Consider the following 60,888-nt stretch of genomic DNA (forward strand, 5'->3'; position numbering starts at 1 on the left):
TGTACTTTTACTTTTACTTGTACTTCTATCTTCCAGAAGCAGGATGGGTCCTCGCCCCCTTCTCTACGGCAGGTATGTATTTTCTTATCACCCCTTTCGCTATATCCCATTATTTTGGGTGTAGGCTCCGCCCCAGCCAGTCCTGGAAGGACATGCCGAGTCCACACGTTTTCCTGGATCCGTGATGGGGCTTCCGCCAAATCCTCATCATGCAAAGACATTATTCGCATTTCTTGGTGAATGAGTCTTTATGGGAGAACTGCTGGTGCTCTGTGTTAGGATATGTGTTGTAGTTGTTCGCTGGGGGCGCTTGGTTTAGGCAGTTACACATGGCGACAGGTGGACATTTTTCAAGGTAACATATTAATCGTAATTTAATCAAGGGAATTTGATACGTATATTATTCTATGATGTGTCATATAATTAATTAAATGTAAACCGGTCCAAATATTATCATTTTCTGATTTCACACATGCAATCATTACTTTCAAAATGAAACTGTTATCCCAAACTACCATGATATTTTGCAATGGAAACTGACAGCAAGCATGTTGATCAAGCTTTTATTTTGAAACTATTATCCATCTGGTACCTTGGACTTCAGAGTGTGGAGCTCGCTGTTGGTCTTCCTGTACTTTTACTCCATCTCCATAAACTTGCCCTTGAGCCTCTCCCTGTCCTTTCGCTCCTTCGGAAAGTCTTCTTTGTAAACCTCAGCCTAAACAAAGAAGAATGGAAATTACAGAAAAATTCTAAAACACAAAATTGAGCAGACATTCACCTCCCTGCAGATATCAGGATTGCAGAGTCGTTCACCAGCTTCCGCAAGAGACTCAAGACTCACTTGTTCAGAGTTCGCCTGGACTCCGCCTAGCCTCCCTCCTTACCCCCCAATACCTCTCCTCCCTTACTCTCCTAAAAACACCCCTCTTACGCACTTATTATATGTTTTAACTTCCTAGCCCTTTATGTAAGCACTTATTGTATGTTGCACATCCTGGAATTTAAAATGGTACTTAGCATCATGTAGCATCTTATCTATCGTTGTTGTATACAGGGAATGGGTAAACCTATTAATGGTAAGTGCTTGGCACTTGTTTTGTGAACTGTGCTGCACTGAGAGTGATATATTTTTTATTCTCTTTCTTCTGACAAATTGTTTGTCGCTTTGAATACAATTGTCTGCTAAATTCCTGAAATGTTAATGTAAATGCATTGATAACTGCCACTCAGTCATGAGGTTAACAAAACAATTAACAGCATCTTTTTTGGGGTTTGATATGAGCAGTGGCGATTTGAGAGTCTGTTGGGGCCCAAAAGGGGCCCGAGTAATTAATTTGAAAAACAATCAGTTGATCGCGATCAATGCATTGGGCACCCCTGCACTGATGGAAATGACAACGTAGGGCACCCTTAGGTGGGGGGGGGGGGGGGGGTCATCGCTCTAGAGTAAAGTTTGTGAGCCCTTGGGGGGCCACCTGGCGTCCCGGGGCCCCAAGCAGATCCTGCCTTGCCTGTTCACAAGCAGGGCCTCTGACTATAGAAATATGCAATCCATCCAACAATAATTGACCCACCATGCTGCGATCAGCAGTGATGGATATAGAAGGTTCACTTGCTGTCGGGTGTGTCGGGGATCAGTTGTTTTTCCATAGGCCCACTGTCAAACCTGAGGAATGGACGTGTGTGTGTAAAAACCAACGACTCACATGCGTGTTGTATGACCGAGTACCTAAACCAACTAAACAGCTTTGTGGCAAACTTCATAAAGACAAACAATTACCTAAATATTACACAATTGAAAGGTGAAGTAATTTGCAAAACCGTCGGAAATTGCTGTCTACTTACTGCACGTGTCCGTTTCGTTCTCTCGCATCCCACTAGAACTTGAATGAAACCTCCAGTGCGTGAGTGAATCCAGGGTGAGGCGCAGTGACTTCATTGTATGGTATGAATAGGATCCATGGTGACGTCAAACCGGCGGCCATGCCCCCCTTGTAGCCCCAGGTCAGGTGTCGCTGAGTACACGCCCTGTACCTATCTGAACCTTGGATTGGGTTTCCCTCAAGTAGACTAGACCCGCTCCCATTTCCATAGCCCGGCTGGTAAACCCTTGAATTTCCTTATCCCAACGATGTAAACGATACATTCGGTAACTTACTGGCAGCTACAGGCTATCATTCATAAAGAACGACAGAAAGGTGTAACGGCGGATTGCGTCAGGTGTATGGGGGAGTCACACCGTGGGGTTTTCTAAGGGCTACACTACTTCAGAGAGGAACCTCGACTTGAACCCTGGCTTATGGGAAATGTCTGCATTAAAAGATTGTTTCATGATAACTATAAAAAGGGACGTTGTTGCACTTTACGTTCTCATAAGGTTGAAGCTTCTGACTCAGCAGACCATGGATGCGGAAATCCACCGAACTATGGACTTTTGTTTCAAATGTAATACTACTGGAAAGCAACTCAAAGCACATTTTGGGGTAAAAAACCGATGAGTTTGATTGAAGTACCATGGCCTCCATCGACCAGGCTCTGTGTTTTCTATTCCTCATCATGGCACACAAAAAACAAGTAAAAAAGCAATAATGATGAGTACAATAGAGCAGTAATTCCCGTAGCATGACTCTCTTCCCCACCCGTCTAGGCTATTTATGTCATACTTTGATCGTGTTCATTTTGATACTTCTGCATATCTGTCGTTAATCAAGAACAGTCCATTTGCTGACTCACACAATTAAGTACACGACAATTTAGCATACTTGACTTAAAATATTCTAAACTAGGCTGTAGGCTAAAATAGTAATAGCAATTCATAATTATTATAAAAAATAGAAGTAGAAAGTATAAAGAGTATAAAATAGACCAAAATAAAGGCTTGCGTCCTTTTTACTGGCTTTTTCCCCCCGCTAAAGTCATTCAAGTTGTTAGCATTATTTATGCAGTCATTACACAATACAATTATTTGTTCACAAGCAATAACTTGATACCCGTTTGATAGCCCTATAAAGAAGTTTTCATATAAAATCCAACATGATTTAGAAGAAACAAAAAAATCGGTATTCGTGTGAACCAAAAAAACGAATGTTGAAACATTAGCTTGCATTCAGTTTGATTCGCTCCATATTGAAACAAATAATTGTGGCTAAATATTGATATTTTGACAATTTCAACCATTTGTAACCAACAATGTTATTTCAGGCTGCTTTTGCTAGCTTACTACGTCTATTGGAACAGCAGGTACATGGTGGTCGAGGGCAACATCTGGAGATTTAGGCAGGAATCGCTCTAGAAGGACTATTGGAACACAGCCTTATAGGACTAGCAGATGAACGGTTCACCAGCAGGGGACACAGGATTGGTCCTGGTTCTTTTTGCAGGTGAGGAGCTCAGACCTGCAAGACACGGAAAATCATCTGTTTACGAATCAGCCATTCAGAGACACTTAAATCCTAAGTGACCTACAGTGAATGGAGAAATGCCATTAAAGAGCAGATTTGGGGAGATTGGGGTTCGAACTCAGAACCCAGAACACACAAACACACACAGACATATATATGTGTATCCCAGAGAGAGCATTGAAGCCCAATCACAGAACTTCTCTGTGCCGATGATCAGGTTATATTTGCCAACTCAGCAGAGCATTCTCTCCATTTACAACAACACCTTTAAACAGTAAGGAATGTGGAACCCAGTAGAAAGTTGGGCCCTGTTCTATTATTTTATTTCCATATTATATACTTATTTCTCAAAGTTTCCACTTTCTGAACTTTGTCTGTAATATTCCCTTAATATTGTATTACCTGTTGGGTTATTAAGCTGTCCATCAGTGATTTTGCTCATACTGGAGTCTTATTGGCTGTATCTAAGAATACAGACCTAATGGGAAGTAAGCCCCGCCTTTCCCGTAGCTGTCATCAATGCGCAGCCAGAACGCTTACACCAGCAGACAAGTAAAACGAGCTGAGAAATCGAGTCAAATTGTAGAAAGTGTCAGTTATAAAACTGCATAAAAAACGGAATGAAAGTTGAAGGGAAACAAAACCTGAAGTGAGAGAGAGGGAATTGATGACCAAGCACCGGGAGTTTTATGAGTCTTGGCTAGGTTTTTTTGGAGTCCTTGGAAACCCTTGAGAATCTGAATCTAATTCCCCTTGACGAAGGCGTGGTGAGCTAGCGAAGATACCTCCTTATCCAAAGGAGTGGACCGACATCACCTGTGCCGAGGAGGATACCAACCTTCCTTTACATCCATCACTTGAGCATATCAGGTGAAAGCGCTCTGAAGCGCCACACATGACCAATTTACTTTTACTTTTTGACTTCTGACTTGACATTCCCCTTTTTTGACTAAAGTATGCTGAACTGGCCTAACCAAGGGAATTAAAGGAACACTTGCAAGGAATTTATTTTTGTTTATATTTAATTTTTTCCTTATGGACAATTTTCAGCCAATTCATGGTGTTTTAAGAAAATCGTTTCTGACCTAATGTTAGGGTCTAAGTTGTGGAATTCCTGAATATTCTGAATTGCACTGAAATCTATTTTATAATTTTTCTACAAGGTTGAATACAGTTAATCTAAAAGTTAACCTGTGGCTCCAGTTAATAATTTGTGTTGTCATTTTATTCTTTCCCTCCTTACGAACCTAGTCACTAGTCCATATCTGAATACTCTACTGCCCATTAGGGTTACAAATGCAAATATCACGTGATAAGACTGAAACAATGGTATTTAATGATGATGAAGGATTAATGGACCAAGAGAGTTTGAGGAAAAAATATCAAAAATGTCGGGAGCTTTACCTGCAAATATGCCATCACAAACTCTGAGAACATCACATCTTGCCTCCACACAAGAATTGGTTCCAGAAATGGAATGAACTGAAACATGTCCTAATGGAAAAATGCATAGGGCTGTCTGCTAGAGTGAAGTTTCTAACTACGTTTGTGCGATCTCCTCTCCTCTACAGGGTTCAAGCCTGGGAACCAACAGAGTACGAACTCTGCAAGGTTGTGGTCATATGGCACAGGTTTCTGAGAAAGATGGAACAAGCTGGTTTTGAAAGCAAGTATGTAGGTCCGGTATGCAGACTAAAGTCAATAGCAAACTACAGAAACAGGTTATATTTGGTCAAGAAAGATTTGGACTTGGATAGAGAGGCTGTTGGACATTGATGTTCAGCAGGCCAGGAGAATGATCATGGAGAGAACACAGTTCCTGTGACTGCTGGACCACAGGTTGAAGCCGGAGCGCCCCAAGGCCACTACTGTGCATGGCGGGAAAATATGAATATGATGATGATTATGATGATGACACACATACACACACACTTACTCTGTCTTCTCCTTGCAAATATACTTCATGCCAGGTTTGAGTTCCTTCTGTAGGTTCTTTAAAGATTCATCCGTACAGTTCGCCCTTTGAAAGAAAGTAAAATTGTAAAACTAATTGTATATTTAGGAAGGATTAAGAGATCTTAGTAAATAACCTTACCCAACGTTGTCCTTGGTTACCAGGACGACAGTTAGACTCTTCATTAGGCCGGGTGTGAAATTCTTGACTTCGATGCTGCCAAAAGTACTGCATAAGTGCAAAAACAAAAAGTTAGGTTTCCTCATTGAGAATGATAGATACCTGTCTTATAACAATGTATCATTGTATTACAACATTTATTCAGTGTTTGCATCTACACGGTCGAGGGGATGTGGCCATAACTTTCAAACCAATCAAAAACGGTTTTGTCTAGGAGTAAAAGGGAGTTTTGCCAATTAAATCCTGAATGAGCAAATTGCGATGTGCCTTCTTTTTGTCCTGCCTTATATGCTAATTATTTTTAAATATGTAACATTTCTCTGGGATAGCATAGAAAATACTTCCAGGAACTGTTTAAAAAAAAAACCTGTTTAAAAAAAAAAAAGCCTTGTTTCTTTCGAGCCAGGCACTAAACAAGGTCATTAATGAACATGGCTTCAAGCTATGCTGGTAATCATCCCAAAACAGTGGTTGTTGTTTGGGAATGTCTGAAGCTATGCCCAGGTTATTTTAATCTACGAGCTAGTAGAAGTGTTAGACGTCGTTACGTTAACGCAGTAACTCACCAGTGAGGGTCGAAGGGGGTATCACTGGAGCCGTTGAGCAGGACGGCAGCATCTCCGCAGGCAACCGCTGCAAACTGAACCACACAACATGTCACATGCATTGTTATGACCAGGGGCGGCCAGGATGGTGGTTATCAGTCAACCAGCGCATCAGTGGATCTGAGCTTCCCTCCATCCAGGATAAGTACAACGGACGGTGTGTCAGAAAGCCTGATCGTCCAGTGAGCGCATTGGTTCCAGTGCCAATCAATCAGCAAGATGCAGCGGACTTGAGGAGGAGGTGGAGAGGCATGCTTTAAAAAGCATTCAGGGGTCTCCCGGTCCTCGGGCGTGGAGAGGCTGGTCTTCGTTGGTGACGTGATTCCAACCGGATGGACAGGAGTCACAGGACTGTGGATTCCTCCAAGATGTTTTTGTTATTTTGAGTAGAATACTTTGTTTGGTTTGAATAAATATACCTTTTTGGCTTAAGCAGCAGAGACGTCTGCTGATTGGGGGGAAGGCAGACACCCTCATGAAGCCGGGATACCACAGTGTGTACGTGTATATCTGTCTGTGGGTCTGAGTCTGCGCGTGTGTGCATGCCCGTTTGTGTGTCTGTGTCTGTGCGTTTTGCCAGACCGAGGAACCAGAACTAAATAATTTGTACTGCCATATACTGTATACGATATGCAATAAATAATCTTGAATCAGTTGAATCTTGATATTGTCTTGTAAAGAACGTTGTTAGCTGCTTTCAAATGGTGCTACACAACACAAGGTAAGCTATGCTCATCTTATCCATTCCAATCTAGGCCTAAACATTGTGAGTCGACTGTCTCGTGATGACGTACCTCAGCAGACGCTCTGCTCCAGAAGGATCTGACCGGGTTGTTCACACATTGAGTCCAGTTGGGACACCCAGAGTCGAACGTTTCTGACACAAGAGAGGCAGAGAGACAGACCAGAGCATGAGAATCAGATGTTTCCAGATCATTAAACAGGAAATAAGTTGGCAGGACTAAACATAAAGGGCTTTATACATATCTACACTATATACATGTCCTACTCTAGTATTGTATATATGGTAGTGGTGTCTTACCGTTGCTCCCCTGCTTCCCACACCAGGTCTTCCCATCCAGCACAGATCCCAGCATGGTGTCCTCCAGGGTCTGGTAGCAGCCCCCTGACATCTGGTGGGCCACCTCCCTGGTCCCGCTCCAAAACAACGTCTGGGACACACACCCTAGTGTTGGCTCGTTCGTTCGCGAACCGGTTCGAATGAACGAGTCTTTAGGACGAACGGACCGAACCGGTCGTCTCTCTCGTTGGTTCGTTGGTTCGTCTCGTTCACCATTCGATTCACCGGAATCGCGACTGAACGAACGAAGGAGTTTCCGGTAGCACTAACTCCACTGAGTCTGACTGACTCAGCTGAGAGCCGTGCAATGGCGTGCATTCCATGATGCGATTTACCGCTACCGGAAACCAGGCTGAATGAACAAACGATTCGCGAACGACTCCTCCCAGTTCAGTTGAGTTTCCGGTACCACTGAGTCTGACTGACTCAGCTGAGAACCGTGCAATTGCGTGCGATTCACCGTTACCGCAAACTAGGCTGATTCGCGAACGATTCGCGAATGATTTAATCCACCACTAACAGACACCACACCTCCTAATACACACGTGCATTAAATAACGGCGGGTGTAGCTCCACGTTTTCGCCAACCTTTCAGACGGCTTGGTAACCCAATGGAGGAGTGTCGAAAAATAGGTAGGCTCAGCACGTTTATTTAGGGACCTTGCCCAACTTTTGGTGGTGGAAAGCCAATATCAGCGAGCCGCACTGAACCGCACTGCTCGGCGGAAACGGCATTATAAGCGAACAAGCCGCACTGTACCCCAACAAACAGTAGCGCACCGCTCGGTGGAAACGAGGCATACGAATGAGCGGGTTCGTTGGTTCTCGTAGCCTAGACTTGAGGGGATAACCCCTCCCTCCGGGCTGCTCCACAGCCAGGACTCCTGCTTAGTGGTTATTGGCGTAGACAGGGTCAGGGCTCCAGCCTATTCGTGACTAGACGTTGACGAGATTGAGATCCCTTAGCTAGTCACAGCCACTCAGTTGAGAAATGTCCTCCTCTCTCCAATTGAACCCCATGTTATTCATTAGCCGCCAACACTTTCGGGGAAATGAATGGGAGTCAGTGGAGGCTTTTGTAGGGATGTGCTCCCTACAAAAAACAAAGCCATTAAAGTAGTCGTTTTTAAGGGCATTCATTCATTACAGTAGTCTGGGCAATCTCCATTTTTTTTTCTGAACAATGTTAAGGAGGATCTTCCTCCCTCTCCTCAATGGAATGGAAGCCTCTTTTGTTTTACCCTTTTTCCACGTGAGGTACACAAATTAAAATCGCTGACGCGCAACCCTGTTTCAGTGTCTCCTTTGAAAAACTCAGCCGCCGATCACCCATATATACATACACCCATATATATATATATATATATATATATATATATATATATATATATATATATATATATATATATATATATATATATATATATATATATATATATATATACACACATACATACAAACCTACATAAATATATACACAAGCACACACACACACACACACACACACACACACACACACACACACACACACACACACACACAGGCACGTAGGCAGAGAGCCGTGTGGAGGGAGGACTGCTGCACTTCTGCACCGCTCGATTCTGACATCCTCCTCCACTGACCGCCAGTGGCAGATTAAAGTGGTCAGTGGCCCCGAGGCTACTATTTGTGTGAGGCCCCCTTACTGATCACACAAATTAACTAGGCTACATTTAAACCAAAAAAAGCATGCGTGTAAAAGCGTTCAGGGGAATATCACATGGCCCGCGGGCACAGAGTCGGCGCACTGGCATACACAGACCCATTGAGACACACTCTACTAAAACAGCAATGATATAGAAACAAGGGTTTATTCGCTTTACCTGCCGCGACCATGTATTTCTGTTGCCCAACCGACTGACGAACCGATCGAGCTAAAAAGGCATTCACAGGGCATCTGCAAGCTGGTAACAGCGTTAACATCAGCAGCAGTATGTCATATACTGTACTGAAATGTACCTGCGCGCGTGTTGTAATTATGGTAAAGCACCCGGGTGATGATCGCCGTCTTTACACAGCAACATCACAACATCCTTACAGAGACAAAAATCAAACCGTTGTGCAATACTCAAATAAAACAAAGTCATACAAATACTATAAACGCAGAAGCAGGACACAATAAAAGCAATGATGCCATCGCAGCAGAATCATAAATACATATTCTTCTGTTTTGCCCATCGTGGATCTAGTCAATCTTGAACTAGCGGCAATTTTTTTAAAGTCTGCTACATCGATTCTTATAACGATAAATGGAATCACTGGAGCTTTTCGCTTTTTTCAATGTTGGCGCTATGCTGTCCAAAAGCCGTGAGGTAGTAACAAAATTGACCCACAAATCTGACCAATCAGCTGTTTGATTTATTAATGTTTCTAAATATTTATCAATATTTATCTACCAAAGACTTGGTAGTAACAGTCGCAGTCCCCTCTCAACGGAGGGCAGATACACAACGTCAGAGCAGGAATGTTGTGTGTTTTTAAATGTGTAGGCTGTATCCAAATGTGTTGTTGTTTTTTAGTCCAAGCTAAAGTTTTTTAAAAATGGGAGCAGGTCATTGTAAGGTTGAGCAGTAATTATTCATTAATACGCTATATAAACGCTAAGATTATCAAAATGTTACTTGCAAATGTGATAATTAGTAAAGCTTATGTTCGTTTATCAGTGTAATCACAGCTTTGTAAAGAGGGTGGGGGTCATGTCACGCATGCAGAACACAAAAATCCTTAAAAAAAAAAAGACTGTATATGGTACAAACTAGTTTGCATTAAAGTTATAATATAATCTCATAAAATACAATAAATTGATTAAAGTACAACTACTTGCTGACTCACTTAACATAAATAGCTTACTTATGTCAAGGAATTGGAACAAATTTGTTGAAAACACCTGTTTATGAACGACCAGCCTAGGTGTAGCCTAACCATGAGTTAGAAACAGTAGTAGTGTGCTCAGGATATTTACCCAGTTGTACTTGGGCAGAGGAGGCGCGATGGACAGCAGGTGATCGTAGGCCTGCGGTGGGACCTGACAGGGGTCATGGTCCACGTACGCTTGCTCAAAGGCACTCCAGACCTTCACACAGTAGGTGCTTCAAACACAAACAGAGAGTGGTTAGAGTAAGACAGACCCTGAACATGGCCTGCAGAACAATCTATATCATCCTTAAAGTTGTAGGGATTGATGAAAGATCACACAAGTTAATTATATAATTTGATTTGAGCAATTTTTTTAATAAATACTAATATTATCAACCAAACACAAACCAGGCCGGAGATTCTCGGCCCATTATTTGCATAAATGTTTTATTGAAACAGAGCTCCACTTAATTAAGTTATTAAGTGAACTTAAAGGTCACTTAATAACAAGTCAACGATTAAACACATCCTAAAAAGTAGGACCACAGATTAGGCTTCAGAGAGGAACCGCTGGCCATAGAATATTGGATTGGTGTCACTGCAAAGGACAAGTCCATCAGGACAAGTCAACACTATATAACCAGGCACCAAGTCAGAACCCGTAGCTGTGGGATCTCGTGACCTAAATCTTTAACATGCAGAGGAACCATGCATGACATTATCACAATGTCAACAAAGAGTATAAAAACATAGAACCTATTTTTACATGTTTTTACATCTCATAAAAAGTGCTAGGTTCATTTTGATTTCTTCATTGTTCTTATTATTGTAAAAGTGTGTCAAAAATAGTGAGAAAGTGAAACTAGGAGCCAGTTAGGCTGTTCATCTGTTTGGTGACCGACCAGGACATGTGCAGGTCTGACAGCATCCAGGGCAAGATGTGGTGTGTGAGTTAAACGGGAACATGAACTGAACGAACTTCATAGATCCCTCATCATTTATAAAGCATTTCTCCAACACACATTAGTAAGCAATACATAATATATTATCAATTATTAATGCAATAATGAGACAATGGTTAATAAAGATAATGAAGAGAGCGTACATTTATGATACACAAACTGTTTCAGGGTGATAATAATGCTTTGCAGGCAGTTAATCAGGTTGTTAGAAAGGAATGTGTGTAAGCTATCTAAAGTGTTGCATGGAAACCCGACCAATCTGGGACGCGGACGATAGGTGGATCTACAGGGGGGCTCCAAAGAGCCCTGCCCCCACGCTGCCTAAATAACCTTTGTGTCCTTAAAAGAAAATGAGAAAAAAAAACGCCACTATGTCCTCTCAAAATATAAAAATAACAATAAATGACCCAAGATGTTTAATTGGAAAAGCAATCTTAGGCCCCTTTCCCTCATGTACTTAACCACCACCCTGCATCAAACGCACAAAGCGGAGTTCAGACCTCTCTGGCCCACACAATGAGTCTGAGTGCCGTGCACTGCTGCAGCGCAGCCCGGCAAAGAGTGAAATTACTGTCCTGTCCTGAGTATAGCAGCATTCAATAATTTGATCGCGATCAACCTGTCAATCGCGATCGACCTGTCAATCGCAAAGGTAGTGCGGGTAGATCGCGCGACATTCCATTTTTTACTCTATATTTAAACTAACTATTTCAAGACTTTGCTTTACTTCAGCCAAAGACATTTATGTGCTATCCATTTAGCCACCCCAAGTATTTCTAGATCCGCCACTGTCCTTAATTGTTCAATGGGCACAGATAATCCGTCACACATTAACAAAGCCTTGTTTGACTCAGCAGATAATCACTAAGGAGAATTTCGCTGACGGCCCTAACTTGGAGCGAACTCCAGGCGCTAATGGACGTGTGTGATCTCAGCCCGGGACCGATGCCAACATACAAGGATGAAAGTGAGGGCTGCAGGAGAAGACGTGCAGGGACGATAAGGATCACTTTGTTTTCTGAAACAACACTACAAACAACTTCAACCTGGCCAAGGTCTCCCACACTACACTACCCCTCTCCTCCGCCTCCTGAACTGGTACACTCAAGTCCCGGATACTTTCCTATCCGTTTTACATGACTCGGGCCCCATCATGCATCCAGGACCTGCAACCTCACACACACCGCCTGCACACATTCGACTCGCGGCAGGTCCGCATCCTGGGCACTGTTTCAGGGGGTCTCAGTGGAAGAGATGTGTGCGGCTGCCAGCTGGGCGACGCCTCACACTTTCACTAGATTCTACAGGTTGGATGTTACTGCGCCTAATCTGTCTTACAAAGTCTTGAGTGTTGGATCAGTGAACATGCCTTACTGGTACTTCTTTGGCAATACGGGAGTTACTATATCACATAGTGAGATACCGAGCGAATATTGAAAGAAAACTGAATATTGAAAGAAAACCAAGGAGGGTGGTCACCAGACCACCCTCCTTGCCCGGAGCGAGGAAGAGGTGTTTGCCTATAGACTGAAGAGATGACGTGACGTCGGGACTTATGTGGTGGGAGGGAGTCCCTCCTCTGCAGGCAGACGTCACGTCTGTTTGCCAGTCACGACTGGCGTAGAATTGCTTCTGGGGGACAGCGCGAGGGGCTGTCCCCCAGAGGGGCCTTATTTGCAAATGCAATTTTGTTACAGTTGCTAAATAATTAAATGTGAAGAGACACTACCAGACAACCCATGCTAATGCAAACGAGAAGTTCACAGGGAGTGTGGTAGAAATTAATGATTATATTCTATGGTAAACTATGATTATTATTAGGCCTGTATATCTTAATGGTAGAAAACACACGGTGTCTGTGAGTCTGGGGTCAGAACAGATGGTGGAACCCATGATATGAGCAGGAAGCTACAGGGTTAATGCGTGCTGACCTCAGACTGGTGTCCTAAATTATTTTGTTGAAAATGTGGTTAGACAAACTCAGGATTGATGTGGGCGGAAACCTCGAACAAAGAAACTGTTGTGTGTGTGTGGATAAAGAAGAAGCTGAGATCCGTGGTCCAGCAGTGATTCTGCAGACCCATTCGGCTGTTATCGTTGTTGTTTTTCTTCACGATAAAGTCTTTTGTCAATACTTGCTCCGGACCCCTCGATTTCTTTTACTCTCTCTTAAATTAGTCAAAGTGTTTTATATCTCGGTTAAAATCCACTATAGGAGCGACCTTGCAGAAAAAGTTAACACTACTGTTCAATACAGTACAGATGTAAGAGAAACACTGAATTACTGTGTAGAGACCTATTCACCCCTTGAGGCTTGGATACGCTGCCATAACAAAAGAAAATATAGTTATAATGCTGTACTAATACAGTTCATGTTACTTTGTTATGGACAAAAAGTAGTCATTTGAATTCAATCATGTCTTCTCATAGGAACCTGGGCAGATAGGATATTTCTCACAGCTATTTCCTTATGTGGTGGGATCTGCATATTATTATCCAATAACTTGGACTATTATGGTCCAAATAAAAGACAGGAGAGGCAGTCGGCGCTTGAGGTATTTTATATTTTTGGAATATGGCCCCCTTTGAAAAAAGTTTGGACACCCCTGCTATACACAGAACAGCCCACATAATGGAGATTAAAAAAGATGGAATGTTGGCTCTACCTGTGTCCCTCTGCAGTCTTCCTCTCGCAGTCCTGAATGAACGTGTCCTTGAAGTTATTTTTTTTGCACAGCACCACCACCAGGAACACCACCAGGACCACCACCAGGACGGCTATGGTGCAGCCGCCCACCACCAGCACACAACGCTTAACCATCAAGCCGGCTTCTGAACTCAACCCTTCAGCTATCTGGGTCGATCCAGCCCTTCAGGTTGACGCACTCTGCCCTGAACTTCTTCCTCCACCTGTTACTTTCTGCTCCTCTCTCGCTTGTTGCTCCTCGGAGTCTATTTATACGGGTGAACTCTCTGGAATAGAGCAGAAACAAGTGTATACACGGCCGCACTCCCTGTCTTCAGGTTAACGCAGGTCATTGTCCCTACACTCACTACTGACCTGCTTGGTTAAATATCGTCAGTCTGAATCGTTTCCTGTATAAATGGGTCCAAAGTCTTTTCAGCGTCTTCCAAATAGTTCACCGGTCATAGCAGCCATGCATCATCACAACAGAGATTATTTTGGTTTTGAGCTGTTTTGTGCTCCAGGAACCCCCCTCCCCCCAAAAGGACGAGACTTCTAGCAATCATGACTCTTTTGCATGGTCTTTTTCCCTGTAAAGAAATAAGGTATAGGCCTTCTTACTTCTAAAACTGAATTTGAAAATGTGCAATGTACTCTGCTCTACTCTCCACTCTCTCTCTGTTTCCCTATCTCCTTTGTCGCCTCTTGTTCTGTTACATGTATAAACGTTTTACACCGTGAAATATGCCCGTCTTATTCCCAGTATGGTGCGTGTGTTTACACCGACCAAGGTACTATACCGGCTTGATTTCGCACCCCAATTTACCCTCTCGGACCCTACACATATTGGGGGTTTCTTTTTCATGGAAATGCGATTAGACGGCTTTGCAGTTCCAGGGGCTTGACTTGGGTAGAGGTTTTACGTCTCTACGACAGAGACAACGCAGCGATATTAACATGATTTGGTGCAGGAGATGGTAAAAGCTGCAAACTCGACACAAATGTAGGTGACTGTGGGACAATATTGTGTAAAATTAATAGCAATAAGGCGAAAGACGACAGAGATATATTGTATATGTTAGATATGATATATTATATTTATTATTATATCGCGAGGCAAGAGAGTCTTACTGGTGTTCACCATGACAGGTGTAAATCTGTTCCTGGTCTTGGCTGTTCTGATCCTGGCATCTTCTCTGGTTCGTAAAGGTGAGAACAAGACAGATTAGACAGTTAAAGTACACAACATTTTAAGGTAGACTTCAGTATCCACAAAGTTTAAAATGTACGATAATACACAATAACATTTTTATATTTAACATCAGAACATTATTCATATGTCCTAATAAATGTTGTGTGGTCACAGTATCCCAAATTAGGTCATATATATCATATTAGAAGATTCAAATATCGAAAATATGTTCTGTCTATTGTGATTTCAGAGGCTCCCAGGCCACCGGGGTTTCTGGGGTACAGGAGTTTGCAGGGTCGACTGGGGGGTGGGCTGGGGGGTCCTGGGAACGGAGCGGCTGGTGGTGAGGTTCCTTGGGGTCCCTTTCAAAACTAAAACATTTCTGCTGGGAGCCAAACACAACCTTGACACTCACTGAAGTGAAGGACTCCAGGATGTTTACAACATATTTATGGAGCAGGACAATAAGGTTCTGGGTTCCATGGGGGAATTTACATAAAACGTTTAGAGACCTGCTTGCCTGGAATTCAAATTTTGTCTACGAATTTTAAAACTTTTGTGCTATCAGTGTCACGCCGCATCCTGCTACGCGGTCCACTACCTCCATCTAGTTGCTACTTGACGTCAGTGGTCCTCCTCCTGGCACACCAGTCTACAATCACCAATCACCATTCCCTACTTCAGCCAGGGATCTCCTATCAGCCGGAGCCAGTTCATTGTTACGTCTACCTAGTTAGTATCGGTCCTACCAGCATTCTTGATTATCTGTCTCCAGCCTTGGTAACCATCTCTCCTCCTCTCTAGTTCTCCCCCTGCCACTGAACCCCTGCCTGCCTGACTACCCGCCTGTCTTCGAGTCCTTGCCTGCCTGACTGCCTGCCTGTTACCGGACCCCTGACTGCCTGACTACCCGCCTGTCGTCGAGCCCCTGCCTATCTGACCAATAAATCCCGTTCCCTTTACCCCGTCTCTGCCTTCCTGTGTCCAGCACTTGGGTCCCCACGTTCTGTTCCATAACAATCAGGGGCTTAGCTTTACAAATCCAATATAATAATACATAAACCTTAGAATATAAATATGTATCTACAGATACTCTGTGAATACCTAATAATTTAAGTTGAGTGAAATATAGTTCAGTGTTGCGGTTGTTTCAAACATGTTTTAAGTCTTATGTTATCATAGGTTCAGGCTAGCAAGCTGCATTAGTGTAATTACAGTTATATGCTTATAGCTGAATTGCAGCAATCACAGCAAGACTTGGGCGATAACACTGACCGTATGCACGGTTTCCTTACTAATGACCTTGCCAAAAATCTTTGGTTGATGTTTATATTATTTGGAAATTTACCAAAGGACTTGTGACAGGACAGGAGGAGGCGCTCAGTAGGACTGCAATGACCTGCAAAGCCAATTTTGCACGTGCTGGCTAGGTGTACATCTCAACAGCATCTACTCTTTGCTTCATTGATGCCCTTAGGGTCTTTACAATATAGACAGAAAGTTTGAAAGGACAGCTGAATTATTGTCATCATTTATTTTGACTGCCCATTTTCCAATAACTATGGACGAAATTGTCTGCTAAACTACGAAATAGCAGTTAAATAGTAGGAACTTCATCAACAAATGTAGCAATTTATAAAAATATTATTTTCGCCCAATGTCCCGACGTTGGTGGAATGTCTTCTTCACGACCACACCGAAGTCTTCCTGGGAAAAGGGTTAGACTAGCCTAAAACAGAACCAGGCCCACTTCCTCAAAGGGAAGCCCCACGGAATACTGCCCTCTTGCTAGCCAGCGAACAAAGAGCTCTGATTGGCCTTATTTCACACAATATAATAATAGTATAGGTGTGTACTATTTTAACGATTTAGTCTTTTAGAAGACCCATTTATCTAAAACTGCTTACAGTAATATAGTATCTTAAGATGCATTTCATTAAAGGGCAGGTAGAGTTAAGGTATCTTGCCCAACAACGCCTAGAGGTAAACTGTGGACATTGGGCTTTGAACTCAGGAATGTACAGCAAACCCAAGTGAGTTAAGTACAACATAACACCGCCATGAAAGTTTTGAATAAAGTTCACCTTTATAATGTGTAACTTTTGGTTCAATATATATCTCAAAAAAACACACTCAAACACACACGCCAATTGAGCGGTTAGTACAACAGTAAGACCTGAGCGAAAGTAGACCGTAAAGTGCATGCAGTATTATTTCAAAGGTAGACGTGATCGAGGTAATCCCTGGTTGATTAAGATGTCACAGTGGTTAAAGTTGAGGTCTTCAGGCCCTAATGGTGTCAGAGCGAGGCGGTCTGGGCCGGTCAGGAGGTAGACCGGGGTGTGTGGTTGTGGATCTGCTGGGGCTCAGTGTGAGGATATGTGTTGTAGTTGTTGCCTGGGGGTGCTCGGTTTGGGCAGTCACACATGGCGACAGGTGGAGCTAGGACTGGAGCCCATGTGATCTGTGAAGACGATTGAGGAAAGAACGTTGGCCATCTGATCGAGAGGATGTGTGTAAAACTAGTAGGGCCTTAGGTGTACCTTAAAAGGAACATACATTTGTACACTTTTAATAAAAAGTAATATACATTAAAAGTATATAACTTTACAGACACCCAGCATGTTGATCAAGCTTTTATCTTGAAATTATGATGCATGTGGTACCTTGGACTTCAGAGTGTGGAGCTCGCTGTGGGTCTTCCTGTACTTTTTCTCCATCTCCATGAGCTTGCCCTTGAGCCTTTCCCTGTCTTTTCTCTCCTTCAGAAAGTCTTCTTTGTAGACCTCAGCCTAAACGAAGAAGCACGGACATTACAACATTTTTCTACTGTACACAAAACTCAGCAGACATTCACAGCATAGCAGACAATCACCTCCCTTCAGCTATCAGGACTTCAGAGTCGTTCACCAGCCTCCGCAAGAGACTCAAGACTCACTTGTTCAGAGTTCACCTGAACTCTGCCTAGCCACCCCCTTACCCCCAAATACCTCTCCTCCATTACTCTCCTAAATCCACCCCTCTTACGCACTAATTGTATGTTTGTATGTCCTGGCTCTTAATGTACGCATTGTATGTTGTACATCCTGGAATTTAAAATGGTACTTAGCATCGTGTAGGATCTTATCCTAGTTATCTTTGTTGTATACAAGGAATAGCAATTATAAGTGCTAGGCACTTGTTTTATGTGCTTAACAGTGATATATTGTTGTCGCTTTGGATAAAAGTGTTGCTTGATTCCCTAAATGTAAATGTAAATGCATTGATATCTGCCACTCAGTTGTGAGGTTATCAAAATATTAACAGCATCCTTTTTGGGGAATGCTATGAGGCCTACATGCTTTAATCATTCTTGCTATCATGATGAAACCAACCTAAACTTTATTTTGAAATTATTGTTAACTGGCAATTCAAGTTTTCACCTACTCTTGATAATTATGCAGCCTAGGTCTCAATGGGCCCCAGAGGTGGAGGGTCAAGCATTACTGGGCCCTGACTAAAAAGAAGGCTGCAATGTTGCGAGAATACGCAAAATGAACTACCTGATGTTTCCAAACATTGTCTTTTGGATCTTCTCTGGATTCCCCCCAGACGAAACCGCTCTCAAGAGATTGGTGTAAGGCCTATAGACACATGGAAAAACACAGCAATTTGTTTGCAATTTTGTCATTGTGATCTACTTCAAACTCTCTGACGCGAGTTGAAAGTATTTGCCAAATCATTGAACAACTATTTAATTACTCTTGGGGAAAGCCCTCAATGACGTAATAACACACACACACAAACTATTTGAATGACTCACCTGATTAAGACGTCGTATCTCCTCGTGCTGGTGCTGCCCCCTTCTGGTCAAGTGTGCGTTCTGCACCCTGAGCTGCTCTGCGTCGGTGTGACTCTGCAACACATTTCCCGTGAGAATACAAATCAGTAATCAAACATTATCAAACATTAGTGAGCAGACATCTGTTTTTAAAGGAACTGTGGTTACGGGATCAGTTGTTCTGGGAATTCCTGTTTTTTAGAGTTAATGTACCATTATTTTCTCTTCACTTGTCTCTTCTTTTACGTCCTTCTCTTGTACACTTTGTTCCACTCCGTTTTGGCACATTTCTTCATTTAGTGGATGGGTTGGCTGGCTGGTTTTGGCCGAAGGTTGTTGCTCCCTGACCTGAAGATTATGCATAGAATACAAAACACATTAAATACACACATTACAATTTTCTTGAGTTTACAATAGGGCTCCGAAGTTGATCTTAACCTCAAAAATAAAATGAACTCAAACCACAAACTTGCATTCCTTTACCTTTGCTTTGTAATACTGTGTCATGACTTTGTACTGATCCGCCCATTTATTATTGATGGAGATAAGCTGTGAAGAAAAACAAAACAAAAACCCTGTATTGAATCTCAATGGGTATAGTTCTCAGGGTTTCTAGATAACTATTGTTGTGTTTTACCCTTAACGTACCTCTTCTCTCTGCTTCCACAACATGTCCAACTGGGCCTGGACTGAGCTCATATCAGCGGAGGACATGTTGGTCTGAAGAGAGATTGGGAGGGACAAGGGAGAGAGAAGGAGGAGAGAAAGAGAGGGGGACAGAGAGAAGGAAGAGAGACAAAAAGAGAGATAGAGGGAAGGAGGGAGAGAGAGAGAAAGAAGGAGAGGGAGAGAGAGTGGTGGTTGAGTGAAAGAGGGAAAGAATTGGGGAGGGGGGAAGAGATACAAATGAGTGTGAGAGAGAGAGAGCGAGAAAAAGGAGAGAGAAACAGGGAGAGAAAGAGAGCAAGACCACGGAGGGAGATGAGGAGGGGGGAAGAGAGAGACCACAGAGGGAGAAAGAGAGAGAGAGAGAGATGGTTAGTTACAGTAGTGAGTGTGTTTGATGCTATCTCCACCACTCACTTCCCTTTGCACACTCTGGAAGTTCTCATGTCAAGTGTTTCCAGTAACCCAACAACATCATTTCCTGTGGCTAGGGGACAACTATGTGTGTGTTTGTGTGTGTGTGTGTGTGTGTGTGTGTGTGTGTGTGTGTGTGTGTGTGTGTGTGTGTGTGTGTGTGTGTGTGTGTGTGTGTGTGTGTGTGTGTGTGTGTGTGACTGATTGTGAAACTTAGGTAAACCGACATGTTGAGCATTGAGTTTTGTAATCTCTTAATTACTTGTCTGGCTGGTGCTGGTGTGATGTTTTCCACACCCCCTCTGTGAACTCCATGCAACTCCTCTCCGTTCAGCCTGTGAACGGCAAAAAGATATTAACACAGATATATATATATGTGTATATATATATATATATATATTCATATGTATACATCAAGCTATTCCAAATATATCATATTCACATATGTGCAGCATTCATTTCTGCCTGAGCCTAAACAGTAGCTCTGTTGACCATTCGGCCATGTGGAATAGTAGGAGACAGTAGTAGTAGTAGTAGTAGTAGTAGTAGTAGTAGTAGTAGTAGTAGTAGTAGTAGTAGTATTAGTAGTAGTAGTTGTTGTAGAACTAGTAGTACAGGTAGTAGTAGAATAAGTAGTATTCAAATAACCTTTTCAATACCATCAGATAATAACAGATCAATGAGATTATATGTGATCTGAATCAATGATGTAATATAATGGAATTTAGTATAATAGATATGTAGCTCTGAGGGTAATAGGACACACCAGAATTGAACATAAAATAGTATAATGGATTAGAATATGATAATAAAGAATGACATTTTAATAAAACAGAACGGACTACAATACAATGGAATACAATACAACGGAATATAATAGGCCTATATTATAGAATATAATAGAATGGAGAATGAAGTTAAGTAGAACACAACATAATTTAACAGACTATACAATACAATTGAAAATATAACCCAATAGAAAAGAATAGAGAGCATTAATCAGTGATCATCCTCCATAAGCCAAGCCATGCGTTAACATTGTGTTCTACTGATACTATAATAGGCTACTAAATATGCAATCGATACAAGAATTGACCCACCTTGCTGAGATCGGCAGTGATGGATATAAATGGTTCACTTGCTCTGCGTTCGTGGTGTCGGGGATCAGTTGCTTGTCCATCGGTTCGCTGTCAAATCTGAGGAATCGACGTGCGTGTGTAAGAACCAACGAATCACACGCCTATTGTATGGCCTAGTACCCGAACCAAATAACCAGTTATTCTGCGCCAAACTTCATAAAGACAAACAATGACCTGAATATTCCACAATTGTAAAGTCAAGTAAGTTACAAAACCGTTGTTAATTGCCATTTACTTACTGCACGTGTCCGTTTCCTTCTCCCGCCCCCTCTAAAACTTGAATGAAACCTCCAGTGCGTGAATGAAACCTCCAGTGTGTGAATGAATCCTAGGTGCGTTAGGATCATTGTAGGGTTGGCCTATAAATAGGATCAGTTGTGACGTCGGGGCCAGCGGCCACGCCCCCCTTGTAGCCCCGGTGTCGCCGAGCACGCGACTTGTACCTATTTGAACCTTGGATTGGGATCCCTCAAGTAGACTAGATCCGCTCCCATTTCCAAAGCCTGGCTGGTAGACCCATTTCATTATCCCAACGATGTAAAATATACATCCGGTAATTTACTGGCAGCTACAGTCTATCAGCCATAAAAAAAACTACAGAACGGTGTAACGGCGGATTGTGTCATGTGTATGAGGTAGTCACACCGTGGGGTTTTCGAAGGGCTACACTACAGGCACGTTTCTCTACAGAGAGAAACCTTGATTTGAACCCTGGCTGATTGGAAATGTCCGCGCTGAAAGATTTTTTATGATAACTATAAAGGGACGTTGTTGCGCTTTCTGTTCTCACACGGCTGAAACTTTGACTCAGCAGACCACGGATGCGGAAATCCGCAGAACTGTGGACTTTTGTTTCAAATGTAATAATACTGGAAAGCAACTCGAAGCAGCGACTTCCCATAAGTGTGTGTGTGTGTGTGTGTGTGTGTGTGTGTGCGCGCGTGCGTGTGTGTATTCCCTTATGGTCATACTGACGCTGAGATATACATAGCAGGCAATAATATGACCGCAAAGTATGTATCTAACAGTTTCCAGTAAATGTAAAATATTGACGAGAGTTTTTCTTTTGTTTTAATTCAATCTTTTATTATTTGTTATTGAAACAAGTCTTTCGATGTTTTTCATCTAAACACGTCTCTATATAGAGACCTATAAGAGGAATATGAAAGACCAAAGCATATTGAACGTTATAGGCACTATACGTTCTCGCTCGTTTTTGGGAGATAACAGATAAGAATGAATGGAGAACCACGGCACCGTGTTTTCTATCATGACACAGAAAAACAAGAAATAAAGCCATAATGATGAGAAAAATAGTGCAGTAATTCCCGTAGCATGACTCTCTTCCCCACCCGTCTAGGGTATGGGTCACACTTTATGAACGTGTCCGCTTTGATACCTCTGCATATCTGTCGTAAATCACGAACATGTCCATTTGCTGACCCACACAATCAGCAAATGGTACACGAAAATTTGGCAAACCTTACTTAAAATATTTGAAACTAGCTAAGTGTAATAAAAATTCATAATTATTACAAAAAATAGAAGTAAAATAGTAGTAGTGTAAAATAGAAAAACATAAAGGCTCTAGTCCCTTTTACTGGCTTTTTTTACTGGCTCAAGTTATTCAAGTTGTTAGCATTATTTATGCTGTCATTACACAATACATATATTTATTCACAAGCAATTACTCGATACCCGTTAGATAGCCTAGATTTTAAAGCTCTATAAAAAGGTTACCATATCAAATCCGACATGATTTAGAAGAAACCAAAATATCTGAATTTGTGTGAACCAAAAAAACTATATCAAACATTAGCTTGCATTCAGTTTGTTTCGCTCCATTTTGAAACAAATAATTGTGGCTAGATATTTTTTCGTTTCGCTGTTATTTAAGTTCATATGGTACGAGTCTTGACCGTCTCAACCGCTTGTAGCCTAAAACGTTATTTCGGGCTGCTTTTGCTAGCTTACTACGTCTATTGGAACAGCAGGTACATGGTGGTCGAGGGCAACATCTGGAGATTTAGGCAGGAATCGCTCTAGAAGGACTATTGGAACACAGCCTTATAGGACTAGCAGATGAACGGTTCACCAGCAGGGGACACAGGTTTGGTCATGGTCCTTCTTGCAGGTGAGGAGCTCAGACCTGCAAGACACGGAAAATCATCTGTTTACTAATCAGCCATTTAGCAGAGACACTTTATCCAAAGTGACCTACAGTGAATGGAGATAAACATGCCATTAAAGAGCAGATTTGGGGAGATTGGGATTTGAACGCAGAACCTAGAACACACACACGCACACACACACGCACACGCACACGCACACACGCACACACACACACACACACACACACATATCCCAGAGAGAGCATCGTAGTAAAGCACCATCATCTGGTCAAAGCAAAATCACAGAACTTCTCTATGCTGATGATCAGGTTATATTTGCCAACACAGCAGAGCATACTCTCCATTTACGACAACACCTTTAAATGGTACGGAATGCAAATATCATATGATAAGACTGAAACAATGGTATTTATGAAGGATTTATGGACCAAGAACGTCCAGAGCTTTTAGGTACCTGAGATACACTATCACAAACTCTGAGAACATCTGATCTTCCCTCAACACAAGAATTGGTGCCGCAATCCAGAAATGGAATGAGCTGTAACATGTGCTAATGGACTAGAGTGAAGTTTCTAACTACGTGTGTCCGATCTCTTATCCTTTACAGTGTTCAAGCCTAGGAACTAGCAGAGTATGAACTCAACAAGGTTGAGGTCCTATGGCACGGTTTTCTGAGAAAGTTGGTACAGGTGGTTTTGAATGGAAGAATGCTCCAAGTCGGAGTGACAGAAGAAAGAATGTTGAGGTAAATAAATAACTTGATTCAGGACTTTTGCTACCTCTGAAGTATGTAGGTCATGTATGTAGGATATATTCGACCTTAGGCCGCCAAGAAAGATTTGGACTCGGATAGAGAGGTTCAGCAGGCCAGGAAAATGATGATGAAGAGAACACAGTTCCTGTGACTGCTGGACCACAGGTTAAAGCCGGAGCGCCCCAAGGCCACTACTGTGCATGGCGGGAAAATATGACGATGATGATGATACACACACACACACACACACTTACTCTGGCACCTCCTTGCAAATGTACTTGATGCCAGGTTTTAGTTCCTTCTGTAAGTTCTTTAAAGATTCATCCTCACAGTTTGCCCTTTGAAAGAAAGAGTAAAATAGTATTTTTAGTCAAGTAGTTGTATATTTAGGAAGGATTATTAGAGATATCAGTAAAAATCCTTACAAAACGTTGTCCTTGGTTACCAGGACAGCAGTGAGACTCTTCATTCGGTCGGATGTGAACTTCTTGACTTCGATGCTGCCAAAAATACTTCAAAAGTGCAAACACAAAAAGTGACGTTTCCTCATTGAAAATAATAGATACCAGTCTTAAAACAATTTAACATTGTGTCAGAAACTGCTGCGTTTTATTAGTTTGATACATTTTGTTTGAGTAGACTCTACTAGTGCTCTGCTGCCAATCAAATCATGAATGAGCATATTGCGTCGCTCCTACTTTTTGTCCCGCCCTATATGCATATTATATTGAAATATTCAACATGTCTCTGAGATGACATAGAAAAGAATGCCAGGAACTTTTATTAAAAACCCCCTGTTTGGAAGCCCTGCCTGGTTTCCCTTGAGCTAGGCTCTGAACATGGTCATTAATGAATCATAGCTTCAAGCTATGCAGTTAATCATCCCAAACAGCGTTTCTTGATTGTCTATAGATATGCCCAGGTTATTTTACTCTACGAGCTAGTTGAAGTGTTAGACGTCGTTACGTTAACGCGGTAACTCACCTGGTAGGGCTGAAGGGGGTATCTCTGGAGCCGTTGAGCAGGACGACAGCATCTCCGCAGGCAACCGCTGCAAACTGAACCACACGACATGTCACATGCATTGTTATGACCAGGGGCGGCCAGGATGGTGGTTATCAGTTATTGAGTTCTGGGTTTGATGCTCAATGTCTGCAGCCTGTCTGTAGGCAAGGTACCCTTACCCCTTCCTGCTTCTTAATGTTATGCAACTTAAAAGTATCTTTGAATAAAATAATCTGCTTTAGTGGTAGAATTCTTGTGTGCTCATTGTGTCGATCGGTCAGGCTAAGCGCTATGCTAAGCTTACACCAACTTTTTCCTAAGTTACTGTTGTGGAAAGAACATCACTTAAACTTAAGATCAGGAAACCGTCTAATAAATTTGAAGTCCTTTATTTATAACTTTAAGAAGGAAATACAAAAGCAGAGCTGGTCTGCAGAACACCTGCTTCTGCACAGTTTTATTGTTTCACTCTGTGATACATCCCATCAGCTCCAAGCACATACTGGTGGCACAGAACATCGTTTTATCTTTTAAGGGAGCAAGTGTCTCTTCAGGAGACTCACCAACCAAAGTAAATATTCTAGAACGGTCTAGAAGAACGTATTAATAAGTGCCATTCCTGGGTCACTACTACTAAGTGAGTCTGCCTCCTGCGCTGCTGAACAGAGGATGACGGATTCCTTTCTGGCATGTTGCTTACTCATCGGAAATTCCCTAGATTGATGATATGAGTAAGAGTAAGACACGAAGGCTCAGAGGCAGGAATCAAAGCTCTAGATGGGCAGGGTCGGTTAGGTTAGGGTGTTGTAGGGTGACTCCCAGCTGATCCGTCTCAGCTGATACCTGATTATGGACATCTCAGTCAAAGATATCTACAGGTAGACAATGGAGATAGGAGGGTTCGTCTGGAAGTCAAACACCACAGCGCAACATTACATAGTAATAAGACAGAACAGTAGAACAACAGACCACATCCCTCAACACCGCACAAACATTTCCAGGGCTATAGATGTGCTAGGGAAGCGCATTCTTGCTCTCCTCTGCCTCTCCGCTTCACAACAATAGCAGCTAGCAGCTCTAGCGAGTGGGACGCCACGCACTAAGGAGAGCGCTAAGCCATGCGCTGGACTATGCACCTCCACTCAGAACAACGAACAAAGAGCTATTGACAGGGAGTCAGGCGGAGATAGCCTCTCCTTCTCCTCTCTTCCTCTCCTTATTGTTCTTCCATAAAGTAAGTCCCCGACCAAACTCAAACTGATTTTTCTCCACAGTCTTCCTACTTAAGTACTGATTTATTAGAATTTCAATTATACCGCAGTGCATTTATAATAAATGCACATATATATATATATTAAGGGTGGAACGTTTCACAAAATTCTCGATTTGATTCATATCACAGTTATGGGGTCATGGTTTTCGGTTAGGTACGGTACGTTTTCGGATCAAGCAGGGGATGACACAAGTGGCTATAAAAACATGTTTTATCTATATATGTGCCCTATAATAATGTATATTATATAGGATTCTCCCTCAACAATGTGATAGAGGGGCTGCCCCACTGTGTCACATTTGAATGGGCTGTAGCAACTTCTGAAATGGTCAAACCGGTTACAACCCTTGCTTTACTGGAATAACGCTTCAAAACTGCAATATCACGTAAGTGATGTGTAGAGGAAGTCAGCGGCCTTTGGATCCACTCTTGGTCTGAGTCTGACTCGGTAAAAGCTGAGCTTCAATGTAAAGCGGGTGGGAACTGCGCTGCCCTCAACCACAGAGCACTGCAGAGGATTGAGCAGTCAGTCCAGTGCATAGGTGGATGCGCCCAAAAACCCCAACATATAACAGTTTCAGCTGGTTCCATCTTGCAAGGGGTACCGCAGCCTCAAGGCCTGGACCAGCAGGCTACTAGACACGTCTTTCCACCAAGCAACCAGGCTCATACCTCTTCTTATTCTAGTGTTCAGGAATTAGTATTATTTTGTATTAGTAATCTTTATAGCTCAGCCCCTGATTGCACAAAAGTTATTGTCCTATAAGGGGCGCTATGCTCAGCTGTCAAAGTTCAACAATCAGCCCCGCCAACCCGATGGATGTACATTTCTGAAACTTGGTGCACATGTCTTGTTCTACACGCTGAATAGTTATGCTTCTTGTGCCCATAATGTCTCTCCTGATAGATTTCTCTGTACAGTGAAGATTTTAGGAAAACTTCAAAGAAATTCTTCTTCACAACCTGAGAAGTCATGCTCATAAAGGACACCCACTTTAACATGTGTATACAGTTCTGTGTATAGCTTATTCCATGATGTGTGTGTCCGTGTGTGTGTGTGTGTGTATGTGTGTGTGTGTGTGTGTATGTGAGTGTTTGTGTGTGTGTGTGTGTGTGTGTGTGTGTGTGTGTGTGTGTGTGTGTGTGTGTGTGTGTGTGTGTGTGTGTGTGTGTGTGTTTGTGTGTGTGTGTGTGTGTGTGTGCGTGCGCATCTGCTAGAACTAAATAATTTGTACTGCCTTACACTTGTGATATGCAACAATAAATAATCTTGAAAATCGCTTGAATCTTGATATTGTCTTTGAACGTTGAAAGCTGCTATTGAATGGGGCTACGCAGGGTATAGCTATGCTATATTTATCTTATCCATTCCAATGTAGGCCTAAACATTGTGAGTCTCATGATGACGTACCTCAGCAGACGCTCTGCTCCAGAAGGATCTGACCGGGTTGTTCACACATTCAGTCCAGCCGGGACAACCAGAGGTGAACGTTTCTGACACAAGAGAGGCAGAGAGACAGACCAGAGCATGAGAATCAGATGTTTCCATATCATTAAACAGGATATTAGGGGGCGGGACTAAACATAGGCGGGCTGTGTATATATATACAGTATATATATATATATATATATACACTGTAGTATTGTATATATAGTAGTGGTGTCTTACCGTTGCTCCCCTCCTTCCCACACCAGGTCATTCCGTCCAGTACAGATCCCAGCATGGAGTCCTCCATCGTCTGGTAGCAGCCCTCTGACACCTGGTGGGCCACCTCCTTGGTCCCGCTCCAAAACAACATCTGGGACAAACACACCACATCCTCTTAAAACACACAAAAAAATAATATAACGCGTTATTAACGGCATTAACGCAAACCATTTTTAACAGCGTTAAATTTTTTATCGCGCGACTAACGCAAATTTATAAAAAAATAAATAATGTATATATATATATTTTCTTTGGCTCAAAACAAAGAAACAGTAGCCTGACTGCTATGTTCAAGGCAGTATGTTTGTATGTTCATCGTTTAATTGCACTATAGGCTTTTTTTTTGTATCGTCCTGTTTTGATCAGTATATGCCAATGTTGTTATCAATAAAAAAACATTTGCACAAGACAAGCCGATGCACTTCACCATTATAGTATGGCTGAGCAGTAATAATTCATTCATACACTATTGAAACCCTAAAATTAGTAAAACAATGCTTAGAAATGTGACAATTTAAAGGCTTACGTTTCTTATCCATCACTCCTTTGTACAGAGTGACACCATGTCACTCAAGCAGAACACAAAATGTCACCTTTTAAAAAAGACTGTCTAGGGTACACAGTAGTTTGCATTAAAGTTATAATATCAACTAATAAAATACACTAAATTGATTAAAGTACAGCTACTCACTGACTCACTTAACATACATAGCTTACTTATGTCCAGGAATTGGAACAATGAATAGAGGACCCCTGTTTATGAACGACCAGCCCTGTGTCTAGCCTAACCATGAGTTAGAGACAGGTTAAGTAGTGTGCTCAGGATATTTACCCGGTTGCACGCAGGCTGCGGAGGCGCGACGGACAGCAGGTGATCGTAGGCCTCCGGTGGGACCTGACAGGGGTCCCGGCCCACGTACGCTTGCTCAAAGGCACTCCAGACCTCCACACAGTCGGTGCTTCAAACACAAACAGAGAATGGTTGGTGTAAGGCAGACCATGAACATGGTCTGCAGAAAATCTATATTGTATATCGACTTAAAGTTGTAGGGATTGATAAAAGATCACACCTGTTAATTGTATAATTTGATATTCGATATTTTGCAATATCAAAAAATAGTAAAATATGCAGATACAAACCAGGCAGGAGATTCTCGGCCTATTATTTGTCTAAATGTTTTATTGGAATAGAGAAAGAGCTTAGATCACTTAAAAATAAGTCAAGGATAAAATAAATCCTAAAAAGTAGGACCACAGAATAGAAGGCAGACAGGAACCACTGCCCATAGAATATTGGATCTGCAAAGGACAAGTCAATATAAGCAGGCATACCTAGTCAGAACTCCTGGGTGTGGGATCACTTTACCTTAAGCTTCATCATGCAGAGGAACCATGCATGACATTATCCCAATGTCAACAATGAGTATAAATACATAGAACCTGTTTTGACACGATCTTGGGCCATTTACAGATCTTGTAAAAATGAGATCTTGTCTTTATTTGGATTTCTTCAGCGATTTTATTATGGTAAATACTCCAGTGCGCAAAATAGTGAGAAAGTGACACTAGGAGCCAGTTAGGCTGTTCTCCTTGTGGTGACCGACCAGGACGTGAGCAGGTCGGACAGCAACGAAGGGTTGAGGTGTGGTGTGTGCGAGTTAAACGGGAACGTGAACTGAATGAACTTCATAGTTAATTCATCCCTTAAAAAGCATTGCTCCTATAGATGTATGTAGTACACATTTGTTTGCAATTCATAATCTATTCTCAATTATTGATGCAATAAAGGTTTATAAATATAATTTAGAGAGCGTCAATTGATGATACACAAACTGTTTCAGGGTGTTAATGCTTTGCACGCATGTAGGCTAGATAAATATGCTGCATTTCACGATTAGATGAGTTTGTAAGAGAGAGATGTGTGAAAGTTATCTAAAGTGCTTGAAACCCGACCAAACTGCGACGCTGTCACTCGGATGATGTCCGAGCCTTAATTGTCTTCTCCGAATATTAAGTCTTATTCCATGGGCACAGATTTGACTCAGAAGATATTCACTAAGGAGAATTTCGCTGACGGTCTGAACTTGGAGCGACTCCAGGAGCTAATAGACTGGTGTGATCTCAGCCCGGGACTGACGCCAACATACAAGGATGAAAGTGAGGGCTGCAGGAGAAGCCCCACCGTGCAGGGACGATAAGATCACTTCGCTTTTTGAAAACAACACTACACACAACTACAACCTGGCCTAGGTCTCCCACACTACACTATACATCTCTTCTGTCCCCTGCACTGGTACACCCAAGCCCCTGGTAGGTTATTTCCTATCCTTTCTACATGGCTCAGGGCCCCATCCTGCACCGAGGATGTCCAACACACCGCCCCTAGCCCGTCCTCTGCTTCATGCCTGCCAAACGCCGTGCTATAGCCTAGGCTACTCCATCATCAGGCCTACGTGAGCACCAGCAGTGCACAACAAAATCTAGATTGTTTTGTCCTGGCGCCACAATGAAAGGACTGACATGATCAAGAGATCCGATCCGTCCTCCGCCGCGGGCTCGACACTCATCTGCCACACTGCGTCTTGTTGGATGACCATGAAGTGAAAAACAATATCTATCGTGTTATCGCAGCACTTAAAAGCTGGTTGTCTTGCTTGTTTCGGATTGTTACTTAAATTATTCTTGCACTTTACGGGGTGCATCTTCATTGTTCAACTCACTGCGAGTTCGTTTTGACCAAAGCGTCTGATAAATAGGCTTACACATGGAATTGGAATAGACTGGAGAACGCAAACATCACAATACAAAAAAGTCAATGATCGATCAATAGGCTATGAATAGATTTTGATAAAGATAAAATGGATGACGACCGATTCAAATATGTGCAGGCACTTGTAAACAACAATGCATCAATTCTAAACACAGACTAGCCCACAGAAGGGAGATAATAAGGAAAAGAAAAAAGGAAAATGTTGGCTCTACCTTGTGTTCTCTGGAGTCCTTCTCTCGCACTCCTGGATGAACGTGGCCTTGAAGGTGTCGGTTCTGTTGCTCAGCACCACCGCGGTGACCACCACCACCACCACCACCACCACCAGCAGGACGGCCATGGCGCAGCCGCCCACCACACGCACGCGACGCTTCCGCCGCCGGTGCCCACCGCGGATCGGGTCCGATTCCATCAAGCCTGCGTCTGAACTCAACCCGTCAGCTATCTGGAACGCGACAGTCCTTAAAGTGGACGCGCTCGAACTTCTCTGCCTGTTACTTTCTGCTCCTCGCTCGCTTGTTGCTCCTCCGAGTCTATTTATACGGGCGCGCTCCCTGGAATAGCTCCTAAAACAAGCGTGCGCACGGCTGCGCGCCTCCAGTCTTCAGATTACCGGTCGTCAGCCTTCAGCTCGATGACTTGGGTCTTGGATGTGTTTATGAATTGGTTAGTTTATTAAATTGAAGAGATAGGTTCAATACTGGAGGCATGTATAGCCAAACCAGAGCCAAAATAATGCTTCCCACGACATGCTCTGGAGCAGGTCCACGAATAGGCCTACTGAATATACTGACCAATCTTATCTCTTGGAAAAGGAAATCACCATTTCCAGAAATCCCCTGGACCTTGGTCTTTGAAAAAGTGAGATAAAAATAATTATCATCTTGGCTTCAAATAACTCAAATACATGGAATTATTCTGCAGGCCTCGTCTTGTAGGCCTACACCATACAAACCTCCAGCCTGGCAATTGTTGACCTTATCTGCAACAAGTACCGGTTTGAATTATGGTTTTATAAGCCTATTGGTCTTTATTTGCGCCCAAGACCGTGTAACACTGCCAGGGCTGTAGCCGAAAGAATGAGGCTGAAATTGTCATACACGTCATCAAAAGACATATAAGCAACAAGTTAATCAATGGATCACATTGTTGTGTCCTTACCTATTCATGTCGACAATATCCTAGATTAGGCCTAGAAAAATAACCAGCATGACGTAGTGAGTTGTTAAACTATTGGTCAAAGGGTTAGTAGTAATGTTCCTTTCATAGTGAATTCAAATGTTCGATGGGAGTTTTTTCCACATAGAAAGTAAGTAAAATTAAATCATTGATCTGAATGATACTGACCACATATAGGCCTACAGGTGAGTTCCTCAACACAACCGCCTACCTATGCTCTCTGTTATATTGCAGTACGTGATTATAGTCGGTTACAAAACGGTTAATTAAAGGAGAAGTTGGCTTCCGAAAATTTGGAACCAACAGTTCCAGTACATGGATGCATTGGATAATGCACCCCCACTTACCGTATAAGAACCTCCTCATTCACGAGCTCCCACAAACTGTTTTAAGCTTGGATATAGAAGGGTGTGAAAGGATGGAGCCTGCTGATGCTCGCCTTAGCTATGCTTTATGAGGTCAGTCCGAGAGAGAGTTAAAGCATAACTTTGGATTTTTTGAGCCTGGAGCTTATTCTCCTTTAATTTAAGGTCTTGGGGACTGATGTTAACAACAATGTTTTTCTTTCTCTTTGAAGTTTTGTTTTGGGTATTCTCTTGAATGACGTGATTACTGAAACTTTTCCTGAGACGATCCACTGTAGCAGCTCACGTGGCTGAGCTCACTTGGTATATGTCCATCCATTTTGAGTACATCTACTATTACTAAAAACATCTTTCCCATGAAAGAACCTGCATAGTCGATGTGTAGCTTTCACCATGGCTTACTGGGACACTCACAGGGGTGGAGTGGGGCACTAGCAGGTGTTCTGTGCTGCATGATTTTACCTTCTTATTAATGTCAGAATCCATATTAGGTCACCACATGTAACCAAGCCTTTCATTCTGGACACGCTGGGACGACTCTGTTGTTCCATTGGGGCTGCGGGTCGGCTCACTAGTACGACGACACAGTCTCCCCACAACACAGAGGCGCCCGCGACACTGATTCCAAGGCCTTTTGAGTCTTCACCTAGTCTCGTCTGTTGGTGAGCATGACTCATGTCAGGTTTACAAAATATCTCTCCCCCCCCCGTTACGTATGTGAGCATGTCCTCCACTTTAGGAATGGGTTACTGTTCTAGTGATGCCACTCTGTTTATAGTAATTATATAGTCGCCACACATAACTGTATTGTCCGGTTCTAACACTGGGACTATTAGTTTTCATTGCAAAATGCAATGACTTTGATTTGAAAAAGCGTAATCGAAAATGTATCTTTCTTTACATTGATCTTTGTATATGTATATGTATTCAGACTGACAGATACCTAGCTCTGGCCCATTTGCCTTCTTCCATAGCTAAGCATACTCAGACTGTGACATTGCTAATACACTACAGCCAGTATCTCTCATATCTTAGTTTAAATCCATTTACTTTCAAATACTACCTGAGAGGAGGTACTTTGGGAATAGTTGTGGTCATATTGTGAATAGTAAAGACATCCTCACTACTCTCTTCCTCTTCCTGTATGAAGTGTGTTTCTTCCACATCTGACTTGGAAGTAGTAGTTGTTATTTCCCCTTTTTCCTTCCTTATTTGGACCTATATGAAAATGCATAGTATTTGGGGCTGTATAATAGGAGTGTTATTCATACTTGGCTGTGGGAAAAACCTACTGTGTGTGAGTTATCAGTGTGCACAGGTTAAACCAGCCATCACCACACATGGCAACATGGAGCACCAGCGCCATGAAGCATTGACAAACTACAATAAACATATATTTTCAACACCTCAACCCAGCGTGCTTGTGTTTAGAGGAGCCCAGCCAAGGTCACCTAGGTGGTAGTTGTTTCATGCAGCCCCTCGCCTGGCTGACTCTGATTGGGCTCTAGAGCTGGGTGAGGCTGCACACATGTCGCACATTGAGTCATCAATGTGCCCAGGGTGAAACCAGCCATCGCTACACACACTAAGGAATAGATCTCCTGCATTGCATCATGGAGCATAATCGCCACGGATCATTATTGATAAACTTCTACAATAAACCGGATTTAAAAAATCAAAGAACTTCCTTGTCTTTGGAGTAGCACAGCAAAAATCCCCAAGGTACAGTGTGGCAGCCAGCCAGGTGGGGTGTAGTAACAGATATTGCTACACCTAATTCCTTTTAGGAAGGTGATGATGGTGGATAATCCTCCATAATCATGTAAATTTGTTATGGTCCCACAATCAACTCCTACCAAGACTCAACACGTTGCAGATGAAGAAACATCCCGATCAACTGGACCTAGTTCCTCTGGCTTGGAACTACTTTTTTCAAATCCACATCAGACCGCACCAAACCATGATTATCTGGGGAGAACCTTGCACTGCCTCCTACATGGGCCTGATCGACGCTAAGCTTAGCAATGCTTTCCGAACAATTGAATGGCAAACATTTACCTCCTACATTACTGGAGTGACCCTGAGTCTATATAGGTTTCATGTGTACAATGTTCAGGCTTCAGCCAGTGAGGACGTATCACATTTGAGATCTTATTCTGTTCAGCGACTTGTTGTGTGAGCAATAGAGTAGAATTAGGGAACTTCAAAATGTTGACTTTAAATTTATAAACATAATTTGATGATCTTGATTTTTGGAGTTCAAGGGATAAGTGACTTACTAAGATGCTGTGGTATTAGAAAAAGGCAAGCAGTCTTTTCTGAAACTATTTCCTGGTATAACAACCGCAATTGCCTTAAACTACACTAGTGAAATCAAGTGCTTCAAAGAAACAGTGAACCAGACGCTGATGTATATATTTCTAACTTCAGAATAGCCTGGTACAAATACGCTTTCTCTTAACAACGGGCTGTCAAACCTATCTAAGAACCCACCGACCAACCCTCCTGCGGTCTCATCGAGGCTGTCCTGTCCTGGAGAGAAGACAAGAGTGTTCTCAGAGCCCACTGCGCGGAATCTGACTACCTCATAACACCGCTTCTGTTCAAAGGTCTGGGGAGGCCGATTTCCTTGCTCCACATTTGTTAGAACCGAGACGACAGATTTGAATTAAAGACTCAGAAACACAGATGTGCTATTATTATTATGCAAATTGTGGAAGATTAGTGTGCATTTCTCGAAATTCAAGATTTTACCCCCGAAATAATTTAAAGCAAAGGCCGGTAGACAGAAATTTAGTTTGTTTTCTGCCTCCGTTTACCTAATGTCGCTCAGGGGGGGAAGTGGTATTTGCATTTACCGTGATTCTATTCATAGATGAAAATGACATGGGACAGATTTGAAATGGGAGACCAACATGTCCTGCTTTATTATAAAAAATGTAGTAACATGGTCAACATACTGCTTAGTCGGACACTCAATAAGCACCGTTATTGAGGGTCCTCAGTGCGATAGGTGTGTCGACAGAGTTACAGCAAATCATTCGCAACACAGCCTCTGACTCCTTGACCCCAGTGGGATGCCGGAGGGGGAGGGGTGCTTTCCTCTGATGGCCCGCTACAACCTAGCTAGGCAACGCTTCTGCTGCCCCGACCAAGACGCTCTCCTTTGAGCGCCAACTCCGCTACGACGCAGCTAGGCAACACTCCTCTATTGTCACGAACAAGAGGCTGTCTTTTGCCGTGCCAAATCCATTACAACACCGCCACAGGGCCCTATTCTGAACTCCTTGGAGGACAGGAAAGTCATTTTGATTTGTGTAAAAGTATGAAAACAAACTTAATCATGCAACAGTAATCACTCAGGCATCTGTAGGTAAAGAAATGGCATGCATGTAAACATGTAGGGTATACTTACTCGATGGATAGTTGCCCGTTTGGTCCATGTGATCTTGGATGCCTCTGCCAGTTTATTTTAGGCCCATGAAAGAATGTCCTCAGCACATCCTCTGACGTGGTGACACCACGTCGTGTAGTGTCTGAGGTCTCATCATTTGATGTCGCAAATATGGGGAAGCACCAGGTTCCCCACAACATAGGCGTTCACTCTCTGTGGACATAGGGTCACAGCACCCATAGGAACACCACCAGTGTTCCTATGGGACCTGGTAGCCTTACAGCAGCTGGTTCACCCCTCCTGCTCATCAGACTTTGCCTTCTCCCCTCCTCTGCTCTTCAATTTCTCGGACATTCTCATCTGTATACTTGGGCTCAAATAAACCAAAACTTTCTTCCACATATTCGAGAACGGGAGAAAAAGATAACATTTTCAAAGTCATGACTTTGAAACCGGCCTGCGGCTCTCTCAAACTGACTAGAGATTCCACCGTTCACAACCTGCATATATCGCTATATCGTATCTCTCGTGAGACTTCAAAGCCCTTTTCCCCTAGACCCAAAAGGATTTAAAAATCCTTTAAGCTTCTTGGACATTTGTATAGTATGTTGAGTGTGTGTTTGGACGATGAGTGGTTTAAGCAGCCTCAGCTGGCCCGAGTCAGACTGATAAGACTCTTGGTGCAGGGTGAGGCTGCACACTTGTTGTGCATCCACCACTCCACCTACGTGGTTTAACCACAGGTTAAACCAGTCACCCCCACACACAGCTACGTGGCACCATGGCATTGCATGTATCATTGCCCTTTAAACTTGGTTTCAACATATAAACCAGTTTCAACATCACCCTGTTTCCTGGTTATGGAGGAGTCAGGAAAAGTCGCGATGGAACTTCCATCAGAATATAACGTCATGCTGCGAGGCGCATTTCATAGTAATAACTCATTGGAATTGGGGACAATGGGGACAACACAGACCCCTCTTTCATAGAATTCTTCCTAAAATCACAAAATTATGTTTATATAATTTAATCCACACCCATTTATCCGTTCTGGGCCATCCGTTCCCTTCTAGGAAGGCCTAATTTTAAGATCCCAAAACAAAACAACGATTCTTTCATGCTTGAATATTATATTTTATTTTCTGCTAAGTCTGATCTGTTTTAGATGCCATTTAACTCTAGACTACAACTTTAAGAAATGGATGACCCACGCCGTGAAACCGATTTTGCGTGGTTGCGTTTCATAGGATTTAGTGAAGCCAACTAATGAATAAGATATCCTGAGCTTCTGAACCTGTTTCGTAGCACAGGCCCCAGGCCAGGGGCAACGTTCAAGGACTTCAAAAGAGTTTTTCAAGTCTCTCTTTTGGGCTATATGTTTGGGAAAAAGGAAACCAATCACGGGATAAACAAGTTGAATAGTAAGCTTCGTGTGTAGGAGCCAAGACCTATGTCATTTAGAGTATAATAAAAATGATAGTGTGATGTAAAAATAGAATAGAATCAAGAATAGAAATAGAATAGAAAAATAGAATCAATAAAAACTGTAAAATTGACATTATCAATTCCTATCAATGAATAACATCTCAATGTGTGAATAAATCCAATCTTAAGAAGAAAAAGCAGTTACGATTTTTCTCCTCACGATACTGTTGTGAATCCACCCGCAGGAATCTTGTTGATTCCATGAAAAGCGGTTCGAAACGTTGGACTACAGAAAGAGACAACAAGCAACTGTCATCCTAAGAAACTTTTATAAGTTTGATTTGCTTTAATTCATTTAGGATCCCAGTCATTGAGGCCGTGGTTAGGGTTGAGGACATCCTGCGTGCTGACAGCAGACTGCAGCAGAGCTCCAGGTCCGATGAGAGGCGGCCCCTGGGTCTGCAGTAGGCTGGAGGAGCACATCTGGCAGGAGGGATCCTCGGGGCTCTGGACGCACTGGAGCAGCTTCAGAGTCCTGTGGACAAGAATCAGACAGCGTTACTATAAGCTGTACTTCAGTAGACACTGTCACTTTAGGGACAACGTGATTAATGCAGCACACCATCCATTATGATGTTACTGTTGACGTTAACATGATTGACTAGTTGATCGTTTTCGCCCTCTGCAGTCACCTGCGTGCGTTCATATATCCCTGTTTTGTGATTCTACTGCCGGGACACACACTTCTATCTGGGAACGATTAAGGGATTCTTCATTTTTTTACTTCAGCTTCATGAATAACATACAATATAAATCACAGGGAAGCCAAGGTGTGTGTTCCCAGCTAGATCCGTGCATTTAACCTATTCATTCAAATAGAGTAATGTCTTGTCTGATCTGGAGGAAAACACCAGAACATGCAGCAAGTTGAATGCGAATGTTCGTTCAACCTACAGGTCATTGTCTGTGCAGGTCCATTTGAATCCCCGGAACTGAAGGATCTGGATCAGCTCTGCAACGGAGCCCAGACTGCACGACTCTCTGTCGGAGGGAACCTCACAGTCAGAGACGTTCCTCGGAAAATACCTCTCGCGTTCCTCTGACGTTCCTCCTTTCAGGAGCCTCGGAGGAGAATCCCAACAACCATCTTAAATATCTCTAAACCTATTCTAAATCATCCTCATCTCATCTCCATCTCCGTGTCTTTTTAGTCTCAAACATCTCAATGAAGTTCAGGGTCATGTGGGGCCTCACATGAAAGGTCCTCGGAGGTTGGAAACCACCTTGATGTTGACGTACTCCACCATGCTAGGATTAAGACCGTTGAGTTCAACGCTGCCAAACATGCTGCAACACAAAAAGACGCCCAGATCATTAGAGATTGTGTGTATACAATGGAATCTCCAGTCAGAGGATGGTTACCTTTTTCTGTTAAATGCGGAGGCGATGGATCCATTCAGTAGGACTGTAATGTTGCCGCAGGCGGTTTCTGCAAACTGACAACAACAGATTAAGCTCATTACCTCCACCATCTACCAATACAGCTCCTCAGGATTCAAACAATCTTTAAAAAATAACGTTGTACTTTAACTTTTGTTTTAACAAGTAGTGTGTGATATTTATCTGCTTGCATCACTGACAAGCATCTGCCCGACAATGTGATTCTATTCGATTGACATTTAATACTCATGTTGTTTTTGTGCTCTGGGGTTGTTTTCTCTTTCCTGTCTTGTGTTCCTTCACAATGCTCCTTCCTTGTACACATGGATTGCTTTGAGGGTTCTTGCAACTCTAATTGTGTGATTACAGGCTTTACAAATACGAGGGACTTGACCTGACTTGACTACAACACCTGGTGAGGCATATTGCCGTTTGGCAGTTAGCAAGATATAATAAAAATACGTTTGACATGCAGCGTACATGCTGGGAGGCCTGTCTCCATAGGGAGTAGACGGGATGGAGAGGACACGTCGACCACTCTGGACAGGATTCAAAATCAAATCCTACGGAAAACGAAATACAGAAACACATGAGTACCTCCAACTATACAGTCGACAGCCACGAGGTGATCCACTCAGAACAATGGGTCTTTGTACAGAACTCCTTCCTTCGGTGGAATCTCTAGTCACCCCATTGAGCGGGGCTCTGCATGAGTGGGCTATTTATGATGTGGTTTCCACGGCACATCAACAAAGTATCAGCGTGTTTTATAAGGACCTTAGGTCACAGAGTTAGGTAGTCGGGTAGGGTTGTAGGGTTGTAATTTCCAACATCCTCCATTGGAAAGTGACTAAAAAGATGAATCTAGTCTTGTCCTGAGCGATCCGATGACATCAGAAGGCTACGCTGTAGCACCGCGTGGGTTCAAACATGATGGGAGGATGGATGATGGACAGAAGAACGGATGGATTCATGGATAGAGGAACGGGCAGATGGGTGATGATGGTGATGATGTCTAGATAGGGGGATGGTTGAATAGCTCCCTCACACCCACACCCACTCAACCTGTGTGTTGGAGGTGTCCACACCAGTCCAGCTGGTTGAACACGTAGCCCACTAGCGTGTCCTCCAGGGTGTAGACGTTCTCCATCAGGGTGGTGTAGGCCTCCATCATCCATCTTGTCTTGCTCCAGAACAGGAACTGAAATCACATCACTGTTCATCAGAGAGGGCTGTTGTAGTTTGGGGTTATGGTGAGTGTTGAGTGGCCGTGGGTTACCTGCTGGTTAGCATGAGGTGCTAGGGTTGTGTTGCCGTGGGTTACCTGCTGGTTAGTGTAAGGTACTAGGGTTGTGTTGCCGTGGGTTACCTGCTGATTAGTGTAAGGTGCTAGGGTTGTGTTGCCGTGGGTTACCTGCTGGTTAGTGTAAGGTGCTAGGGTTGTGTTGCCGTGGGTTACCTGGTGGCAGGGGGAGTTCTGGGGCAGGATGCTGAGCATCTCCTGGTAGTCCTTCACTTGGTTGCTGCAGGAGGACTTTGGAACCACAGCCTCTTCAAACATCCTCCAAACCTCCTCACAGTCACAACTACACACACACACACACACACACACACACACACACACACACACACACACACACACACACAATACGATGTTCATTGTATTGAATGTATAAAGATCAATCTTTTCATGACTTTGACATAAGACACTTGTTACTGAACCTGAAGGTAGGGTTTATCAGCATGATGTAATTGTAACATCGTCCAATCACTATAGACTTCAGATTGGGTGTGGTTCCGCCCTCAGATTTCGATCCACCGCAGCAGAAAAAAACAATAAACCCTTTCAGTCGGAGACAGGCAAACATTAAACTTCATACCATACTCAGATATCACTATAGATGACAAGCAGGAGCTAAAGAAAGAGAATGAAGGAGACACGACAAAGAGGAAAGGAGAAAGAATGAAAGATTGTGAACATAAGAAACAGAAGAAAGATCAACGATATTAGCATTCTCAAACAATATCTTATAATAGAAAGGAAGGGAAGTAAATCATGAAAGAGCAAATGGGAGAAGGTAAAGAAAAGAAAGAAAAAGTGAGTGAAAGAGACGATTAAAGGATCACTTGTGACAATCGGTAGCGTAAAATTCCCTTAAAGAAACAGTTACCAGCATCTAACTTTGACCTTAAAGAGGCGCTACTTACAAACAAACACGTTTTTGGCTGTTGAGGACAACGTGGTTTCCATGGCAACCACCTCACCTTTTATCATTCATGTTCCACAAGCTGAAAGGGTAGAAAAAAACTACCAATTCAGTGTGCGCGCGCGCGTGCGTGTGTGTGCGTGTGCGTGTGCGTGTGTGTGTGTGTGTGGGATTGAAATGACAACACACAGCTACATCATGAGTGAAGATTACAACATAAATAACAACATAAACAATCACCAGACCAGATAACTAACTCACTCATCAACTAACCAATTCACTCACTCACTTGCATAGGCTACTAACTAAAAAATAAAAACTAGGTTGCCAACTTACCAACTCACCAACTCATCAACTGTCAGTCAGACTGACCGACTAACCATCTAACTACCTCACTAACCAACTAGACTGCTCCGGGCTTGTGGTTTGCTGCCCTGAAAGACTGTGCCCTTCGCAGGTCCAGAGGGGCTCATAGGGACAGACGAGTCCTTATATGCGACCTCATGGAGATGCACATGACTTCAATTTGGTTGAAATGGGGATGGAGTCACGGAGTTTCCCAGTGGTAGTCAGAAATCAGAGAAATAAAGGGTTTATTTGATATGCATTCAGTGCTAAGATTAATGATTTGTCCCATGTTTCCATCTATCTATCTCAAGATATCGCATTCAAGATACATTTAATCTAATAAGATTGACCAAAACTAAACTATTATTGGCCTTAGGTTTTTCCCTATGAGGAAGTTCAACAAGACGGGTTCACGGCACCAAATGTTAGATTTCAGCTTATTTCTAAACTGTTCGGACAGACTCTGCGTTGTGTATTTTCAGTCGTAGTAGTAATTCTTGAAGTTGAAATCAAAGCAGCTTGACAGGTTGGATTAGAGGGTTGAATAGATGGTTTATTTTCCAGGAATACAGCGAGATACAGACTTAGGTTGAATAATCTATAGTGGACCCGGTGGTCGATGACTTGTTCCTTGGCTGTCGAAACCCTCTACTCGTCGAACCAAAGGGTTGGGGCGAGTATTATACAAAAAGGGGATATATGAATAACAAGAGAACAGACGCACTCTCAGCATTGATAAGGTATCTGGCCCTGGCTATGTCCCGGAGGACCAGGTCGGTTCAACCTTGTTGAAACATAACAATGGCAGAATACCCTGTATCAGTATGAGGGGCCCTTGGCCTTGCCTGTTCCTAGACTAGAAATGTGAACAAAAGAGAGACACTAAAATACACCAAAATTCTACAACAGTTTCCCTTAAAATATTATGTTCGTTTTGCGGTCACAGATTTTCTTATGTGTTTGACCAATGGCAGTTGAGGGCGACAACTGTCTTCTATGTGATTGGACAACATCAATAAGTCAAGCCCTAAAGAGGAGGGGCGTAGCGTGGAGCGCCTAGGAAGCTTCGCACATTTCAATATCTATGCGTAAATATTAACCGTAGTATCCGATACTACACCACTGTATTTTATATTGAAGGTAGGTCAGTTCAATGAATTTACAGGAATATCGTTAATCATGCAGTATCGCATCCATTTAACCAAATTCCAACTAGTGCAGCAGGAGCTAACGATACATCCTATGCTAACGTATGGAGTTTTATTTAGTCCAATTCTATCAACTCTGTCCAAAAGTGTCTTAAAGTGTTTTTCTAAGCATTGCTATTTAGTCATGCAGCGGAAGTATACCCAACCCGACTTGCAGCGAATTCAGATATAACACAACAATAATAAGCAGGTAGTAGGGATGCTGATTTCGCTCAGTTTAGATGTCCATTGGGCATCAAACCCTCCATCTGATAGATCCTTTCCTCTTCATTAGACTGCTTTACATTGCTGGTCAGTATGACAACACCAGCAATGCTGTTGTGTGTGTTTTCATAGCCGTAGGTGTCATTAAAAACAGTTCTTCCCGTGCACAGCAGACTTTGATCAACGACATGACGGACTCTTGGCAAGAATGTATGAACCACTGTGTGGACGTAACCAAACAGGCGGGGAAGGTGGGATATTAATCAAAATTATTATCATTATTGAGTAGATTGTGTGTGTGTGTGTGTGTGTGTGTGTGTGTGTGTGTGTGTGTGTGTGTGTGTGTGTGTGTGTGTGTGTGTGTGTGTGTGTGTGTGTGTGTGTGTGTGTGTGTGTACGCTTTTAAAACAACCTCAGGAAATAACCTTGCTCAGCCTGAATGTCCTGTCAAAATGCTTATTTGTATATATTACAGTAGATATAAGTAGGCTTGACAATGTTTAATATTAAGTCGAACTAGCGTCATTGTCTAGCAAACATGAATAGAATTTAGAATATAAAGATTTTTTTTCGTTACTGTACGTCCACACCAGAAGCGACTTGACGCTTTGGTCGCTCATAAAGTTTCGCTGAGAATATTTCTGTTCGCTTTGGTCGCTCAAGTCGCTCATGACGTACAATTCAAAAGTGCCTGCCGGTGTTCCCTGGGATCCACGCAAGCGAAGAGCGTCTACATTCTGATTGGCTTTCAGTGTTTTGCTGCTGAAACGCGTCATAGTAATTTGCATAAAGTTCAACAGTTTTCAACTTCTTTTGGACGCTCTGGTCGCTCATCTTTGGCCGCTGGTAGCGTTGGTCGCTTTGGTCGATCTTGCCCATAGAAAGTGAATGACTTCCGGCGATTTGGAAGCTCAATTCGCTTCTGGTGTGGACGTTCAGTTAGGCCTATATCTTTTGTATTTCTTTAACTTCTTGGGTCATGAGTTTTTTTTTCTTCTGTGGGCTTCTCTTTATTAACTGTCCTGTACTTTCTGCTGTGACACTGCATTCCTGTCGGGGTAATGGAAATGCAACCTAATCAAATCTTGTCCTACCAAGTAAAACAGTAAACCTATTGTCAGTGTTTGCGTCCAACAGATTGTCCGAGAGGCGCTCGAGAAGGACATTGCGGTCATGGAGAAGAGTTCTCCGACGGATCTGGTGACAGAGACGGACCAGAGAGTAGAGAAGCTCATTATATCCGCCATCAGGGAGAAGTACCCCACACACTGGTAGTGACCCTTCTTATTACGCAGCCTCGGGTGTCACGTCTGATTTTATGGTAGAAAAATAATGGTAGAAATGTTTTCCGTCCCCTAGGAGGGCCCTGAGCAGGGTCCAGTAGGCCCTTACAGATGTAAACATAGGTTCATTGCTGCTAATAACGGGGAGACAAACAATAGAAGTATGCCTCATCTTTTTCTTCATAAACGCCCCCTGGGCCAAACATTTGAAGTATGAATAATAATGCTGACGGATGATAGTGTCATATTAGCTAAGTGTATTTGAGCCGGGACGGATGCGGCTTTGGGGATACATAAGACTTAAAGTCAGGGGAAAAACTTCACTGTACAGAATAACATAGATACACTCTAACATCTGTGTCTTTCAAATTAAAATACATCAATCATGAATGCAACGGCATCATTACCAGATAACCGATAACATCTTACATAGGAATGTTCATGAGCATACTTTGAAAAGCTTCATAGGGGAGGAGTCTGTGGCTGCAGGTGCGCCCAGTGTTCTCTCCGACGGCCCCACCTGGATCATAGACCCCATCGACGGCACCACTAACTTTGTTCACAGGTAAGCTTGTAGAAGTCTCCTGGCTAGCCTGCAAAATATTGAAGAAGATTAAAATCAAGGTATTGTTTCTGCTTAATTCGTTCCAAATAGATCACAAAGTCAAGACTTAACGTTCAATAATTTATTCGCGAGCTCTCTCAGGACACCCAAACAACCAGTGCAGTCCTTCAGGGGTCCTCTGCTTAATTTCTCACAGTCAACAGTATATCAAAACACACAAGAGCGGGGCTATCAAAGCCCGTCCAATCGTTACCCGTCTCCACATAGACATATATAAGTAGATGCCGCATCTGCCTTTGGATCATACATCGACGTTACCGCCAAAGTAGAGAAAAAAAGGGGGGGGGGGAGATACCTGGGTGAGATTGGTTCTTACACCAGGTGGTCAGTGGATGATCGGATGGACTGCAAGATAAAAAATAAAGGCCATTAATGCTCCGCAAGAGCAGTAGGGGGTTAGAGACAGAGGTATTGCAGGGAGGAGGAAGGGGCCATGATGAAGGTGAATCCATATGAGCTGTTAGATCAACTCCTCAAGATCAAGGGGGTTAAGAGACTGAGGTCTTACAGAGAGGGAGCTGGGACTAGGATGATGGTGAATCCATGTGAGCAGTAGCTCATCTTTAGTTTGAATACATTTAAGTCAAGATCAAACTGCAAACGGGACACGTTTCGTCCCCAACACTCAGATATATCAACAACAAGAATGTTGTTGATAATGTTGTAACTAGTGTTCGAAAATTAAAGGCTTTTGCTCATTTTTATTTGTATCTCCGATCTCCCTGCCATGTTTAATTATCATAAAGCGGGTGACCTGAATTCCCTCCAGTCGCGGTCCTATGGGGCCAACTCCTCCAGGAGACTCTCTGAGTGCTTCTCTGTCGTTCTCTGATCGCCTTTAGGTTTCCCTTTGTGTCCGTATCCATCGGCTTCACCGTCAACAAAGAGGTTGGTTTATTCATCTGTCTATTCATCTGCTATTTAATCACTTAGCAGAGCCTGGGCTCGGTAGCAACGGCCAACTGTATATTATCCTTCCAGTTAGGGGTTGAAGAGTGTTGCTCAAGGACGCCTACGGCAGGAGGGTATCGGACAGTTGGGTTTGAACCCAGAACCATTTGACTGGGAGTCAAACACCTGGGTCGCTACTACCTTGCTGCTTTATTTATTTATTTTTATTTATTGATGTTGTTTATTAGCACTCCACTATACATTAATCATTTTATTATTATTGTCTCAAGTGTGTAGTAGGCTGTATGATTCCTGTTTTTTTCTTGTAGAAAGAAGCTATTTAATTGGCCTACAGTCCTAATCGTCATAAGAATAGCAGGGGCTTTTACTCTTTATGTTTGTCGTGAATCGTGACAGCCTAATAATGCAACCATACTATTGTATAATATGTGCCTCGAAGGTAGAGTTTGGGATCGTGTACAGCTGCATGGAGGACAAAATGTACACAGCGCGGCGAGGGAAGGGTGCCTTCTGTAACGGTCTCCCCATCAAGGTGTCCGGTCAAGAAGGTAACGTTCAGCACACACTGATGACAGCCGTCGGCTTTCTGGTTGCAATTTACACATTTGGCCACCAGATGGTGCTAGTGGCCAAACCATATGTAACACGACAATCGTTTGTACACTTGACTTTTATATAAGATTTATTTAAGACATGAAATTCATTATTTTTATTTCTAGAATTATTCTAATCATTACATCTATTTTTATGTATTAGTTAATTTATAAAAAAATCAAATTCCGTTTTTTATTGGAATCATTAATGTTTTTTTATGATTTCAATTTTTAATATAACAAGTAATGACCGATCAGGATTTATTGTCATTTACGTTTCTAATAATCTCAGCATTCTTTCATGATTGAACACTTTTCAACCATTAGTTGTCGTTCAGATATTACGAAGTCTCTGGTTCTGACTGAGATGGGTTTGAAGAAGGATCCGGAACACTTCAAAACTGTGATGGACAACATCCAGAAAATACTTAATGTCCCTGTGCATGGGTGAGACACACACACACACACACACACACACACACACACACACACACACACACACACACACACACACACACACACACACACACACACACACACACACACACACACACATGCCATCAAAATGTGTGTGGTGTCCCATAATCTCATCTGTTTTGTGATGTAAAATTATCTAATGTAATCTGTGATCTAATCCATCCTAATGTAATCTATGATCTAATCCACCCTAATGTAATATGTGATCTAATCCACCCTAATGTAATCTGTGATCTAATCCACCCTAATGTAATCTGTGATCTAATCCACCCTAATGTAATCTGTGATCTAATCCGCCCTCATGTAATCTTTGATCTAATCCCCCCTCATATAATCTGTGATCTAATCCACCCTCATGTAATCTGTGATGTACCCCCCCCCCTCCCCTGTACAGCGTGCGGTGCCCGGGCAGCGCGGCCGTCAACATGTGTCTGGTGGCGTGTGGCGCTGCCGACGCCTACTACCACCAGGGGATCTACTGCTGGGACATGGCCGGGGGGGCGGCGCTGGTCACTGAGGCCGGGGGGGTCATCGTGGACATCACAGGTTTGTGATTCTTTCATCCATTCATCACACGTTCACTCACTCATTCATCCGGTTACCCATTCAAGTATTCATCGTACTCATTTTTTCTCTCTCTCTCTCTCTCTCTCTCTCTCTCTCTCTCTCTCTCTCTCTCTCTCTCTCTCTCTCTCTCTCTCTCTCTCTCTCTCTCTCTCTCTCTCTCTCTCTCTCTCTCTCTCTCTCTCTCTCTCTCTCTCTCTCTCTCTCTCTCTCTCTCTCTCTCTCTGATTCAGTCACTCAATCATGTTTTTTCATTCATTCCTACAACGAGACTTTAGGCTACCAGAAAGGAGTGTATGTTTGTGGGTGTGTGTGTGTTGAACAAAACCCCAGCCCATGGTTAATATTAGTGATAAGTATTATAATACCCAGAACTACAACCACTTAATCTCCCTAGTGTAGCTGTGTCGTTAAGGATTAAAATGTGGATTCTAATTCTAAGCCCTGGGATCAAACCCACCCTCTCTGAGATATGGGTACCTATCCTAGTAAAGGTATGTTTCTAATACAATTACATTAGCCCTGGCTTCCATCCAATCCTGATTTGAGGTATGTAAACCAAGCCTAGTGTAGCTATGTTGCTAAAACACTATTCATATCACATTAGCTTTGGATTGGGAAGAAATGTGGTGAGGTATCCGGTCACTAGGCTAGTCTAACTTCATGTTGACAATAATTTATAACATGATAAATTATGCTAATGACAATAAGCTTTGGGTTCAAACCCAAATGCCGGAGTCATGTTTACACAAGGCTCGTTTATCTGTCCTGTTGTGTGGCCTCTCTTGAGAAACAACCAATGATCCACTTGCTGATCAATAACGCTTGATGTATTCCCCAGGAGGGCCGTTTGACCTGATGTCCCGCCGGCTGATCGTAGCCAGCAGCCCACGCGTGGCGCAGCGCATCGCTCAGGAGCTCACCGTGTTCCCATGTGGGCGGGACGACGCGCCATGCTCACACTAGGGCTGCACCACGATTCGCGTTGAAACTCGCGATCTCGATTCTTAACCATGCGATGTAATTATTATTTTTTCTTTTTTTTTTTAAACAAGCACGCCTACTTTCTCCCTCAACCAATCACAACGCAGTGTTACACCATGTGCTTCAGAGCAGCAGAAAACCAGGGGGAGTAAAGCCAGAGAGCCAGGGAGACACCAGCGTGTTACAATCAGACGGTGCGGGAGAAGTTTTGCAAGGAAGGACAAATATATTCAGTTTGAGATTCAAGCTGAAACATGATTGTCCTCTTTCTGTTTTCCAAGGTGGATGTTCTATCTCACGCACAATCATAGTTTTTGTTTCGTTTCCTTCTGTATCATGTCATTTGTGCAATAAAACTTTGTATTGGAAACAAATCATGAGAGAGTCATCAACTAAATTCTAAGCAAGAAAATCATGATTCTAATTTTATCATTGTGCAGTTCACTTTCATTGTGCATCTGGATTTTATTTTACACAATAAAAAACAGATGCACTTACACATGCATGATCGTAGACACAATCAAACACAGATGCACGCACACACATACACAATCAATATTTCAACTCACACAGGGGGGCAGAAACAAACACTAGCCCGGCCTTTCAATAGTTTCTACAGCTCTACCAACAGAGGGCGCTACAACCTCCCTTGGACGCTGACTGCTTAGCTCTGTACGCCCTGTCTTGTTACCCATATTTGGTATTTATTCATTCTGTACATTATACACAGGATGTCTATTATCGATTTTCCATTACGTGCCATTTCGAAATCTTCTGATTTTTGTGACAACCCAGTAAGGGAGTTCCCCCAGACGTCTATAAAGTGGACTGTGTCATCTGGTGAACTAATCTACTATACATCTAAGATTATAGGATTGTATGAGTAGCCTACTCATGTGGGGACCATGACTCATATGACGTCTGTTAATGTTGGTCATCAGGCGTGCCAACAGTGTTGTAAGACAGCAGTATTGAGGGACAGGGTTGAAACAATTTTCATGCCCCGGTACAGACCACTTTTTACTTTTAAGAATACTGGATAAATTACATGACAAATCAATTCTGTTTTAATTGGGCTACTTATATTTAAAAGGACTACAAAAAGTGAACAACTTAATAATTTCCCTTCAATATGAACATGTTAACATTGAACAGGAACAGGAGAAGTTAACAAAAAATCCTAATGTATTTAAATCAGGAGAGGCCCATAATTAGGAGTGACCCCCCCACATCACACACACACACACACACACACACACACACACACACACACACACACACACACACACACACACACACACACACACACACACACACACACACACACACACACACACACACAGATTCTGTCGGCAATCCTCTCCTAAAGGATCTGTATTGACTAGTTTAATAAAAAAGTGAAAGCCATGGTCCAAAGGCACCATCATTTTATGGAAAAAGATTCTCAGAGCAGCTATTCACTAAACAACTTTAAAGTTTTTTAATTTGTTTGATCAATTCTATCTATTTTATAATCCATTACATTAAGTTTATGCAGGGCCATTTTAAATTAGCTTTACTGATTTGACATGATTCATTAGTGTTATTTAGATTGGCCGGTTATTGAATCTACACTGTGAACATCTAACATCATACATCTATTACACATTTGATTGTGTGTAGGCTATGTGTTTTCTACTAAACTGCAATAACGAATTAATATATATACATCGTTTATATTTGTATCCTCTCTAACTGTGCTGTCCTGGCCTCCTCATGGCTAATGTCTGGCTCATCATCCTTCTCACCAGCTACAAAAGCATTAAGCAGCAGTAAGGAGCTTTGTTCTAAAACAACCTATAAGGCCTGAACACCTTTGCAATCACCATCAGCAAAGTGTGCACTGATGAATGCTTTCTAATAAGCAAACTGGCGTCTCATGGCAATATAGCCCATCAGGCAATGTTGGTCAGTCAACATTTTTCGCGTTGTGCTACCGCCTAAAACAGGGTGGTTAGCTAACACATCTTAAGATATACCCCAAACAATGGCAAGTTGTCGCATATTGCAACGGTGTAGGCTATACCAACTGGGTTATGACAGTGGTGGGGATTCTCGCAGGTGGTAGCATCCATCCATCTAGCTATCATCAAGAGGCGCCCTGCCCCCAAAGTCCCTCTCCAGGACTCATGTATGTAGAGACAGAATCTACAAACCACAATCTGGTGTAGTGCAGATCAAACTTGAATGGGAAAAGTCACCTCAACTGAGGATCTTTCTGTCAGTTAAAATAAACGTCAGTACTTTTATTGCTTCAGTTCCTTCAGTTCCTGTTTTCAAGTTGCAGTTATGCAAACTAACGTTCTTTTGCTTTTTTTTTATCTATTGGTCTGACCATCTTGAGTAAAAGTCATGTTTTTGTTTAGTAGCCTTGCAATGGTCAGGTACAAAATAGACATAAAGAGATAAAAAAAACAACAACTGTATAAATATTTCAATCTGTGCTTTAGGTGTCCAGCCTTGGAGGAAGGGCTCAACACTGAACCAGACGTTGTGGCAACACTGTGGCGGAGGGGCTGCATGGGGATGTGAAAAAATACACCGCCGGCCTGCGACGAGATGTAGAAACCATATACTTATGGAGAAATGCGATCAAACCAGAATACAACCGTGAGAAGAAGAGCCTTGATGACCATGTGTGAATAAGACCGTACCACCATCCACCCAGGTGACTTTGACTGGGCTCCTCCAAACAAAAGACGCAGGGTAGTGATGTTGAAAATCCGGTTTATTTAAAGTTTCACACAAAATAAATCATGACCATGTTGCCATGTAAGTTATCTCTCTCTGTGTGTGGGGGGGTGATGGCTGGTAGATGCTGTGCAGCCTCACCCAGCCCCAGGGTTCAATCAGAATCAGGCTGGTGATATTAATTAAGCCAGCCATCATCCACACACACCCTAACCCTACCCCATGTAACTTTAGCATTGTAGCATTCCACTGTTTACCGAGCAACTCAGACAATAGAAGAGAGACTGAGGGACGCCGTGTTGTCCTTTTCAGAGTTGGCCAACCCTGCCCTGAAGGCGTGATATCAGTTGGCAACATGACGTCAGACAAATGATGTTAAGCTGCCAGATCTCTGTAGCAGTTAAGGGTAATGGCCGCTACGCCTGATTTGGTGTGAATGGGGGAGGCTGCAATGTATTTCCTTATATTACATTTATATTTATATTATCATTCTATTTTAACTTCTATTTTTAAGCACAGTAACACAGATTATGTCACACAAACATTTTACTTCACATCCTGTATGAGTATGGGACAAATAAAAACCTTTGAATCTTGAAACTTTGAATATTGAATGAGCCTGTGGCCACAGAGGGCCAAAGAACTTCACTATGTTGCAGACACTATGTCCAAAGCGTCTCACAGGGAATTTTCCGATTGCATATGAAGGAGCTCTCCTGGCCCCACCTCACATACGGAGCCTTTCTCAAGTGGCCTTGGATGAACGTCTGCTGAAAAACACCTCCAGCTCTGTTGGCTGAAGAAGTTGAAAAAAAGTTTTTTTTCATGACTTGATAAGACAGAACAAGCCAGCAACACAGCAGAGTGTTCCCATAGAAATGTATGTGTGTGTGTGTGTGTGTGTGTGTGTGTGTGTGTGTGTGTGTGTGTGTGTGTGTGTGTGTGTGTGTGTGTGTGTGTGTGTGTGTGTGTGTCAGGGTGCGGCAGGTCTAAGAGGCATGTCTGAACCAGTGAATTCAGCTTTTGCGCCATCTATCTATTTGTACTCATCTCTACATATACATTTATATTTTAGTTAATACATTATTTTGTAACTTGCATGTATTGTATAGATAGAACACATTCCGTACATATGTCTGAGTACTGTATTTAACCAGCATGTATTTCAACCTGTTTCAACCGGTTTAGGGTTTGGGTACTGGGGTACCCAAACCCATACAATACAAATACTGGGTTTGTATTGTATAGTTGACATTCAGACTGCAGCGATAATGCAGGCTTAATCTCTTGATTCCGCTCTTGCTCTGCAAAGCTTCTACTCCTCCAAAAACCTCCTTCTGGCTCATCAATTTATTGGTGTTGTTGTTTCATTAAGTCAGGCTTTGTTCCTCCAGGTTTGGGTCTTAGAAGTAAGAAAAGGCACCAGGATGAGGGATTCTGTCCATGGACATAAGCAGCTGTTTTTACAAACCCACCCATAGTTCATCGATCAATGGATGGGGAGAGGATTAGACTTAATCTATTATTCTGTCCTCATTCATGAATGGATTATTACTTTCTATTAGATTTGTGTTGGAATATATTGTTATTTCTCTGTTTTTACAATAAATGTTGAAGTGAAATGGTCACACGCCGAATTGTAATTGCCTGACGTAATTATCCGCCAAGCGTCCTATTTTTTGTACATTTGATATTTGATTTATGACTTTTATATTTTACTTTTGCTGGTGGTAATTTCCCATGATCCAACAGAATTGGTATGTGGTTTGAGTATTACAATAACTATGGTTTGTTTAGGTATAAAGTTAAAATGATCATATTGTACGTTTAGGAATTGACTTAAGTATTTGGCTTCATTTAAGTTTACGACATGATTATGTTTTGGTAGTAAGCGAAGGTAAGTTCAGCGTAAATTGAAAATAGACATTGTTAGGTTTAGGGTTCAGGGCATAGTGTTAGGGTAAGTGTTTTCTGTAGTTAAGTGTAGAAATGGTTTCGTTTTGGTTTAAGGTTCCGGCTAGCTGCAATCTTCAGATTTTTTTTGGTATTATTCAAAATGAGCTCACAAAGTCTCTTGGTTAAATTGTTCTCTATTTTGTAGATTAAAGGTGTACACTTTGACCTAAAGCCCAAGGGATACTTCAGTTCATGCAGTTTCCCCAAGGAGATACGGAGGACTACCTTGGTTCTCTAAGCACACCACCAATGAAGTGATAGAGATTAAGCTATTTGCAAAAGATAATGACGATGAATGGAGGTTATCAAGTAATCTTGGTTAACCTTTTATTGAAGGGGATATTCCAACAAAATCAACAGTGCAGGATCTTTTCTGTTATAATTTTTTATCTCATCTACATTTCTTAAGTATAAGTACATCTAAATAACATAATAAAAATTATTGTGTACTTTTTTTACGAATCAATTCCTCATTGAATCAATGTATGTTAACGGCATGTTCACTTGCAACACAAATTTTCAAAATGATTCTCTGCTTCACCACTGACAGACACTGCAGTATGCCTCTGTAGGGCAGAACGGTGTAACCAGCCCCCCCCCCCCCACCGAAACGGCAAGCAGGGCCCCTGGGTGTAACATCAAGGCTTTGGTGTTATTCAGTTCGGGTAAGGTTCTTAGTGGTATCATCCTCCGAAATGATCACCTCAAAAGTCTGTCTAGTTCCACAATAAGTCCCGAGACACTTCAGTCACAATTTGAACATCCAGAATAAGATCTGCATGACTCAACTCAGCTAGAGGTGTTCTCTCAGGTATGGAGGAATCCATGGAAGGGGAGGCTTCACGCGTCACCCTCATTGAACACAACCTTCTCTCTGTCAACTGCTTTAAGATTGCCCTCTCACTCCAACAGATAACCTTGAGGGACTTCACAAAGCATCACAAACAAACAGATGTGATGCTTTTGCTGTCCGTAACTAGAGATTACAGGGTATTAGTAGACCTGAAAGCATGAAACAAAAACACTTTAGTCACACATATGGGCCACTCCTAGAAGTTAGGGCTAAGAAAACCGACACAGACACGCACGCACGCACGCACGCACGCACGCACGCACGCACGCACGCACGCACGCACGCACACACACACACACACACACAGAGAAGGCTGGCATGCAGGCCCAATCCCCAGTGATACCCTGATGGAAAACTACAAAGTAAGAGCACGTTTTGAAGAATACAGAGGAAGTGAGGAAACAGGATGCACTAAATTATGTGCCAACCCATTCTCCTAGGAGCACAGCAATACAACACATGTTTGAACATTTCCTGTAATAGAAGCCAGTGTGGCTTTATGGAGGTTTTGTGTAATAGACTGCATTTACATGACACTTTTCTAACCTGCAGACATTTAAAGTGCTTTTCAATTAGTATTCCACGTTCACCCACACATGCAGTGACGGCAACGTAAACCCTCTAGGATACACCTGCTTGGGAGCAATTAATTTTGAGTGTTTTGCTTAGGGACACTTCAACTCTTAGCTATGAGGAGCCGGGGATCGAACCAGAAACCTTTGATTTTCGCAAGTTGACCTGCTCTAGCTCCTTTTATTTTTTTTGATCTTTCATAACAAATAACAATAGATATAAATCAAGACAACCCCATCCAAAACTCAAAACAACTGGTCTCCCTCTTAAGACACTGCACCCCGTGATAAAAATCCACTTTGAGAACAGGCCGACAAGTCAGGTCAAGTTTGTTTTATTCATGCAATCTTTGATCATAGTTACAATCTCAGAGGGTTTCCCAGGCACAGGCACACGTTAAACTACCCCCCCCATCACCCTGAGGGCTTCAGGAGAAGACCGAACGGCCTTGAAACAGTACCCAGAAGAGGGGTCCCCTCCACCCAGGGAAGCTTAGGGGTTGAACGGGGGTTGAACGGACGGATATGACACAAACAGTGTGTCCATGTCCTATCCATGTAGCCCTTAAGCATGTCATTCAGAGCACAATGGTTCCTGGACCCTGTGTGAATGTGGATCGAGTGATGCTATTTCTACGGGTTAGTCTCTCCTCACTCAGGACAATTGGTGTTGCTATGAAACAATGCAGTGGTTGGGGACGCCTGCATCGTGCTGCCGCATGTCTGTAGGGATCGCGTGTTTTATTGGGTTTCTTGGCTTCACCTCGCTGAGGAAATATGCAGGGCGTTGCTAGTACTTTTCCGTCAGTGTCTCGGTGTCAGATAGAGAGGCCGTCCTTTAAATGCAGCGCTCCCACACCAGATCAGGGCATTAACAGATTAAAGCTCCCTCCAACAAGTCTGCAGACAGGTGTGTTTTTACTTAGTCTTTTGTATTGATACTATATATGTTTCTGTGTGGTTGTGGTTGCATGCGCCTGTGTGTGTGCTATATTTATCATATACTATATTAATGTTACTTTACGCATAGTTTTGGCAATTTGTATTCTATATTTTATTATCATGCAACATCTTTTGTCCTCTCTAAATATATTGACATGGTCACTATTATAACTATTTTAACTGTGTTGCATCTGTGAGAAACACTATCAATTAAATTGGGTTGGATTAATTGAAAAAAGAAATGTAATGGTCGATTTTCAATGCATTTGAATGCATTGATAAACTATCAACAGAGGTGAGAGATCTGTGAGAGGTAACTGTTCCAGATCCAGTTAGATTACTTGAAGAGACAGAGCAGGAGGTAGACAGCAACAGAGCCATCCAAACAAAAGCTTTGAATGGATGACTGAAACAATGCCAGCTCGTACATGTTGTCCTAACACAGGAACGCAGGAAGAATGCACCTAGCAGGGGTTTGTGTGTGCGTGCGTGTGTGTGTGTGTGTGTGTGTGTGTGTGTGTGTGTGTGTGTGTGTGTGTGTGTGTGTGTGTGTGTGTGTGTGTGTGTGTGTGTGTGTGTGTGTGTGTGTGCGTGCTCAGCGTTGACAAGCAGCCCTTGCGGCGTTACATGATTTTCTTTCCTGCAATGTTCTCTCCGGGCCTCAGTTGGTCTGTTGCTATTGACAACCACTACCTACACCACAATCAGATTCATAAATTGATTGTGTTTTGTTTTGTTACATTGATTACTTTAGTTTTATATTAATTTTAATTGCATTTCTTAAGGCACTGCTAAGGTCTTCCCACGTCTAGATCCGACCTGTCGATATAAGTTTTAGAGCAGTGTTTCTCAAACAGCGGGTCGGGACCAGACTTTGGTTAGCTTGGTATGAAATTGGGTCCCAGGAAATAAGCAACTCATAGGCTCTTATTATTTGATGATACATTTTTCAGGTGTAAAAAAAAAAATCCTGCATGCATGCAAAGACAAAACTATAATTTGAGCATAGGTTTAGCGATGCGCATATGTCCCTGGGGGCGTGGATATGACGTAAATGGTTTTGTGGCCTTAGAATGTTGCGTGGGGAAGCTATTGTGCAAAGATGTTCCAACCTAGACACATGGAAACGTGGTTAGAGAACCACCGCTTTAGGTCCTTACTTTATTTAAGAATGAATTTTAAGTCACAAGTTCTAACATCCTAACTTGTCTACACCCTTTTTTCAGTAACTCAACACAACAAGACAAACAAGATGTCTGACCCATGGAAGGAATCGTTCGATCATGCCGTTGCTGTAGCTCGCAAGGCTGGAGTGGTAAGCTAGCATAAAGACTATGGGGTGTATTTCACTCATTCATTATTATTTTCCATTCAAACTGGTTTGTCTGTCAATTTGTTTTCAGTGTTTCCTCTTTTCATCCTAGGTTATAATAGCTGGGTGGAGTTAGAAGGGTTGTAATTCTTATAAAGAGCTCATCCTTGTGATTCAGAAAAGCATGTTATAATTAGCGGTGTTCGTGTGTGCGTGTGTGTATGCCTCGCCTGTGGGTTTGTGTTTCTAACCTGTGTGTTTGTGTGGTTGGGTGCGCCTCTGTGTGCATGTGTGTGTGTGTGTGTGTGTGTGTGTGTGTGTGTGTGTGTGTGTGTGTGTGTGTGTGTGTGTGTGTGTGTGTGTGTGTGTGTGTGTGTGTGTGCGCGCGTGTGTTTGTGTGTGTGTGTGTGTGTGTGTGTGTGAGCAGGTTATCCGAGACGCCCTTCAGAACGAAGTGAAGGTGATGACCAAGAGCTCCAGTGTGGACCTGGTCACCCAGACGGACCAGAGGGTGGAGAAGATCATCATCTCCTCCGTCAAGGAAAAGTTCCCCACACACAGGTAACACACACACACAAGCACTATACACACAAACACACACACAGGTTACACAAACACACAGGTTAGACATTCAGCCAGACACTTCATAATTTCAATCAGCCTTAGTCTCTCTGTTTACCTACCAAACCACCCACCTGATGCACACACTTATTTTTCAGTTTGATACTTTCACATCCTAGCTTATACCCTGGCTGGTTTCTCTAAATTACCAACCCTGGCTTTAACAGACTCACATGGCAATAGTCCGTTCCTTTATGAGTTTGTGTCTGATTCCGTCTCCAGTTTCATCGGGGAGGAGTCGGTGGCCGCCGGCCACCCGTGTATTCTGACAGACGACCCCACCTGGATCATCGACCCCGTGGACGGAACCACCAACTTTGTGCACGGGTGAGACCTCTTCACGTGCACATGCTCACGTGCACGCCTCAAGTGCTGCACGTCGAATCAAACCTATTGCCACGGATTGGTTAGCTGTTTGCTCTCTACGACCCTTAGAGAAAACCAAATTAATATTAAACTGCAGGGATAGCGCCCTCTATTGTACACACAGGTAATTGCAACCGTTATTTCTGATAGGCAACTGGTGTAAAATATTGCTGCAGTGCTAATGTGGAAATATGGAAACATGGAATGTGCAAATATTTAATTATTTTCAATAAGGCGTGTTTCTGCGGTTGATTTTTTTATTGGTAAAAACGTGTTTCCTCCCTAGGTTTCCGTTCGTGGCAGTGTCCATCGGCTTTGCGGTCAACAAAGAGGTAAGACACTTCAACCAACGATTTCCAACTCATGTTGAGCTTTAGGGACAGCCACAACAATCTGTTATTGTACTACATCTTTTCACTGTGATGTCACACACAAAATGTGTACCCAGTGACATCACTGTGCACCATTTCCGCCAATTAGAACCTGTGATTCTAGCAACTTTGTGTCGTTAGAATTTCCCAGGGGACTCACCTGAGCCAAATTTTACCAGAAACTGCAGTATAATAATAATAGTCCAGCCATGGTCTTTTCCGGGACCGTGGATGTTGGGTAACGGTTACCCTAACTCATCTATCTATGATAGCAAAAACTCCCAGACATGCGGGGCTGGCTGCCCAGGGGAGTGTGGAAGTGAGAGTGACGCTCGCAACGATTTGAGAACAAGCGTTTGTGTCTTCCAGCTGGAGTTCGGCGTGGTGTACAGCTGCATAGAGGACAAGATGTACACGGGCAGGAAAGGGAAGGGCGCCTTCTGTGACGGAGAGAAACTCGAGGTTTCTGATGTGAAAGGTACCTCCAGGGAGAATGTCTCTGTCTGTCCGTCCGTCTGGCTGTCTGTGAAGGAGACGGACGACAGGTTTCTGATGTGACTAGTTCCTCCAGAGACGCGTTATGAAGCATGTGTCGGCTGTCCATCTCTTTCTGTCTGTGTGTGAGTGAAGAGTGTGGGTTTTAACTGTGAGTGATTGAGAAATCATTCATAGTGGAGTCTGAGCTGTCATAATAGAGGCGTCTAACACGTGTAATGTTATATATTACACCTGTAAGATATATATTTTAGTTGTAGCCTATAGTGTGTTATGTTTTAGTGGTATGGTTAGTTATGTTATAGTGGTATGTTGTGGGATGTTACAGTGGTATGGTGTATTATGTTATAGTGTTATGTCATGTTAAATCATATCATGTTATGTTTTCTATGTAGTGGTATGGTAGGTTATACTATAATAATGATATATTTTATATTGGTATGGTATGTAATATTGCGGTCTCCCCTCTCTGCAGATATCAGGAAGTCAATGATCATCAGTGAGCTGGGCTCCAACAGGGACGAAGAGACCGTCAGTAAGATCTTCTCCACCATGAAGAAGATCCTCTGTATCCCTGTGCATGGGTGAGCAACACACCCACATCCACGTACACACACAAACACACACACCAACGCACCCACGCACACATGTGCAAACATGCACACACAAATGCACGTAAACACACATATGGGCAAACATACACACATCCAAGAACACACACACATGCACACACACACAGACACAGACACAGACACACACACACAGACACACACACACACACACACACACACACACACACACACACACACACACACACACACACACACACACAAACACACACGGACACACACAGACACACACACCCACAAGCTCCAGAGCGAGCAGGCCCTCATTGGTTTGTGTTACCCCCGGTCCAGGCTGCGCGGGTCGGGCACGGCGGCCACCAACATGTGCCTGGTGGCCTCGGGGGCGGTGGAGGCCTTCTTCGAGATCGGGATCCACTGCTGGGACGTGGCCGCCGGGGCCGTCATCGTCACCGAGGCTGGGGGGTTGCTGCTGGATGTGGACGGTGAGGACGGAGGGGGGCTACAGAGGGGGCAGTAGGGCAGAGCTCAGCGGTACTGCCTCCATGTGTTCAGCGGATCACTGAAGGAGAGGGCATGTTGCTGCTGAAATCTGTAACACTGAGATCAGCTCTTCACTGTTGAAATTCAAAACAGGAATCCTGGCTTTTCGTTACTTTGACTTTAACTTTGACCACTTCTACCTTTTACCTGAATAATAAGGTAATTATTTAGTTTTATAATTGCTCATTTAATTTCGATGAGACATACCCGAAAATAGAATGATTATCACTCAGTTTTTGTCAATACTCATTCCACATGAAATACTATTCACATGAGGTAGGCCTACTTAAAACAGGCAGGCTCTTGTGTGTGTCCCCAAGATCGAGCAAGCAGGCGTACCATTTCACCCATTCAAAACACAGTCCAAGTGGGTGGGAATAACAGTTCAAACAATATAATCACAGTAAGGGCCTTATGACAGATTTGACAAGTAAGCTGAAATCGTTCACCTTCATATCCCGTTTTACTTTTATTTGATCAAAATAGCCTATCACTGGATATTAGCCTAAAATATCTAGTTTTAATGTAATTATATCAAAATACCCTATCTTCTTCTCCATCTATATATTGCAATTCAACTTTTGAGTCTCTAATAAAGCGATGGTGTTTTCCCGTTGTCCGCAGGTGGGCCGTGGGACCTGATGTCCCGGCGGATGATGTCGGCCAACAACAAGACGATCGCGGATCGGCTAATCAAGGAGATCGACGTGTTCCCGGCAGAGCGCGACGACGTCGTGAAGTCCAAGAAGTGACGCGGCGCACACGTCGACGTTTCTCATGTTCACCTCCGATGAAACCCTTTAACCTGGGGCTTCCTGATTAATATGTTATGATTGTTTTATGTTGACAATACGCTAAATAAACGCCAGTTTGGAGAGGTCTCCTAAAGGTCGTGGCAGATGGGCTAATGACCTACCCCACCCGGTGGTGTGGTGGATCATTTGTAGCCCATCCATCCCACATACATAACGGTGAAGATAGTTTGATAGGAGATCGCAATAAGTTGCTTTTGACTCAATAAAAGTATTTTCTATTTTGCCAATGTGTCAAATCTGTGCTGATATCAGTCATATTATAACCGCGGGGAACTCTGAGCAAAGGCATGAACTTCAGTAGGTGCACTTCTACTGGTTGCCACAAGAGGTCAGAAAAACATCAAGAATAGAAGATCTAGAACTCGTCGTTTACTTTGGTCGGTGTATAAATGTTTGAATGAGGACGACCAGTGTATTCCGATCAAATGGAAGCCTATGCATCTCCTTTGAAGAGGTCGCATTCAATCATTTGACTTCCTGCGCCTTCGGTTGGAAAAAAAATTGGCCATTCCTTTTCTTCTTCTTGATTGCGCAAAAAACTGAAACTATAATCTTTTGTCCAATAGTGGGCTACTTCTCCCCGGTGGGCCAAGTGTTGTTCGCTGGTTCCCACCGCAGCACGTCAAGGTGCCGATGTAGGCTACACCAGTGAATGGAGCGAGGCAGGCAGGACGGCCCCGAGGACAGTAGCGGCGTCACTTTCACACCAAACAAAGAGGACGCCAACCCTGGAGCGCACGGAGGCAAACATAAGGGCCTGGTTCATAAAATAAACATGCACGCACACACACGAATGCACTCACATACATGCACGCACACGGTCGCCCCACGGAAAAACGCATGAGCGCAAAAATGTGCATGGTTTTATTTCTAAAACATC

The 60,888-nt window shown here is 42.9% G+C and overlaps 6 protein-coding genes across 11 annotated transcripts; 2 read left to right on the forward strand and 4 right to left on the reverse strand.

The window, feature by feature from the left end:
* Positions 1-2,874: 2,874 nt before the first annotated feature.
* On the reverse strand, positions 2,875-14,141 carry LOC115537077 (ADP-ribosyl cyclase/cyclic ADP-ribose hydrolase 1). Of its 2 annotated transcripts, none has more exons than XM_030348709.1 (8): positions 13,748-14,139; positions 10,226-10,352; positions 7,186-7,315; positions 6,938-7,020; positions 6,105-6,178; positions 5,500-5,586; positions 5,341-5,424; positions 2,875-3,398 (listed from the first exon to the last, which is right to left on the reverse strand). In XM_030348709.1, exons 1-8 carry the CDS (start codon positions 13,900-13,902, stop codon positions 3,341-3,343), a joined length of 798 nt encoding a protein of 265 aa, XP_030204569.1. In that variant the 5' UTR covers positions 13,903-14,139; the 3' UTR covers positions 2,875-3,340. The 2 variants fall into 2 exon arrangements, with proteins under 2 accessions (XP_030204569.1, XP_030204570.1); XM_030348710.1 differs by lacking the exon at positions 2,875-3,398 and adding an exon at positions 4,809-4,898 and having other exon boundaries at positions 13,748-14,141.
* Positions 14,142-14,434: 293 nt separating this feature from the next.
* LOC115537075 (TNFAIP3-interacting protein 3) lies at positions 14,435-21,501 on the reverse strand. 3 transcript variants are annotated; one of them, XM_030348705.1, is made up of 10 exons: positions 21,238-21,501; positions 20,960-21,055; positions 20,122-20,194; positions 19,428-19,499; positions 19,263-19,328; positions 18,993-19,127; positions 18,762-18,854; positions 18,502-18,582; positions 17,626-17,751; positions 14,435-14,963 (listed from the first exon to the last, which is right to left on the reverse strand). In XM_030348705.1, the coding sequence occupies exons 2-10, from the start codon at positions 21,037-21,039 to the stop codon at positions 14,895-14,897; spliced, it is 795 nt and encodes a 264-aa protein (XP_030204565.1). In that variant the 5' UTR covers positions 21,040-21,055; positions 21,238-21,501; the 3' UTR covers positions 14,435-14,894. The 3 variants fall into 3 exon arrangements, with proteins under 3 accessions (XP_030204565.1, XP_030204564.1, XP_030204566.1); XM_030348704.1 differs by lacking the exon at positions 14,435-14,963 and adding an exon at positions 16,475-17,423 and having other exon boundaries at positions 21,238-21,491; XM_030348706.1 differs by lacking the exon at positions 14,435-14,963 and adding an exon at positions 17,467-17,502 and having other exon boundaries at positions 21,238-21,495.
* A 568-nt stretch (positions 21,502-22,069) lies between these two features.
* On the reverse strand, positions 22,070-31,199 carry LOC115537076 (ADP-ribosyl cyclase/cyclic ADP-ribose hydrolase 1). Its single transcript, XM_030348708.1, has 8 exons — positions 30,853-31,199; positions 28,703-28,829; positions 27,832-27,961; positions 27,574-27,656; positions 24,869-24,942; positions 24,310-24,396; positions 24,139-24,222; positions 22,070-23,147 (listed from the first exon to the last, which is right to left on the reverse strand). The coding sequence occupies exons 1-8, from the start codon at positions 31,050-31,052 to the stop codon at positions 23,090-23,092; spliced, it is 843 nt and encodes a 280-aa protein (XP_030204568.1). The 5' UTR covers positions 31,053-31,199; the 3' UTR covers positions 22,070-23,089.
* A 6,114-nt stretch (positions 31,200-37,313) lies between these two features.
* LOC115536850 (ADP-ribosyl cyclase/cyclic ADP-ribose hydrolase 1) lies at positions 37,314-41,117 on the reverse strand. The gene is made up of 10 exons (XM_030348268.1): positions 40,987-41,117; positions 40,652-40,732; positions 40,166-40,286; positions 39,903-40,029; positions 39,509-39,644; positions 38,924-39,006; positions 38,426-38,499; positions 38,258-38,350; positions 37,958-38,044; positions 37,314-37,538 (listed from the first exon to the last, which is right to left on the reverse strand). The coding sequence occupies exons 2-10, from the start codon at positions 40,716-40,718 to the stop codon at positions 37,355-37,357; spliced, it is 972 nt and encodes a 323-aa protein (XP_030204128.1). The 5' UTR covers positions 40,719-40,732; positions 40,987-41,117; the 3' UTR covers positions 37,314-37,354.
* Positions 41,118-42,033: 916 nt separating this feature from the next.
* LOC115537551 (inositol monophosphatase 1) lies at positions 42,034-48,223 on the forward strand. Of its 3 annotated transcripts, none has more exons than XM_030349544.1 (9): positions 42,034-42,138; positions 42,565-42,661; positions 43,548-43,681; positions 44,154-44,258; positions 45,161-45,206; positions 45,670-45,778; positions 46,162-46,270; positions 46,695-46,846; positions 47,706-48,223. In XM_030349544.1, the coding sequence occupies exons 2-9, from the start codon at positions 42,599-42,601 to the stop codon at positions 47,828-47,830; spliced, it is 843 nt and encodes a 280-aa protein (XP_030205404.1). In that variant the 5' UTR covers positions 42,034-42,138; positions 42,565-42,598; the 3' UTR covers positions 47,831-48,223. The 3 variants fall into 3 exon arrangements, with proteins under 3 accessions (XP_030205404.1, XP_030205402.1, XP_030205403.1); XM_030349542.1 differs by having other exon boundaries at positions 42,581-42,661; XM_030349543.1 differs by having other exon boundaries at positions 42,584-42,661.
* Positions 48,224-54,585: 6,362 nt separating this feature from the next.
* On the forward strand, positions 54,586-60,231 carry LOC115537452 (inositol monophosphatase 1). Its single transcript, XM_030349395.1, has 9 exons — positions 54,586-54,869; positions 56,128-56,216; positions 56,641-56,774; positions 57,057-57,161; positions 57,487-57,532; positions 57,941-58,049; positions 58,542-58,650; positions 58,984-59,135; positions 59,818-60,231. The coding sequence occupies exons 1-9, from the start codon at positions 54,737-54,739 to the stop codon at positions 59,943-59,945; spliced, it is 1,005 nt and encodes a 334-aa protein (XP_030205255.1). The 5' UTR covers positions 54,586-54,736; the 3' UTR covers positions 59,946-60,231.
* Positions 60,232-60,888: the final 657 nt, after the last annotated feature.

The sequence above is a fragment of the Gadus morhua genome, chromosome 23 (assembly GCF_902167405.1).
Source record: "Gadus morhua chromosome 23, gadMor3.0, whole genome shotgun sequence".
Lineage (NCBI taxonomy): Eukaryota > Metazoa > Chordata > Actinopteri > Gadiformes > Gadidae > Gadus > Gadus morhua.

What these genes read in the sequence shown, in the direction of transcription:
- LOC115536850 (XM_030348268.1), bottom strand. Translation starts at nt 40,718, where the DNA reads ATGATAAAAGGTGAGGTGGTTGCCATGGAAACCACGTTGTCCTCAACA. An exon ending in AGAACTCCCCCTGCCACCAG is followed by an intron (nt 39,645 to 39,902) that starts GTAACCCACGGC and finishes ATGTGATTTCAG; the next exon opens with TTCCTGTTCTGGAGCAAGAC. An exon ending in AACCTCCGAGGACCTTTCAT is followed by an intron (nt 38,045 to 38,257) that starts GTGAGGCCCCAC and finishes TCCCTCCGACAG; the next exon opens with AGAGTCGTGCAGTCTGGGCT.
- LOC115537077 (XM_030348709.1), bottom strand. Translation starts at nt 13,902, where the DNA reads ATGGTTAAGCGTTGTGTGCTGGTGGTGGGCGGCTGCACCATAGCCGTC. An exon ending in AAGACTGCAGAGGGACACAG is followed by an intron (nt 10,353 to 13,747) that starts GTAGAGCCAACA and finishes TTGTGTTTGAAG; the next exon opens with CACCTACTGTGTGAAGGTCT. An exon ending in GTAACCAAGGACAACGTTGG is followed by an intron (nt 5,425 to 5,499) that starts GTAAGGTTATTT and finishes TTTCTTTCAAAG; the next exon opens with GGCGAACTGTACGGATGAAT.
- LOC115537452 (XM_030349395.1), top strand. Translation starts at nt 54,737, where the DNA reads ATGCAGGGCGTTGCTAGTACTTTTCCGTCAGTGTCTCGGTGTCAGATA. An exon ending in TAGCTCGCAAGGCTGGAGTG is followed by an intron (nt 56,217 to 56,640) that starts GTAAGCTAGCAT and finishes GTGTGTGAGCAG; the next exon opens with GTTATCCGAGACGCCCTTCA. An exon ending in ACCACCAACTTTGTGCACGG is followed by an intron (nt 57,162 to 57,486) that starts GTGAGACCTCTT and finishes TTTCCTCCCTAG; the next exon opens with GTTTCCGTTCGTGGCAGTGT.
- LOC115537076 (XM_030348708.1), bottom strand. Translation starts at nt 31,052, where the DNA reads ATGGAATCGGACCCGATCCGCGGTGGGCACCGGCGGCGGAAGCGTCGC. An exon ending in GTAACCAAGGACAACGTTTT is followed by an intron (nt 24,223 to 24,309) that starts GTAAGGATTTTT and finishes TTTCTTTCAAAG; the next exon opens with GGCAAACTGTGAGGATGAAT. An exon ending in ATTTGCAAGGAGGTGCCAGA is followed by an intron (nt 23,148 to 24,138) that starts GTAAGTGTGTGT and finishes CGTGTCTTGCAG; the next exon opens with GTCTGAGCTCCTCACCTGCA.
- LOC115537075 (XM_030348704.1), bottom strand. Translation starts at nt 21,039, where the DNA reads ATGGACAAGCAACTGATCCCCGACACCACGAACGCAGAGCAAGTGAAC. An exon ending in TCACTGCCGATCTCAGCAAG is followed by an intron (nt 20,195 to 20,959) that starts GTGGGTCAATTC and finishes TGCCGTTCACAG; the next exon opens with GCTGAACGGAGAGGAGTTGC. An exon ending in TGTGGAAGCAGAGAGAAGAG is followed by an intron (nt 19,329 to 19,427) that starts GTACGTTAAGGG and finishes TTTTCTTCACAG; the next exon opens with CTTATCTCCATCAATAATAA.
- LOC115537551 (XM_030349544.1), top strand. Translation starts at nt 42,599, where the DNA reads ATGACGGACTCTTGGCAAGAATGTATGAACCACTGTGTGGACGTAACC. An exon ending in TAACCAAACAGGCGGGGAAG is followed by an intron (nt 42,662 to 43,547) that starts GTGGGATATTAA and finishes TGCGTCCAACAG; the next exon opens with ATTGTCCGAGAGGCGCTCGA. An exon ending in ACCACTAACTTTGTTCACAG is followed by an intron (nt 44,259 to 45,160) that starts GTAAGCTTGTAG and finishes GATCGCCTTTAG; the next exon opens with GTTTCCCTTTGTGTCCGTAT.